This window comes from Solanum dulcamara, chromosome 12, assembly GCF_947179165.1.
Source record: "Solanum dulcamara chromosome 12, daSolDulc1.2, whole genome shotgun sequence".
NCBI classification, from domain to species: Eukaryota; Viridiplantae; Streptophyta; class Magnoliopsida; order Solanales; family Solanaceae; genus Solanum; species Solanum dulcamara.
Genome location: NC_077248.1, coordinates 21,666,273 through 21,738,361, shown reverse-complemented (window position 1 = coordinate 21,738,361; position 72,089 = coordinate 21,666,273). Strand labels below are relative to the sequence as shown.

At 37.2% G+C, this 72,089-nt stretch overlaps 1 protein-coding gene and 1 long non-coding RNA gene across 2 annotated transcripts; both read left to right on the top strand.

Annotated features, from left to right (window-relative positions):
- Nucleotides 1-36,021: 36,021 nt before the first annotated feature.
- Nucleotides 36,022-37,756, top strand: LOC129876509 (mitochondrial pyruvate carrier 1-like). Its single transcript, XM_055951963.1, has 5 exons — nucleotides 36,022-36,200; nucleotides 36,673-36,768; nucleotides 36,864-36,918; nucleotides 37,064-37,205; nucleotides 37,370-37,756. The coding sequence occupies exons 2-5, from the start codon at nucleotides 36,676-36,678 to the stop codon at nucleotides 37,407-37,409; spliced, it is 330 nt and encodes a 109-aa protein (XP_055807938.1). The 5' UTR covers nucleotides 36,022-36,200; nucleotides 36,673-36,675; the 3' UTR covers nucleotides 37,410-37,756.
- Nucleotides 37,757-41,253: 3,497 nt separating this feature from the next.
- Nucleotides 41,254-43,137, top strand: LOC129877220 (uncharacterized). The gene is made up of 2 exons (XR_008763496.1): nucleotides 41,254-42,530; nucleotides 42,842-43,137. It is a non-coding gene; the product is annotated as an uncharacterized LOC129877220 (long non-coding RNA).
- The last annotated feature ends 28,952 nt before the right edge of the window (nucleotides 43,138-72,089 follow it).

Sequence of the window (72,089 nt, the reverse complement as noted above, 5' to 3'; positions counted from 1 at the left end):
GATTCTTATTTTCATGAAATGGATGATTTATCAAGGTCCTTCTATAAAGGCTTGAAAGTAGTTTTAAATTATATTGGTGGGCTGTTTTAAGATGTTTAAATGATAAATTCTTTCACTTTCATGCATGCTAGCATTGATTTAAATGACTTGAAAGTTGATTGATTTGAACCCACCTAGTTTTCTATGGTAAAGTAAAGTTGAAATGAATTTTTACTCCAATGAATGTTATGAAGTAAATTTTTATGAAGGGGAGTCTTTATGAAATGATTGATTGATGAAAGGGTTTCTTAACCAAAGTAAGGTTTCAATATGAAAGGACAATTCTCACATTGAATCAAATGAAATGTTTAAGGCTATGATATGACATGTATGACATCCCTATTGGTCGTCAATGCTTTTGAATATTTTTCCAAAAAGGAAGGTCTGATTAGCATGGTACCCAAAATACCATCACTAATTGTAGACCTAATTTTCTTATAAATCAAGGTTCATTAGTAGAACGGTAAATAGGGAATGACACCCATGATGATATTATAAATCAAAGGTTTTAATGAGCTATTCCACTGATTGATGTTTTAAATGTTAAAGTTGCTATATAGATGTTCAAACGTTATTTCGTGGAATTTGACCTAGCACCGAATGTAGCATGTAGATGGAGATTTGACCTAAGGGGTCCTTAAGTAAAGTCTCATGTTGCATTAACTATGTGTCACCATAGGAGCCCTTGTCGGCTAGGCCTTTGTAGCCACCAAATATTAAATAATTGAATATAACCTGAATGGAGTTCTACCCAGAAAGTAGTCTCCCCATGCCAATGTAGGGGCTTATGTTGATTCCATGTAATAGCTCGCATGGTCTTAAATGTCGGTTATGGCCACTTTCCCATAAAATGAATATTTTAGAGTTTCATATGATGATGTCTAATTCATGCATTCACTTATACATATTGGTTACTCATGTCTCTCTTATGTTCATCATTTCATAGCATATTCACATACTTAGTACATTCAAAGTACTAACGCATACTTTTGCCTACATGATATCACCATGGAGGAACCGACGTCGCTCCTTGACCTCCTCCACGTGGCTAGCTCGAATTAGTTTGAAGATTGCTTATGGTGAGTTCCTATTTTTTGAGAACAACATCCTTTTTATTCTAAGCATATGTTATGTAGAACATTAAGGCTTTTATTAAGGCATTTCTTAACACTTATTTTGAGGGTAAGCTAGGGACATGTCTTAGTCCCCGCCAAGTTCTTTAATGTAGAAGGTATGGTTGTACATAGAAAAAGATGTTATGTTATCTTTGACTCTTATTAAATGTGAAGCCCCTTATTCCTTACATCCCTTTTGTTTTTCACTTGATTTGTTTATCGTTACCAATGAAATACTTAATGAATGCTAAGAGGCTTGGGTGAGGTACCTCCGGGTGTCTCATTCACTGTGTCACGTCTAGGCCCTAGGCTTGGGTCGTGACAATACTAAACAGTTCAGTAAGGTTCAGATCATAGCTCAAAATCACAAGATGTATCATATAATTACTCACAAGTCACAAATAGGCATCAAACGGTAAAACACAGATATATAGAATATGTATATGCACACTCAATGATCATACATGTGTGCAATTGTCGTCAAAGCCCTCGACATAATAAACTCTGATCGAAAATGACCTCGATCTCATAATCTTTGACCAAAAATAACCTCGGTCCTAAAACCTTATCATAAATGACCTCGCCAATATAAAATCAGACTGGCAATGACCTCGGTATGAAAATCTCTGACAAAAAATGACCTCAATTCCATAACCTCATTGAAAATGACCTCGATAATATCATATCTATAATCGAAACAAACCTCGGTCTCACAATCATATGCCTCTGATCATTGTGTTTTATAACCAATGCAAACAACATGCTAACACAAGTAATAAGGAATAATTAATTTAGACAAACCGCAATCACAATTAGACTATCAAGTATTTTATCAAATACATAAATATCTAGATTACGACAAGTAAGACTCAATACACAACAATATCACACATAGTCTTTTATTAACCCAGTCTATTTATTTTAGAGAAGTTCATATCACAATTGAACCCGTAACTTCATCCCCATTACACCCCAACACATATACAATGAAATATTTGGGAATTCTAAGAGATTCACGAAGCTTTAAGTCTATTTACCTTAGTTAAAATGTAATCAATCAATCCACGTGACCCTTGCCCTTCCAATTATACTTTGAATCACCACAATCTATTCAAATATTGTTTCACAATCAGAAACCAAACCCAAAGATACCAAAAAAGCAAAATTTAGTAAAAAAAGGGTCAAAGGCACAAAATCTGAATTCAAAATTAGGGGTTTAAATCCAAAACTTTTTGGATAAAATTGTTCCTCTTAGTCTTAGGAACTTAGTAGTGAAAAATGTTTCAAAAACCCAGCCAAAATCAAGTCACAATTACTCTCAAAGTTCTTGAAAGGGGGCCGTTTTCACCTATTGAAATCCCTCAAATTTATGTTAAAACCAACAATTAATCATTGGGAAATGATGGAATTGATTAAAAATACAAATGAAAGCCCACAAAAATGTCCTCTTCAAATTGCTTATTCCACTCTCAAGAACTCCAAAAATGGACTAAAAAGTTAAAACCCCATCTAAAACCCTCTTAGGTGTCGTTTAAGCGACATAGGGTTTGCTTTAGCGAATAGTGGTTTGCTTAAGCGGACCCCACCTAAGTGACCCAGTTTGCTTAAGAGACACCCCCTTCGCTTAAGTGGAGTTCACTTAAGAGACACTCCCTTCACTTAACCGAGGACACCAATATTAGCAAACTTAAAATCTCACCAAGTCTCCAAAGTCTCTAAATTGACCCTCGAAATTCGGTCAACTTCCCGTATACACAAACCATTTATTCAACCCTACTAAATTTGATATTTCAAACTCAACGAAACCATCGGAATTCAATCTTGAGGCCTCCATGACACAAAAATTTAAAAGTCACAACTAAACCAACATTATGCCTCAAAAGATCAAAATGCTCTCGGAACTTTCGAAAAATACATAGAAACTCTCCCTAGGCCTAAAATCACCCTTTAAATCCAACGGAGTCGTCGGAATTTTATTCTGAGATTCGATCCTCAAATATTGACCAAAATCAAACTTATGACCAAAAATATAACTATTTCTAACTCAACACCTCAAATCCACGATATGACCCCAAATATGATTCTGTCAACTTTCTGTAACACCCCTCAAAATGCTCACAAGTGCCTTAAAATGCCTTGGGAATAGGCCACTTATGTAATGTGTTATCCTTAATCATTATGAAAAATTCGAGTTCAAAATATTGATAAGGGGTTCAAAACCTACAGGAAAATGGTCTCGGTGGATTTTTGAGACCCGTATATCGGAAGATAGATTTTTGAAGAAATTCACAAAATAGTAGGATCTGCACAGATCCACGTCGCGGACCTGGGAGAGTTTTCTGGCCTAGTTGAGTTTTTTTAAGGGCATTTTAGATATTTCCTAAATTATTAGTCAATAAACCTAGACGTTTTTAGGGCCTAATCCGACTCTATAAATTTACCTAAACCCCTAATTCTATTCATTCTTCTACAATTCATCTATCAAATATTTATCTCTCTACAAAAAGGCTTTCAAGGGTTTCCATTGAAGAATTCAAGTAATCTACTCAATTTCTCCATCAAACTCTCAAGTTCTTCCAATTATCTAGTGTTCTCACTTAAGGTATGTGAGTATTGATTCATGGATCCTTTCATCCATAAAGCTCAATCAATTTCTCAAGATTTTCTATCAAATTAAAGTATGGTATGTTATGGGTTTTATTATCTCTATTCCTATTGCATGAATTATGATTTAAAGTATGATCATGAGTCTATTTTGATATAAATTAATGGTTATTGCATTGAATTGAAGAGTTTTCCCTGAATTCTCCTATTTTGACCTTTAGGGTTCATGATGTAAATTATGAGTATTTTGAATTATACTTCCAAAGGATATTATCTATATGAATTAAGTATGGACTGATATAAACTTTATGATCATGCATGTTTTCAAGTAAATTACATGATTTTCAAAGTCAATTGATTATGCAATTGAGTTTTACTCTAAGTTCAAGGTATGAATTTCATGCAATTTATGAAGTAAGGTGAATTAGGGCCCTATGTGGTGACCTAAGGCCTAACGATATGAATTATGCAAATATGATTGTAATGATGAAAGGGCAATTCTCACATTACAAGTATGTTATGAAAATGAGCTACTCTATGATTTCAAACCTATGATCATGACTATGATATATGAAATTATGATCTTATGTTATATATGTATTCCGTGGGATTTAACTTAGCACTGAGTGGAATTGAGGTGGGGGCCCTACCAAAAGCCTTAGTAGCAACCTCATGTCTCATAAACTATGTTTCACCATAGATTGCCTTCATGGCTTAGCTACTGGATCCATATATAGCGTATGTATGACCCACCTAGCAGGGTAGCTACCTTGGTTAAGTCTATTTACCTTAGTTAAAATGTAATCAATCAATCCACGTGACCCTTGCCCTTCCAATTATACTTTGAATCACCACAATCTATTCAAATATTGTTTCACAATCAGAAACCAAACCCAAAGATACCAAAAAAGCAAAATTTAGTAAAAAAAGGGTCAAAGGCACAAAATCTGAATTCAAAATTAGGGGTTTAAATCCAAAACTTTTTGGATAAAATTGTTCCTCTTAGTCTTAGGAACTTAGTAGTGAAAAATGTTTCAAAAACCCAGCCAAAATCAAGTCACAATTACTCTCAAAGTTCTTGAAAGGGGGCCGTTTTCACCTATTGAAATCCCTCAAATTTATGTTAAAACCAACAATTAATCATTGGGAAATGATGGAATTGATTAAAAATACAAATGAAAGCCCACAAAAATGTCCTCTTCAAATTGCTTATTCCACTCTCAAGAACTCCAAAAATGGACTAAAAAGTTAAAACCCCATCTAAAACCCTCTTAGGTGTCGTTTAAGCGACATAGGGTTTGCTTTAGCGAATAGTGGTTTGCTTAAGCGGACCCCACCTAAGTGACCCAGTTTGCTTAAGAGACACCCCCTTCGCTTAAGTGGAGTTCACTTAAGAGATACTCCCTTCACTTAACGACACCAATATTAGCAAACTTAAAATCTCACCAAGTCTCCAAAGTCTCTAAATTGACCCTCGAAATTCGGTCAACTTCCCGTATACACAAACCATTTATTCAACCCTACTAAATTTGATATTTCAAACTCAACGAAACCATCGGAATTCAATCTTGAGGCCTCCATGACACAAAAATTTAAAAGTCACAACTAAACCAACATTATGCCTCAAAAGATCAAAATGCTCTCGGAACTTTCGAAAAATACATAGAAACTCTCCCTAGGCCTAAAATCACCCTTTAAATCCAACGGAGTCGTCGGAATTTTATTCTGAGATTCGATCCTCAAATATTGACCAAAATCAAACTTATGACCAAAAATATAACTATTTCTAACTCAACACCTCAAATCCACGATATGACCCCAAATATGATTCTGTCAACTTTCTGTAACACCCCTCAAAATGCTCACAAGTGCCTTAAAATGCCTTGGGAATAGGCCACTTATGTAATGTGTTATCCTTAATCATTATGAAAAATTCGAGTTCAAAATATTGATAAGGGGTTCAAAACCTACAGGAAAATGGTCTCGGTGGATTTTTGAGACCCGTATATCGGAAGATAGATTTTTGAAGAAATTCACAAAATAGTAGGATCTGCACAGATCCACGTCGCGGACCTGGGAGAGTTTTCTGGCCTAGTTGAGTTTTTTTAAGGGCATTTTAGATATTTCCTAAATTATTAGTCAATAAACCTAGACGTTTTTAGGGCCTAATCCGACTCTATAAATTTACCTAAACCTCTAATTCTATTCATTCTTCTACAATTCATCTATCAAATATTTATCTCTCTACAAAAAGGCTTTCAAGGGTTTCCATTGAAGAATTCAAGTAATCTACTCAATTTCTCCATCAAACTCTCAAGTTCTTCCAATTATCTAGTGTTCTCACTTAAGGTATGTGAGTATTGATTCATGGATCCTTTCATCCATAAAGCTCAATCAATTTCTCAAGATTTTCTATCAAATTAAAGTATGGTATGTTATGGGTTTTATTATCTCTATTCCTATTGCATGAATTATGATTTAAAGTATGATCATGAGTCTATTTTGATATAAATTAATGGTTATTGCATTGAATTGAAGAGTTTTCCCTGAATTCTCCTATTTTGACCTTTAGGGTTCATGATGTAAATTATGAGTATTTTGAATTATACTTCCAAAGGATATTATCTATATGAATTAAGTATGGACTGATATAAACTTTATGATCATGCATGTTTTCAAGTAAATTACATGATTTTCAAAGTCAATTGATTATGCAATTGAGTTTTACTCTAAGTTCAAGGTATGAATTTCATGCAATTTATGAAGTAAGGTGAATTAGGGCCCTATGTGGTGACCTAAGGCCTAACGATATGAATTATGCAAATATGATTGTAATGATGAAAGGGCAATTCTCACATTACAAGTATGTTATGAAAATGAGCTACTCTATGATTTCAAACCTATGATCATGACTATGATATATGAAATTATGATCTTATGTTATATATGTATTCCGTGGGATTTAACTTAGCACTGAGTGGAATTGAGGTGGGGGCCCTACCAAAAGCCTTAGTAGCAACCTCATGTCTCATAAACTATGTTTCACCATAGATTGCCTTCATGGCTTAGCTACTGGATCCATATATAGCGTATGTATGACCCACCTAGCAGGGTAGCTACCTTGGCAAGTAGATTCCCCTTTTCTTCATTGTATGGGGAGATAACGGGATTCCATGTTATAGCCCGCATGGTCTTACTGTCGGTTATGGCTCCTATACCACATATGTATGATCCCTTTAGTATGTTATGATTTTGAATTTATGCTTTCTAATGCTTTGGTGAATATGATTTTTCAATACTTTACTTATTCCATCTTATCATATGTTTTACTTGACCTTTGTATTCCATGATTTATGTTGCATGTCACTCTCTCATACTTAGTACATTCCAACATACTAATGCATAGTTTTTGCCTACATTATCTCATAATGTAGGAGTTGAGGTTAAAGATCCAAATTGTCCACGTAACTAGTAAGTGTTCTCTGTCCGACTATGTTATGGTGAGTCCTCATTGATCGGGGACTAGTTTCAAGTTGTTTACTATTTTCTTTTTCAAAAGTCCTTTAGTTTACATTGTATATTGAGGTTGAGCTAGGGATATGTCTTATCCCCCGCCCATACTCATGTTTACAGGCATCTAGTTGGACATATGTTCGAGTCTATGTTGTCATAAGACATTTTCAGATTTCTATTCATGTCTTAGACTCTCTTATAATGTTTTTTCTTTTATATTTTTCCTTATGTATGCTTATGATATGTACAAGAGGATTGGTTGGATCCCTTCAGGGTTTCGATCGGTGTGTTACGACTAGGCCCTAGGTCGGGTCGTGACAAACTTGGTATCAAAGCATAAGGTTTTTTTAGTAGGATTCTATGAGGCATTTAGGAATTCTCACTTCTTTCATGATCTATGTCGTACTATAGAGTTTGCCGTAAGACTTCTTTTACCTAACAGTCTTTCTTTGCAACTTTTAGAAAGATAGATCCAAGAAGACCACCATTTTCAAAGTCAGTGAAGCCCAAGTTCCCCTGGTTCCTCAAGATAATGGTCGTCTAACGAACCAAGTGACTAATACGGAGTTTTGAACCGCTATTACTATGCTAGCCCGAGTAGTGATCAACCAAGGTATTGTGGCTCCTCCTAATGCTCCTACTCCAGCCTCAAGAGTAAGGGACTTTGCACGAATGAATCCTCTAGAGTTTTATGGCTCAAAAGTCAATGAGGATCCTCAAGAGTTTATTGATGAGATCTACAAGATAGTGAGTATTATGGGGGTGACTTCAGAAGAAAAATCATAGTTAGTGGCTTACCAACATAAGGGTATTGCTCAAATATGGTACATTCAATGGAAGTTGGAGAGGGAGGATGAAGGTCCTGTTAAATGGGAGGCTTTCAAACTTGCTTTTCTTGATCACTTTTTCCCTATTGAGTTAAGGGAGGCTAACATGTTGGAGTTTATAAATCTTCGATAATAAAATATGGGGATGAGGGACTATGACCTTAAGTTTACTAAGCTATTCAAGCATGCTCCTTCAATGGTTGCTGATCCACGTGCCCGAATGAGTAAATTCATATCAGGGGTGTATGACTTGGTTGCTAAGGAATGTCGCACTACTATGCTTGTTAAGGAGATGGACATATATTGGCTCATGAATTTTGCTGAACAAATTGAAGGAGAAAAGCTTAAGAAAATGAGGATGAGGGATTCTAAGAGGGCCCGATATGAAGGTGGGTTCTCTAATGCTAGGACCGTTGGTAGTAGTGGACGCTCTCATCAAGGCCAAACCTCAGGGAAGAAGTTTGATAAGAATAGGATGCCATACCCTAAAGCTCAAGGAGAAGGAGGAGTAAATGCTAGTAACCCTTCTTTCCCAAGATGTGCAAGGTGCGGAGGGAATCATGGACGAAAGTGCTTGATGGGAACGGGTGCTTGCTATGGATGTAGCAAGATGGGCCATAAGCAATCCGAGTGACCTCTTGTTTCCAACAAGGGTGGAGACGGTCATCCTATATGAGGCCAAGTGAAACAAGGCTCCCAAGCTCAACCTAAGGGTGGCCAATGCAATAACTAATTCTATGCTCTTCATGCTAGGCAAGAGGTTGATGAGGCTCCCGATGTGGTCACGGGTATGTTACGAGTCTTTAGCTTTGATGTTTATGCATTACTTGATCCGAGTGCCAACTTTTCTTTTTTTACTCCTTACATTGCTATGAGATTTGATGTGTGCCCCGAAGTATTAATAGAACCTTTTTGGTTTATACTCATGTTGGTGATTCGGTATTAGCCTAGAGAGCTTATAGAAATTATCCTGTATGGGTCTTGCACAAAGTTATTCCATGTGGTCTTATTGAACTTGATATGACTAATTTCGACATCATTCTTGGTATGGATTGGTTACATGCCGCTTACATGTCTATATGTTATAGAACTCGTGTGGTTAAGTTTCACTTCCCTAATGAGCCTATTCTTAAATGGAAGGGTAATGATTCAGTGGTTAAGGGTCGATTCATCCCATGTATTAAGGCCTAAAAATGATTTCCAAAGGGTGCATTTATCATATAGTGTGAGTTAGGGACATTGATTCCAAAACTCCTACTCTTGAGTCGGTTCCTATAGTTAATGAGTTCTTCGATGTGTTTCTCGATGAATGGTCAGGTATTTCTCCCAAAAGAGAGATTGACTTTGGCATATATCTCCTTTTTGATACCTAACCTATCTCTATTCCTCATTATCGTATGGCTTCGATGGAACTTAAGGAGTTGAAAGAACAATTGAAAGATTTGTTGGATAAGGGTTTTATAAGACCAAGTATTTCACCATGGGGTACTCCCGTGTTATTTGTTAGGAAGAAAGATAGGTCACTCTGAATGTGTATAGACTACCGGCAATTGAATAAGTTTACCATAAAGAACAAATATCCAATCCCAAGGATAGATGACTTGTTTGATCAATTACAAAAAGCAAGCTACTTTTCTAAGATTGACCTCCGTTCTAGTTATCATCAATTGAGGGTGAGGGAGTGTAATATTCCTAAGATGGCTTTTCAAAAAAGGTATAGTCATTTTGAATTTGTAGTAATGTCGTTTGGGTTGAAAAATTCTCCCGCTATATTCATGGATTTGATGAATCATATTTTCAAGCCATATTTGGATATGTTTGTAGTGGTATCTATTGATGATATCTTGATTTACTCTTGAAATAAGGAAGATCATATGGGTCACTTGAGGATTGTGTTGCAAACATTGAGGAAAAAGAAATTATTCGCTAAATTTACTAAGTACGAATTTTGGCTAAGAGAGGTTGCATTTCTTGGCCATGTGGTGTCCGGTGATGGGATTAAGTAGATCCAAAGAAAACGGAGGCAGTTAAGAATTGTCCTAGACCATTATCTCCTTCGGACATTAGAAGCTTTTTGGGCTTAGTCGGATACTACAGAAGGTTTGTTGAAGGGTTCTCATCTATTGCTTCGCCTTTAACTAAATTGAAACAAAAGAAAGAAAAATTCCAATGGTCGGAATAATGTGAGAAAAGTTTCCAAATATTAAAAGATCGTCTTACGTCAGCTCCTCTTTTAACATTGCCTGAAGGTTCAGATGGGTTTGTTGTTTATTGTGATGCTTCGCGTGTTGATTTGGGTTGTGTCTTGATGCAACATGGTATGGTTATATTCTATGCCTCTAGGCAACTTAAAGTACATGAAACAAAACTATCCAACCCATTATCTTGAACTTGCGGCGGTTGTGTTTGCATTGAAAATTTGGCGCCATTATCTTTATGGGGTGCATGTTGATGTATTTACCGACCACAGAAGCTTGCAATATGTGTTTAGTCAAAGGGACTTAAACCTTAGGAAAATGAGGTATCTTGAACTCCTAAAGGACTATGACATGAGCATATTCTACCATCAGGGTAAGGCAAATGTTGTAGCCGAAGCTCTTAGTCAGTTGTCTATGGGTAGTGTTGCACATGTTGAGGAAGGTAAAAGGGAATTGGTCAAATAGGTCCATAGATTGGCACGTCTAGGTGGGCGTTTGGTTGATTCCAATGATGCATGTGTTCTTATACATAATGGTTCATAGTCATCTCTTGCGGCAAACATCAAGGCCAATAAGACAATGACCCAATTTTGGTCGAATTGAAGAAGTTGGTTGCCAAAAAATCCTTTGAGGCTTTATCCCTAGGAGAAGATGGGGTACTATGTTACCAAGGTCGGTTGTGTGTTCTAAATGTTGATTGAATAAAAGAGTTGATATTGAATAAGGCCCATAGTTCTTGGTATTCAATTCATCCTGGATCCACCAAGATGTATCGTGACTTGAGGGAAGTGTATCGATGGAATTGCATGAACAAGGACATAGAGGAGTTCATGGCTAAGTGTCCTAATTGCCAACAAGTGAAAGTTGAACATCAAAGGCTAGGAGGTCTAGCTCAAGAAATCGAAATTCCTACATGGAAGTGGGAAGATGTGAATATGGACTTTGTCACGGGTTTGCCTCGTAGTAGAAAATAACATAATTCTATTTGGGTCATTGTGGACCGAATGACCAAATCGGCACATTTTCTACCGATCAAAACTTCTTATGGTGTCGAAGATTATGTTAAGTTGTACATTTATGAACTTGTGAAACTTTATGGTATTCCTTTGTTGATTATATCAGATAGAGGTACTCAATTTAGTTCATATTTTTGGAAGTCATTTCAGAAAGGTCGGGGGCACTAAAGTCAAGCTAAGTACCGCTTTTCATCCTCAAATCGATGGACAAGACGAGAGAACAATTCAAACCTTGGAGGATATGTTAAGGGCATATGTGATTCACCTTAAAGGAAGTTGGGATGACCATTTGCCATTGATTGAGTTTGCCTATAAGAATAGTTATCACTCTAGCATCCACATGGCTCCTTTTGAAGCCTTGTACAGGAGAAGATGTAGGTCTCCGGTGGGGTGGTTTGAAGTTGGTCAGATGGCATTGATTGGTCCAGATTTGGTAATTTATGCAATGGAAAAAGTAAGGCTCATAAGAGAAAGATTGAAAATGGCTCAAAGTCATCAAAAGTCCTATTCAGACACTAGGAGAAGAGAGCTTGAATTTGATGTGGATCATATGGTGTATTTGAAGATTTTACCTATAAAAGGGGTAATGCGGTTTGGTAAGAAAGGGAAGTTGAGCCCTGGATATATAGGACCTTATAGGATATTGAAGCTCTTTGGCAAGGTAGCATATGAGTTAGACTTGCCATTTGAGTTGGCTTTGGCTCATCCGGTATTTCATGTGTCGGTGTTGAGGAAGTTTGTGGGTGATCCAAATTTTGTTGGGCCAAGGGAGAACATGAGTATTGAAGATAATTTGACTTATGAGGAGGTCCCGATTGAGATTTTAGACCGGAAAGTGAAGAGGCTGAGAAATAAAGATGTTGCATCTGTCAAAGTGTTATGGAGGAATCAATAAGTAGAGAGTTCTACGTAGGAAGTAGAATAAGACATGATGAAGCGATATCCTTATCTCTTTCCTTTCACTCAAGCCTAAAGGTACTAAGTTTCTCATGATCAAATCGATTAAACTTCTACACTTCAGTTCCATATGTCATTCATATGCATACATGATATATGAAAATGATTTCTCTCAAGGACTATGTCTTATGTTAAGTATGAAGTTTACATTTTATATGCATTTTTCAAAGTGTCCTCATGTCCATGTTGGGTTTCTAAATCCTTTTTCCATGTCTTTCCTATATTAGTTGAATCTCATTCGAGGACGAATGTTTTAAAGGGAGAGATATTGTAACACCCCTCAAAATGCTCACAAGTGCCTTATGAAATGTCGTGGGAATAGGACGCTCATTTAATGCGTTATCCTTAATATTTTTGGAAAATTTGAGTTCGAAATATCGATCAGGGGGTCTAAACCTGCAAGAAAATGGTCTTGGTGGATTTTTAAGACCCGTATATCGGAAGATAGATTTTCAAAGAAATTCACGAAATAGTAAGATATGTGACAGGTCCGCATCGCGAACCTGGGAGAGTTTTCTAGCCGGGTTGAGTGTGTTTTAAGGGCGTTTTAGACCTTTCCCAAATTATTAGTCAATGAACCTAGACATTTTTAGGGCCCAATCCGGCTCTATAAATTCACCTAAACCCCTAATTCTATTCATTCTTCTACAATTCATCTATCAAATATTCCTCTCTCTACAAAAAGGCTCTGAAGGGTTTCCATTAAAGAAATCAAGTAATCTACTCAATTTCTCCATCAAACTCTCAAGTTCTTCCAATTATTTGGTGTTCTCACTTAAGGTATGTGGGTATTGATTCATAGATCCTTTCATCCATGAATCCCAATCAATTTCTCAAGGTTTTCTATCAAATTAAAGTATGGTATGTTATGGGTTTTATGATCTCTATTCCTATTGCATAAATTATGATTTAAAGTATGATAATGAGTCTATTTTGATATAAATTTATGGTTATTGCATTGAATTGAAGAGTTTTCCCTAAATTCTCCTATTTTGACCTCTAGGGTTCATGATGTAAATTATGAGTATTTTGAATTATACTTCCAAAGGATATTATCTATATGAATTATGTATGGGCTGATATAAAGTTTATGATCATGCATGTTTTCAAGTAAATTACATGATTTTTAAAGTTAATTGATTATGCAATTGAGTTTTACTCTAAGTTCAAGGTATGAATTTCATGCAATTTATGAAGTAAGGTGAATTAGGGCCCTATGTGGTGACCTAAGGCCTAACGATATGAATTATGCAAATATGATTGTAATGATGAAAGGGCAATTCTCACATTACAAGTATGTTATGAAAATGAGCTACTCTATGATTTCAAACCTATGATCATGACTATGATATATGAAATTATGATCTTATGTTATATATGTATTCTGAGGGATTTGACTTAGTACCGAGTGGAATTGAGGTGGGGGCCCTACCAAAAGCCTTAGTAGCAACCTCATGTCTCATAAACTATGTTCCACCATAGATTTCCTTCATGGCTTAGCTATTGGATCCATATATAGCGTATGTATGACCCACCTAGCAGGGTAGCTACCTTGGCAAGTAGATTCCCCTTTTCTTCGTTGTATGGGGAGACAATGGGATTCTATCTTATATCCCGCATGGTCTTACTGTCAGTTATGGTTCCTATCCTACATATGTATGATCTCTTTAGTATGTTATGATTTTGAATTTATGCTTTTAAATGCTTTGGTCAATATGATTTTTTCAATACTTTACTTATTCCATCTTATCATGTGTTTTACTTGACCTTTGCATTCCATGATTTACGTTGTATGTCATTCTCTCATACTTAGTACATTCCAATATACTAATGCATACTTTTTGCCTACATTGTCTCATAATTTAGGGGTTGAGGTTGAAGATCCTAATCATCCACGTAACTAGTAGGCATTCTCTATCCGACTATGTTGTGGTGAGTCCTCATTGACCGGGGACTAGTTTCAAGTTGTTTACTGTTTTATTTTTCAAAAGTCCTTTAGTTTACATTGTATATTGAGGTTGAGCTAGGGACATATCTTAGCCCCCACCCATACTCATGTTTAGAGGCATCTAGTTGGACATATGTTCGAGTCTATGTTGTCATAAGACATTTTCAGATTTCTATTCATGTCTTAGACTCTCTTATGATGTTTTCTCTTTTATATTTTACCTTATGTATTCTTATGATATGTACAAGAGGATTGGTTGGATCCCTTTGGGGTTTCGATCGGCGTGTTACGACTAGGCCCTAGGTCGGGTCGTGACACTTTCCTAGACAAATTTCAACATTCCAAAACTGATGGAATCGAAGGAATTCTGTTTCGAGACTCAAAATTTCAAATGACTTCAAATACCACTTTTAAGTAATTCTAAATCTCTAAAACTCAAATTTTACCAAAAATATCAACTCAAGAAAGCTACGAAACTGACCTCAGATATCTATCAAATATGACTTAGGAAAACTATCGGGAGGGGTAAAATGGTCTTTTTATGAAAATTTCTAAAAATGACCTTCAGGTTCATTACATCATTCACCACTAAAAACCATGTTCATCTTCGAACATAAAGTAAAAGAAAGTACATGAAGCCTAGGAAAGTTGTGGACATCGGGCCTGCATGTTGTCCTCTGACTCCCAAGTCACCTCTCCGATTGAGCGGTGCCTCCACTGTACCTACACTAAAGCTATCTCTTTGGTACTAAACTTACGAACTTATCTATAAAGAATGGCTATGGTCTCTTTCTCAAAAGTCAAATCTGACCCAACTCTACCGTGTGAAGACATAACATATAAGACTCATTCGGAACATACTTCCGGAACATGGAAACATGAAACACAGGATGTACCGCTGATAAGCTAGGTGGAAATGATAATCTATAAGCCACCTACTTTACTCGCCCCAAAATTTCAAATGGGCCAATAAACTAAGGGATAGGCTTGCCCTTCTTATCGAACCGCATCACACCCTTCATAGGCGACACTCAGAGCCAAACATGGTCACCCTCCATGAACTCCAATGGTCGAACCCTCCTATCCGCATAGCTCTTTTGCCTACTCTGGGCTGCCAAGAACCTACCCTGGATAATATCTAAAGACTCCATCTCAGCTGAATCGAACCACCCTATAGGAGATCGATACCGCCTACCATATAATGACTCGAATAGGGCCATCTGAATGTTGGAATGATAACTATTATTGTAGGAAAACTCTGCTAAGGGAAAATGTTGATCCAACCTAGCACCAAAATCAATAACACAAGCTCGGAGCATATCCATCACCTGAATCATCCGCTTAGACTGGCCATTAGTCTATAGGTGAAAAGAGGTACTCATATCAAGACTAGTGCCCAGGCCTTTCTGTAAAGCCTGCCAAAAGTGTGAAGTGAACACTGAACCCCGATCCAAAATAATGGATACTAGGACTACATAAAGCTGAATGATCTAACTGATATACAACTAGGCTAGCCTGTCAGCCATGTACTTCACCTTAACTAGAATGAAATGGGCAGACTTGGTCAGTCTGTCAACTACCACACATATAGAATCATAACCACCCACGGTGGGAGGCAAACCCACAATGAAGTCCATGGTGATCCGCTCCCACTTTCAAGTAGGAATGGGCATCCTCTGACTCACACTTCCAGGTCGCCGGTGTTCACACTTGATCTGTTGATAGGTGAAACAATTGGACATGAACTCTGCGATGTACTTCTTTATCCCACACCACCAATAATGCTAACTTAGGTTATGATACATCATTGCCGGGCTCGAATGTATAGAATATCAAGAACAATGAGCCTCCTCTAGTATCAATATGATCAAGTTGCCCACCTTAGGCACACAAATCCATCCCTCAATCCTCAAGACACCCTATAAATCAAGTCTATCCTCCTTGGCTTCACCCTTCAACACATTTTCTTGAATGAGACATCACTTTTCATCATCAAACCACCGAATTTTCTCACCTAAGGAAGAGCGAGCTTCAATAGAAGTAATAAATCCTCCACACTCCTTGGAAACTCATAATCGGACAAGGAAATTGATTAACCTCTGAACATCTCTAGAAAAGGGCCTCCTATCAATACTAATCGCTGTGAGACTCCCCATACTAGGATCCTTCCTATTCAAAGCATCGACCACCACATTGGCCTTCCCCGGGTGATACAAGATAGTCATGTCATAGTCTTTCAGTAGCTCAATCCATCTACGATGTCTCAAATTCATATTCCTCTGACTGAAAATATACTAAAGACTCCAGTGATCAGTGAATACCTCACAATGCACACCATACAAGTAATGAAGCCATAGCTTTAACACAAATACCACTACCACTAACTATAGATCATGGGTAGGGTAGTTCTTCTCATGCATCTTAAATTGTCTAGATGCATAGGCAACTACCTTCCCTTTCTGCATCAAAACTCCACCCAAACCAACACCAGAAGTATCATAATACATGGTGAAGTCTACACCATCCTTGAGTAAGGTCAAAACAGGAGCTGAAGTCAACAAGGCCTTGAGCTTTTGAAAGCTCTCCTCACACTCATCGGACCAATGAAAATCTACCACCTTCTAAGTCAGTCTAGTCAATAGGGCCAGAATAGTAGAGAATCTCTGCACAAAACGTCTATTATATCCAGCCAAACCTATAAAACTCTGAATCTCGGTAGGGAAATAGGCCTGGTCCAGTCTCTAACTATCTCAATCTTGGATGGATCCACCCTAATACCCTTCTTGGACACCACGTGTCCTAGAAATGCCATAGAATCATGCCAAAACTTACATTTGGAGAACTTGGCATACAACTTTTGCTCCCTCAATTTTTGAAGCACCAACCTCAAATGACTAACATGATCCTCCTCTATTGTGGAATATACCAAAATATCATCAATGAAAATAATCACAAAGAAGTCTAGATATGGCCCAAATACCCCATTCATCAACTCCATGAATGCCTCTAGGGAGTTAGTCAGCCTAAATAACATAACCAGAAACTCATAATGGCCATAACGAGTCTGAAAAGTGGTCTTAGGAATATCTGATAGTCTAATCCTCTACTAATGATACCCAGATCTCTCAAATCTACCTTGGAGAATAAGGCTGCTCCCTGAAGTTGATCAAAAAAATCATCAATATGAGAAAGAGGATATTTGTTCTTAACTGTCACCTTGTACAACTATCTATAATTGATACACATCCTCATAGACCCATCATTCTTCTTCACAAATAGAACCGGTGTACTCCAAAGTGATATACTAGGGCGAATAAACCCCTTACTCAATAGATCCTACAACTGGTCCTTCAACTCCTTCAACTTTGCTAGAGCCATGCGATAAGGTGGAATAGAGATGGCCTTAGTGCCTGGCTCCAACTCAATAGCAAAGTCAATATCTCTATCGAGAGTAACTCCCAAAAGGTCAATAGGGAAAACATCGGTGAATTCCTTAACCATGGAAATAGACTCCATGAGAGGTGACTCAGCACTAGTATCCCAAATAAAAGCCAAATAGGACATGCACCCTCTATCAATTAACCTCTATTCATGCATATAATAGATGACCTATCTAACCATTAACGCCCTTCTACTCAATCCTCATAACACCCGGTATCGCTAAAGTCACAGTCTTAGTATAGCAATCAAGAATAAAATAGTAAGGAGAAAGCTAATCCATACCTAATATCACATCAAAGTCTACCATATCTAATATAATCATGTCTATGCAAGTATCATACCCGGTTAAAGAAATAAGACAATACTCGATCCACCACTAAGAGCTCACCCATGGGTGTAAAGACATATATAGGCACGGGAATGCGATCACAAGTCAAATCAAATCCATATGCAAAATAGGTAGAAATATAGGAGAAGGTAGATCCAGGATCAAATAAAATAGATGTAGGTCGATGGTAAATTGGACGATACCTGTAATGACCGCATCAGCAACCTCAGCCTAAGGTCTCCATGGAAAAGCATAGCAATGAGCTCCTCTACCACCACTCTCCTAAATTCTACCTCTACCTCGTGGAACCACCAGCACCACCACCAGAGGCTCTACCACCTCTACCTGTCTAAGCTATACCCCGACCTCTAGTCGAAGGCGCCGAATCTCTTTTTGGAGCCACTAAATAAGTGTGTTGGGGCCCTAAGTGAGTCTGTAGTCATAATTGGTGCATTAAATGACCTGGATCCCTCCAACTAAAACACGACCTCAGAAAAAAAGATGGCTTCAACTACCCTGATGGAAGACCATAACCACCTCGGCTTGAACTTTGAGACTCTCCAACAAACTGACCATTATTGGTTGTTGGCATAGAAGCATGAACAAGACTTTGGTGCTAAAACTAATTGTTTCCTCGATGTGAAACTTTACCTCCTGATGGGGAACTAAAAACTAACTACTAGGACGGGCCTTCTTGAGATCCCCAAACTTCTTTCTGAATATCAATTCTGCTTCTTTGGTGGTGCTCATAATGGACTAGAAGGAATCCCCCTCACGGTCGATCTAAACATATAGGATCGAATAAAGAAGGTCAAACCCTTCATGAACCTATAGACTCTCTCCACATCATATGGGATCAACGTTATAACATGCCTCAACAATTGGAAAAAACGGGCCTCATACTCGGGAACTGACATACCACCCTATGTCAAACTCTAAAATCTCAGTTTACTCTCCTCCCATACACTCCATGGGATGAAGCGATCCTTAAAAGTAATAGCAAATACTCCCAACTCAATCAGAGGGGATCCAACATGTCTAGACGTCATGAGTGTCCTCCCTCACTCCCTAGATGACCTATGGAGCTGGAGTGCAACAAATCCAACACCCCACGCATCAGCCATGCTCACTGCCTCTAATATCTCATGACACAATGTCAAAAACTCATGTGCATCCTCACTCTTACACTTTGGAACTGGGGTAGTTTCATCTTCTGAAACCTCTTATAACACTGCTGATCTTCTATAGTCATAACCATATTTAGAGCAAACTACGCATCGACAGCTGGTGCAGGAACCAATGGTGATTGGCCCATCAGAACCTGAACCACTGAGACCTGATGCTGCTCTAGAGTTTGTACACCAACTCTAGTATGTGAACTTTGTGGCATGCTTGCATCACCTTGAGGAAAACTCCCCAACATACCTAGCATCCTTAATAAGGTCTCTAAAGCAACGTTGGAGCAGTCTCTGGAGGAACCTAGTCCTCATCAATCTCAACCTATGGATATAGGGAGGCCTTTCTAGCACTACCTTGGCAGGTGCCGCTCCTCGAGTGTAGCTTCTACCACCAACCACTCCACGGCCTCGGACTCTCACTCGGCCCCTACCTCTACCCTTAGCTGGGGTCTCAACATCTTCCTTGAGGACTGCCTCCCATCTACCAATAGACATAGAACTGGTCCTTAACATCTACCAAAATAACACGTCATGCTCAGCACTAGCGATAATGACCTGGCACGATAAGAAAGAATGAATAAATGAAGTTTCCTATTAGTCTTTATAGCCTCTCGAAGATAAGTAATGACGTATACATACCGATCCTCGAGACTCTACTTAAAATTGGATTGTACACGTGAGACCTACGAACCTAGGCTCTGATACCAATTTGTCATGACCTAAAATCAAGTGTGATGGCATATGTCCTTTCCCACTAGATAAGTTATCCTAAAACCAAAATATTTATGGAGAAATAATTGGAAATACTCTAAACAAGTAAATAATAAATAAAAGTGGCAGTCTTTCAACTGAAATACCCCCAAAGATTGGTTGTCTCATGTATAAGACACAAAAATAAGAAAATTGAATTGAAAATACAAGTCTCACGCATAAAAATACAAGAAATGTGAGAGTCTGTTGGATATCGATAGCTATCTCTATCAAACTCTCAAAAGCCCTGAATGATCAAAAAGAGACGGTATTCAAAGTCCAGACTCATAACCTACACAACTATAGAAGCAAGGGTGAGTACCAAACAACACGATATCCCGCAAGCTAACTAGAAAAACTAAGTAAATCTAACAAGAATCATGAACTATTTTTCAAACATAACCGAACCTCCAGACTACAGCCTACACAAGAAATCATCCCAACCTAACAGTTCATACAAAATACTTGAGTAAGGTTCAGATCATAGCTCAAAATCCCAAGATGTATCGTACAATTACTCACTAGTTACGAATAGGCATCAAATGGTCAAACATAGATATATAGAATATGTATATGCACACTCAATAATCATGCATGTGTGCAATTATCGGCAAAGACCTCAGCATAATAAATTATAATAAAAAATGACCTCGATATCATTATCTCTAATTAAAAATGACCTCGGTCCCACAACCTCCTCAGAAATGACCTCACCAATATAAAATCAAACCGATAATGACCTTGGTCTGACAGTCTTTGACTAAAAATGAACTCGATCCTACAACTTCATCAAAAATGACCTCGGCAATATGCCCCAGCCAGAAATGACCTCAGCAATATAATCCCGCCGAAAATGACCTCGGTAATATAATTCCATAAAAAATAACCTTAATAATATCACATCTCTAACTGGAATTGACCTCGGTCTCACAATCATATGCCTCTGATCATTGTGTTTCAGAACCAATGCAAACAATATGCTCACACAAGTAATGAGGAACCAAATCTCTCTTCATACTACTCCACCAATACACTACTCTCAAGTCATGGTACATTTTTGTAGAAACCAAATGGATCAAATGTCTGAAGCTATGGGCCTCTACCATGATTTTATCTCGAATATCATCAACACTTGGAACATACAATCTCCCTTGATACCTTAAAACTTCATCTCTGTCTTTGGCAAAAGCTATTACTTTTTGCTTGTGAACATTATCCTTCAGTTAGAGGACATATGCTCTCAGCATATCTGTCACGCCCCGAAAGGGTACCCTAGATGTGATCGGCACTCGAAAGCCATTTCTGACCTTCAAGTGAACCACCTGATTCAGTCACACTATCATCCATTCATATTCACTCAGAGGAAGACTCAATCATAGACACATTATTCATAATATAAGGGCCGAGGGCCAATTACTATCAACTCATCAAAATAGTTATAATAAGACTTCTCTAAAATAGCAGTCCAACCTTTCCACACTCTAGTCTATGAAGCCTCTATCAAAGTCTAGAAGGTGCCAATGACAAGTCCATGACTACCAACAATCAAAATAAAGGAAACGACAATAAAACTATACAAGAAAGCTCATCATCCTCCAAAAACTAGGAGGACTCACCAACTAGCTGGGAGTGTATGTGGATCTTCAACGGAGTGTCGGTTGATGATCTCTAGTACTTGTCTCTACATCATGAAATGATGTAGGCCAAATGGTGTCAGTATGTGGAATGTACGAGTATGTAAAATAGCCGGATGAAACAAACATCAAGAAAACATCAATATCAACTCAGGATCTCAACTCATATATATATACATAATAACTCACTCAAGGGTCCTAAGTCTAACAAGAAGTGTTTTAGACCGGACCAAATCTCATGCCACTCAACTCAACTGACTCGGAATACTATCAAGACCTAAATCGGAGTTTCTCATATCCGACAACCATCACCTATAAGCCTGTGATAGTAGAACAATCAGACATTGTTGCCACGTCCGTCCATACCTTGTCAGGGCATGAACGCCTCCCTAATCATGGATACCATCGATTAGTCAAGTCCTATTATTTCAGGACAATAAGATGGGAAACATCCTACTTTAATGGTTCGATCCCATAGGAAGCATCCGACTTTAACGGTTCCATCCCTACCTACGTTGGCGGCTTAGTTTTTGGGGTTCGAGTATGGACTATACTCTTACCTACTTCGGTGCTCGATACTCCTCCCATGACTCTATGCTCATAAGACTCCCTCCAATTATCTCAAACAAGTCCTCACGGCTAGTTTCATGTAGGACATTGCCAACTCATCAACTCTATTCTCATTTCAACTCAATTAAGTCATAATGGCAAGTTCCATTTAGGACCTCGTCCACTCATCAATTTTATCCTCCAATCAACTAAATCAAGCCTCATTTAGATAAGTATTTATAACCTCTCCTTAGGACTCATCACAACTCTAAGGCTTTAACTCACCAATTCAAGTAGAATAGCACATTCAAGAAAATTGACTTATGCAGCATAATCACATGGTTAAAGAGATCAACAAAACATAATAACAAGTCATCTCCATCAACTCATACTAACATGAAGGTTTTAGAAACTTGTTAGCTCAACAACATCAACACCAATAAAGTCAAATTAATAGAAGACAAAACTCATTCAAACATAAACCATACCAAGAAACTCCATTCTCATGGACCTCTAACCTCAAAGCAAGAGTAGGGCACATGGGTGGACTCAACGGCACATGGGTGGACTCAACCCATGTTTTGGATAGCCTTACATACCTTAGAATAGATTCTTGAAGAAACCTTGTTGTTGGGTCTTCAATGGAAACTCGAATCTTGAAGCTCTTGGAATAAATCTTTATTAGAAATGGAGAAGAAGAAGAAGAAGATAAAGAAGAAGAGAGAGGGATTTCTAGGGCTTTTAGAGAGAGAGTGAGGCTGCAAATTGTGATCCCAAAATGCCCAAGGATGATACATATATAATTTGGGTGAATTCCCAAATTGCCCCTTCTCAAAAGTTCTGAAAATAGGCTAAAAATGCTCCTGGCGCGATAGTGGTGCATCGCGCCATTGCAGCGCCAGGCCGATTACGCCTAAAAACCTGCACAACTTTTAGTGGCACGCCGCGCCAGGGACCAAACTACTGAGGCATGTTCTTGGCGCGATAGTGGTGCGCCGTGCCCTTACAGCGCCAAGGCCATGTTTTCTGGGTTCTAGAAAATAGGCTTGAAAATCCCTGCTACCCAATAGTGGCGCATTGCGCCAAGGACCAAACTACTGAGGCATGTTTCTGGCGCGATAGTGGCGCATCGCGCCCTTACAGTGCCAAGACTATTTCCCTAGCAGTTGCAACCCAGGCCCAAAAATGAAATTATTGTCGTGCTAGTTCATCTTAGGATCGACATATCTTTTGACTCCAAACTCCAAAATGTACATTCTTGGTGGCGTTGGAAAGAAAACTCAACGACCTTTAATTTGAAAGGTCGTGGGCCATCCAGATTATCGTCTTTCAAAAGATAGGGTCATTAGAAATCGACCCCATACACGAACTCATCCTAACTTAGCCACAACGAACCTTTTCGGACTTAGCTAGGTCCTAGGGGTCCTCTGTGATCCCACATCGCCTCTAATACTCTTCAATTTCTCAGGAACTCATCTTAACTCAAGCACATACTTCAAAATAATTGAGTTAGATCCTACACGTGTACAAGGAAGGTTCTAACCTTAGGGAAAAATCTTGAGGGGTGTTACAATATCCTCCCAAATTTGAATTGTACATTTTGTCTAGCCGTCTGTCTGCGAATGAAAAACAGTACTAAGGTTCACTCTTAAACTCAAAACTTTCTGAAATGACTTCTAAAACTGAGCAGTGAATTGAATTCCCCATTTGACATGATAGAAAAAAGAACCCCATAAAGTCTAACAATTTCTCAAAGATATAATCTGGCATAATCCTCTATGATATCAGTAGTCTTAATCGGTAAGAAATGTGCTAATTTGGTCATCCTTTCCATGATTACCCAAATGGAACCATAATGTCTATGAGACCGTGGTAAAATTGTAATTAAGTCCATATTGATCATATCCCACTTCCATTCTAGAATCTCAATATTCTAAGCTACTCCACAAGGCCTTTGATGCTCAACTTTGACTTGTTGATAATTTGGGCACTTGGACACAAATTCTGCAATGTCTCTCTTCATACCACTCCACCAATAGACTTCTCTCAATTCATGGTACATTTTTATAGAAACCAGATGGATTGAATGTATGGAGCTATGGGACTCTACCATGATTTTTTCTTGAATGTCATCAACACTTGGAACATACAATCTCCCTTGATATCTTAAAACTTCATCTCTCTCTTTGGCGAAAGCTATTACTTTCTGCTTGTGAACATCACCTTCAGTTAAAGGACACAAGCTCTCAGCATATCCTCCCAAATTTGAATTGTACATTTTGTCTAGCCGTCTGTCTGCGAATGAAAAACAGTACTAAGGTTCACTCTTAAACCCAAAACTTTCTTAAATGACTTCCAAAACTGAGAAGTGAATTGAACTTCCCATTTGACATGATAGAAAAAAGAACCCCATGAAGTCTAACAATTTCTCAAAGATATAATCTGGCATAATCCTCTATGATATCAGTAGTCTTAATCGGTAAGAAATGTGCTAATTTGGTCATCCTTTCCATGATTACCCAAATGGAACCATAATGTCTATGAGACCGTGGTAAAATTGTAATTAAGTCCATATTGATCATATCCCACTTCCATTCTAGAATCTCAATATTCTAAGCTACTCTACAAGGCCTTTGATGCTCAACTTTGACTTGTTGATAATTTGGGCACTTGGACACAAATTCTGCAATGTCTCTCTTCATACCACTCCACCAATAGACTTCTCTCAATTCATGGTACATTTTTATAGAAACCAGATGGATTGAATGTATGGAGCTATGGGACTCTACCATGATTTTTTCTTGAATGTCATCAACACTTGGAACATACAATCTCCCTTGATATCTTAAAACTTCATCTCTCTCTTTGGCGAAAGCTATTACTTTCTGCTTGTGAACATCACCTTCAGTTAGAGGACACAAGCTCTCAGCATATCCTCCCAAATTTGAATTGTACATTTTGTCTAGCCGTCTGTCTGCGAATGAAAAACAGTACTAAGGTTCACTCTTAAACCCAAAACTTTCTCAAAAATGACTTCCAAAACTGAGCAGTGAATTGAACTCCCCATTTGACATGATAGAAAAAAGAACCCCATGAAGTCTAACAATTTCTCAAAGATATAATCTAGCATAATCCTCTATGATATCAGTAGTCTTAATCGGTAAGAAATGTGCTAATTTGGTCATCCTTTCCATGATTACCCAAATGGAACCATAATGTCTATGAGACCGTGGTAAAATTGTAATTAAGTCCATATTGATCATATCCCACTTCCATTCTAGAATCTCAATATTCTAAGCTACTCCACAAGGCCTTTGATGCTTAACTTTGACTTGTTGATAATTTGGGCACTTGGACACAAATTCTGCAATGTCTCTCTTCATACCACTCCACCAATAGACTTCTCTCAATTCATGGTACATTTTTATAGATACTAGATGGATCGAATGTATGGAGCTATGGGCCTCTACCATGATTTTTTCTCGAATGTCATCAACACTTGGAATATACAATCTCCCTTGATACCTTAAAACTTCATCTCTCTTTTTGGTGAAAGCTATTACTTTTTGCTTGTAAACATCATCCTTCAGTTAGAGGAGGATGAGATCTTGATCTTGCTTTTTCTTCACCTCAGCATCTACTATTCTAAACAATAGTGTCAACCCTCACTATATCTAATAAATTGAACTCCCAAACATGCAAGCCTATGCACCTTAAACCAACTATTTATTTACCTCCTCTACATGGGCAGTGCTCCCCATAGATAACCTGCTAAGAGAATCAACAACAACTTTAGCTTTACCTGGTGGTAGAGAATGCTCATATCCTAGTCCTTACATAACTCAAGACATCTTCTCTACCTCAGGTTCAGCTCTTTTTGAGTAAACACATATTAAAGGCTCTTATGATCGGTGAACACATCAACGTGCACGCCATAGAGATAATGGCGCTAAATCTTGAGAGGGAATACTACGGCTGCCAACTCAAGGTCGTGAGTCGAGTAGTTCCTTTCATGAATCTTAAGCTATCTGGAAACATTTGCAATAACCTTACCATTCTTCATCAACACACATCCAATCCAACTCTGGACGCATCACAATAAATCACAAAACCATCGGTTCCCTCGGGTAGGGACAAAATTGGAGCAGCAATCAACCTTATTTTCAATTCTTAAAAATTCTTCTCACAAGCATTTGACCATTGGAATTTAGAATTCTTTTGATCAGCTTCATCAATAGATAGGATATAGATTAAAACCCCTCAACAAATCTACGGTAGCAGCCGACCAAACCCAATAAACTCCTTATGTCAGACCAGAATATGGGTTTGGGCTAGTTCTTTACCTACTCAATATTTAGTGAATCAACTAGTATACCCTACCAATACAACATGGACTAACAATGCCACAGAAGCAAGTCAAAATTTGCACTTTGAAAACTTAGCATACAATTTCCTATCCTTGAGAGTCTGAAGAACAATTTTGAGATGATTAGTTTGCTCCTCCTCATTCCTCGAATGGATCAATATGTCATTGATAAAAAAAATCATAAATATATCCAAATACTATTTGAACACTCAATTCATTAAGTCCATAAATTTTATAGGAGCATTGTCAAACCTAAGGACATAACAAGAAACTCGAAGTGACCATATCGGGTTTAGAAATCGGTTTTTGGGATATCACATTCTCTTTCTTTTAACTGATGATAGCTTAATCTAAGGTCTATTTTTGAGAAACAAGTGGCACCCTGAAGTTGGTCAAACAAATCATCTATCCTGGGAAGAGGCTACTTATTCTTAATGGTGACCTTGTTCAACTGATGATAGTCAATGCACATTCTCAATGATCCATCTATCTTTCGCATGAATCGGATAGGAGCTCCCTAAGGTGAGACAGTCGACCTAATGAATTCCTTATATAAGAGGTCTTTTAACTCTGTTAACACAGCGGGAGCTATTCTATATAGCAGAATAGAGATAGGTTGCATAGCAGGATGGACATCAATTCGTAAAGTCGATCTCTCTATCAGGAGGGATATTGGACAGATCCTCAGGAAAGATTTCAAGAAACTCATTACCAATTGGGACAGACTCAAGGGATGGAGACTCTACACTATCATCTTTAACTCGCACGATGTGATAAATGTACCCTTTCAAGATTAACTTTCTGGACCTAAGATAGGAAATAAATTTACCCTTAGGCACAGCAAGACTTCCCTTCCACTCTAAGATAGGCTCATTTAGAAACTGAAATTTAACAATTCGGGTTATACAATCGATTGAGGCATAACAAGGATAAAGACAGTCCATGCCAGGAATGACATCAAAATCAACCATATTGTATAACTCAACCAAGTCAGCCATTGTATTCCTATGATAGATTGACACAGTACAATCTCTATAGATCCTCTCAGCTAGAATAGACTCACCAACAAGAATTGACACACTGAAAGGCTCAAGAAAAAACTCATGGATTTTATCAAACTTATTAGCCACATAAGGGGTCAAAAACGACAAGGTGGCATCCAGATCAAGTAAGGCATAACAATCAAAAGAAAAGACTCAAAGCATACCAGTGACAACGTATGGTGAGTTCTCCTGATCCTGGCGATTAGCCATAGCATACAGACAGTTTGAACCTCCACCCATACCTGAAGTGGTAGCTTATGATTACCTCAAATTGGCGGTGCTATAGTAGAAGACTGGACTCTGTTGCCTCATGTCAGGTACTCTCAAAAAAATGGTCCACTTGACCACACTTATAACAATATCCCTCCCTATCGAAACTCTCCCAAATAAAGCATACCGCACTTTCCACAAGGTGGCTTCCCCTTCAAACCTTGAGCCACACTAGCTTGGGATTGAGAACCTTGTGATCTGAAATTTTGGTGGCTTTGTGAATTCTGATCCTATGGTTGGGAGCATGTGCACTTGCAGTTGATGGAGCATAGTTAGAAGTCCTCTTCTGAAAGAACTTATTGCTCTTACTTTGTCGCTGCTAATTTTCATGCCAAGCAGATTTAGCTTTCTTGATCAGGTGCTCTTCTCGGTCTTTCTTCTTATCTTCCTTAACCTATTGAGCATACACCATCAATCTGAAAATGTCCATGTCAAAAATCAGCAATGATGCCTTGCACTTCTTCTTCACATGTCTTCCCAATCCGAAAACAAACTTTCTCATTTTAGACCTCATATCTTGAACCATGTCTAAAGCATATCTAGACAGTTAGATGAACTTAAGGTTGTATTATTTCACGATCAGCCCCTTTTTTCAAATTCATGAATTCTTCAACTTTCGGTTTTCTCAATTCTCTGGAAAAGTAGTAATCAAGGAATGCTCCCTCAAACTCATCCCAAATAGCAGGCTCAGCATTCTCATCATGACTCTCGTCACACTGGTTATAACAGACATTAGTAACATCCTTGAGATGATAGGAAACCAACTCATCTCTCTTAACCTCAATAGCATGAATTGCTTTCAATATCTTCCACATCTCATCAATAAAGTTCTAAGGGTCCTCATCAACCTTAGTTCCTGTGAAGACTGGTGGGTTCATCCTCAAGAAATATCGGATGCTTGTAGAAGTTGATGGATCTTAAGAGCTAGAGCTAGGAGTGGTTGAACTCTGGTTACCCTTCTAGGCAGCTACCAACTAAGTGAGCATGGAAAAAGCTCCTCTGAATCAGCCTCTAAAGTAGGAGCGGGTTGAGTAGTAGGCACTTGGGTTTCCTCCGTAGATCAGGCAGGTCGACCCTTAGTTCTCACTCTAGAAGGTGGGGGCATCTCATGCTATAGAATTGCAGTGCTGGCGGCGTTCCTCTAACTGGCGGTAATTTAGGAGGCATTATCTGCAGACATGTAAAAGCAAGAGTTAGGGAGCAACTTCTAAGAATTAAACTCTTTCGCACGAACTCAGAATATAAAGAAGTGAAATAATTTCTAATGTCCTATAGCCTCTTGATTATAAGTGTGGTGCACGACACATCCATAAGAAAGACTCTACTAGACAGGGCTTCATAGACACCGTAGGACTCTTAACCTCTATGCTCTGATACCAAGTTTGTCATGCCCCGAGAGGGTACCCTAGGTGTGGCCGGCATTCGAAGACCAATGTTGGTCCCTAAGCGAACCACTTGGTCCAACCACACATTCATTCATTCAGTAAAAGTGGTTCACTTAAGGACCAGCAATGGTCTTCGAGTGTCAGTCACGCCTAGGGTACCCTCTCGGGTGAGACAGTCACCAAGTTTGCATTATTTGGAGCTTGGAGTAAAGAGTTATGATAATTTAATAACATGATGAAGTGCAATTATGTTTTGGTCGACCATAAAATACTAAAAAAATCATTTTTATCCTTATACCCCTAGAAAAACCCTAAAATAGATTTCGTAACTCCTATGAATCCCTAAGCAATTAGATTTTACATCTTTTAATTCCTCTTTATCCTCTCTCAAACTCCAAGACAAAATTTTAAGAAAAATCAAGTATAACACTTCCAAGCAAGGTTCTTCCAAATCTTTTTCATGATTTTTCTTCAAGGTAAGTTCTTCTCCAAGGAATGAATGTGTAATTGGACCAAGTGGTTAGCTTGGAGACTAGAAATGGTCTTCGAATATCGTCTACGCTTACGGTACCTTCTCGGGGCGTGATAGCCACCAAGTTTACATTATTTGGAGCTCAGAGTAAAGAATTATGATAATTTTACTAACATGATGAAGTGCAGTTACGTTTTGGCCGATGGTAAAATACTAAAAAAAAGTCATTTTTATCCTTATACCCATAGAAAATCCCTAAAACTGATTTCTTAACTCCTATAAAGCCCTAAACAATCAGATTTTGCATCTTTTAATTCCTCCTTCTCCTCTCTCAAACTCCAAGAATTATTTTTAAGGAAAATCAAGTATAAGACTTCCAAGCAAGGTTCTTCCAAATCTTTTTCAAGATTCGTCTTCAAGGTAAGTTTTTCTCCAAGGATTTCAATCTTTCCAACTCAAATTTCTTCCTATATTCATGAATCATTAGTAGAAATCTTAATCCTTGACCATAGGATTTTCAAAAATGAATTCAAGAATCGGAAGAAAGAATTTCTTAATCAGTGTTCTTCAAGTTAGAGTTCTTCTTAAAGACTCATGGATCATTTAAGGTATGTAAGATTATCAAAGTGAGGAACTTAGTTCTTCCTCACGCCCTACATCTAAGATTTTTACTATTAAGATCAAAGAGGGTTTTTTACCCCATGATTCATAATTTTCAAGTTATCTCTACTCTTTATTGTTGATTCTTGATTTCATTATCGAACTTATGGTACTTCGCATCATTGATGTTCTTTGATTCATGGTTCATGCTTATTATACCACATGGATTCCCTTTTAGCCAAAGTTATTTAAAAATCTAGTCTTATTATTTCATATGCATTATTTTCATGAATGAAGTAAGTTCAAGAATTTCATATGCATTATTTTCATGAATGAAATAAGTTCAAGAATTTTAAAAAGTATTTCAAGAAAGTATACTTTGATTCAATTACATTATTTTACAAGGGTTTCAAGAAAGTATATTTGCTTTAAATGCATTATTTGAAAAGAATTTCAAGAAAGTATATTTTGCATTAAATTAAAAGAATTTCAATAAAGTATACAACAACAACAACAACAACCCAGTAAAATCCCACAACATGGGGTCTGGGGAGGGTAGAATGTACGCAGACCTTACTCCTACCAAGGTAGGACGGCTGTTTCCTGGAGACCCTCGGCTCAGTAAAAGCATAAATGCATAAAAATGTTAGATAAGAATAGAAAATTAAAAGCTTTATGAGAAAAACAACAAACAAATAACGAATAGATAACAAATAAATACAAATAAATAAATACAAATAACAAATAACGATTAAATAAATAATGAAAGCGTCACAGGTAAAATAGAGTAATCAAAGCATAGAAAGCAATAAATAATAACAGAAATAACAGAAACCAGAAGTCAAAGTGCAAGAGATCGTAATGCACTACTACACCTATGAATAGAGAAGAATAACGAGACTATGAACTAGCATTCTACCCTAATGTGGGTCCTCCACACCCTCCTATCTAAGGTCATGTCCTCCGTAAGCTGTAACTGCGCCATGTCCTGTCTAATCACCTCTCCCCAATACTTCTTCGGCTTACCCCTACCTCTTCTGTAACCATCCATGGCCATCCTCTCACACCTCCGCACTGGGGCATCTGTGTCTCTCCTCTTCACATGTCCATACCATCTCAATCGCATTTCCCGCATCTTGTCTTCCACCGAGGCCACTCCTACCTTGTCCCGAATAGCCTCATTTCTAATCTTGTCGCTCCTGGTGTGCCCACACATCCATCTCAGCATTCTCATCTCAGCAACTTTTATCTTTTAAATGTGAGAAGTCTTAACTGGCCAACACTCCGCCCCATACAGCATAGCCGGTCTAACCACCACTTTGTAGAACTTGCCCTTAAGTTTTGGTGGCACATTCTTGTCACATAGCACTCCGGAAGCGATCCTCCATTTCATCCACCCTACCCCAATACGATGTGTGACATCATCATCAATCTCCCTGCTGCCTTGCATGATAGACCCAAGATACTTGCAACTACTTCTCTTTTGGATGGCCTGAGCACCAAGCCTAACTTCAACGTCAACCTCCTGAGGTGTCTCACTGAACTTGCACTCTAAGTACTCTGTCTTTGTCCTACTCAACTTAAACCCTTTAGACTCCAAGGTATGTCTCCAATCCTCCAGCTTAGCGTTAACTCCGCGGTGAGTCTCATCGATCAGGACTATGTCATCCGCGAAAAGCATACACCCTGGCACCGCACCTTGAATTTGTCGCGTCAATCCATCTATCACCAAGGCAAATAAAAAAGGACTAAGAGTTGATCCTTGATGCAACCCCATCACTACTGGGAAGTGCTCTGAGTCCCCTCCTACTGTCCTTACCCTGGTTTTGGCTCCCTCGTACATGTCCTTGATCACCCTAATGTATGCCATAGGTACACCTTTAGCCTCCAAACATGTCCATAGTATTTCTCTTGGGACTTTGTCATAAGCCTTTTCTAGGTCGATGAATACCATATGCAAGTCCCTCTTCCTCTCCCTATGCTGCTCCACGAGTCTCCTCATAAGATGGATGGCTTCTGTAGTTGAGCGTCCCAGCATAAATCCAAACTGGTTCTCTGAAATAGACACGTCTCTCCTCACCCTCATCTCTACTACTCTTTCCCACAGTTTCATAGTATGACTTAGTAGCTTAATACCTCTATAGTTGTTGCAACTCTAGATATCCCCTTTGTTTTTGTATAGAGGGATCATTATGCTCGACCTCCATTCTTCGGGCATCGTTGCCGTTTTAAAGATGACATTAAATAACCTAGTCAACCACTCCAAACCTACCGAGCTCGTGCTCTTCCAAAATTCCCCAGGAATCTCATCAGGTCCGGTTGCTCTTCCCCAGCGCATCCTATGAACGACACTCTTAACCTCCTCGACCTTAATACTCCTGCAATACCCAAAATCGCAATGCCTCCCTGTATGTTCTAAATCTCCCAACACAAAGTCTCTGTCCCCTTCCTCATTCAAGAGTTTATGGAAATAGGACTGCCATCTCTGTTTAATGAGGGTCTCGTCTACCAATACTTTTCCATGCTCGTCCTTAATGCACTTCACTTGGTCCACATCGCGTGCCCTTCTCTCCCGCGCCCTGGCTAGCCTGAACAATTTTCTATCCCCACCTTTCTCTTCTAGTTCAGCATAAAGGCGTTCAAAAGCTATTGTTTTTGCCGTCGAAACCGCCGACTTCGCCTCCTTTCTCGCTATCTTATAAAGTTCCCTATTCGTCCACTTCTCCACCTCATCTGTGCTTTCTATCAACTTTGTGTATGCCATCTTCTTTGCTTCCACCTTTTCTTGCACTTCTCCATTCCACCACCAGTCTCCTCGATGTCGACTACGACTACCAATCGAGACTCCCAACACTTCTCTTGCCACAGTCCTAATACAACTAGTCGTCCTATCCCACATACTTGTCGCATCCCCATTACTATCCCAGGCCCCCATGGCCTTCAACTTCTCTCCCATCTCCAGGGCATTTGCAGTGGTCAAACTCCTCCATCTGATCCTAGGTCGATCATCCCCGACCCTCTTATTCCTCATCATCTTGATACCTAAATCCATCACCAAAAGCTTATGTCGGGTTGTAAGGTTGTCTATCGGAATGACCTTACAGTCTTTGCATAGACCTCTATCGACCTTCCTCAGGAGTAAAAAGTCTATCTGAGTCTTAGCCACCGAACTATGGAATGTTACCAAGTGGTCTTCTTTCTTTGGGAAACTCGAATTGGCTATGACCAACCCAAAAGCTCTTGCGAATTCCAAAAGTGAAAGGCCTCCTACATTTCTGACCCCGTAGCCAAAGCCTCCATGCACATCATCATACCCTCCTGAAATAGACCCGATGTGCCCATTGAAATCCCCTCCCACGAAAAGCTTCTCAGTAGGTGGTATACCTCCTACTCACTCGTCCAAATCCTCCCAAAAGCGCCTCTTATCCTCCTCTCTTAATCCCGCTTGTGGCGCATAAGCACTAATAATGGGGTTGCATCAAGGATCAAGTGCATTATTTTCAAGAAGTATTTCAAGTATGTATCAATGAATTGTGAAAGGTTTTCTCACAATATGAATGGAATCATGATTTGGATGCTTAGAAAGAAAAGTGTCTGTATGAATTATGTTATGAAATCATGATTTAAGGAGCTACTCATATATGATTTTTATGATATGGATTGGTATATGATTATTGCCTTTCTTAATGTTATGTTATGTTATTTTAGCTATTTTGTTGGGATTTGATTTAGCACTAAGAGAGCTTAACGTGGAGGCTTGGTAAGGGAGTGCCTAGTAGCAACCTCTAGTCCCAAACTAAGTGCCCCATAGGTTATCTTAAATGACTTAGCTAGTGGATCCACATATATATCATGATGTTAATGATACGGAGTCTACCTTGACAAGTAGCCTCTCCTTTTTCGGTGTAGGAGTTACACGGGACTCCATATTATAACTCACATTATTTTAGTGTCGGTTACGGTCCATATCCCACAAAATGATAATGTTTTATTACAAGCTTTGTTAAAATGATGTTTCCATGATGCATTGACCTTATCTTATGACTCTATGATTTACTTTATGCTTTTCAAGTTATTTTGGTTATGCATCTCATGTTCACACTTATCATGTCCTTTTTTTCATTTTATGCATATTTCTCACATACTCAGTACATTCAAAGTCTTGATCGCATACTTTTTTGACTATATTTTTCATGTGATGTAGATTCAAATTCTTACTATCAGGATCCTAGTCGGTCGGATCACAGGTTTCGACCAGTAGTTGATGAGTTCTCATTTTCGAGTACTCAAGTCAGTTTGTAGTTCTAATATATTATTTCTATTCACGTGTATTGATTAAGGGGAGCAGGAGTCATGTCTCGGCTAATTATAATCAGTATTACTAGAGGATTCATAGACAATCAATTAGAGTTGTTGTATTAGTCTATTTTTTTTCAGATTGCAGTTGTTTTATATAAAACTTTGTTCAGAAATAAATTGAACTAGCATTTCATAATTATGCTTTCGCCTAGTCATTTTAGTTTTTTTTACATGTTCATATTTAGTTTCTTATGACTATGCCAATATCAAGGGTTAGCTTTTTCACTTGTGACTCTAAGCGTCGTATTACGATTTGGGGGTAGTCTCGGATTGTGACACTATGCCGAGGTGATAAACTAAAAAGACAAGTAATTAAATAGCTAAAGAAGAAAATGATAGTACTCAGTGAAGTATAATTCGATATTTAATAAAGTGATGATCCTACAATTTATATAGGATAATTTTCTAGGAGATAATTACATATTATTAATCTTCATAGCTCATGATAAATAGTGTAATTAATGACATTAAAGAGTAGAGAGTATCATCCAAGCTTCGGTTGTGGGATGGTTCTAAAAGGCTAGTGTCAACGGTTAGTTATTCCTCCTGGTGTTCTGAGCCTTAGTCCGATTGATTTCTACGGGATGAATATCATAGGCTTTTCGGTATAATACCAACGTCTTGACTTGTTTCCACATGTCTCTGTATGATTTGTCCATGTATCTTGTCCTCCTTTACCTTGCGTGGTTCTTACACTATCCACGTGTCATGATACAGTTGGGCCCACGCGCGTTATAGTTAAGTTTACCCTATACATTGGTGAAAGAGTTTGGAAAAAAAATACATTATATATATAAGGTTAAATTTTTTTTTATATATATATATAATAAAAAAGGGCAGCCCGGTGCACTTAAGCTCCCGCTATGCGCAGGGTCCGGGGAAGGGCCCGACCACAAGGGTCTATTGTACGCAGCCTTACCTTGCATTTCTGCTAGAGGCTGTTTCCAAGGCTTGAACCCGTGACCTCCTGGTCACATGGCATCTATTATATATATATAATAGATGTTGAATTTTTTGACATTTTTGTGTGCTTATTATTTTTTATATTTTGAACCTACGTACCGAAAACTCTGTGATATTTTGTTAGTTCAACAAGAAAGGTCTTGAAATTTGGCCAAAAGTTTGGCAATGTAAAACCATTTGGACGAACATTAAAGAAAGGTTAGGCTAGAAATTGGCCTCCCAACTTACCAGAAAAAACAATTCATTCGTTGTTATATATGGTCCTAATCACTTGAAAAAGGACCAAAGATATTTCCAATTACAAAACAACATAAAACGTCAGAGTCATGAGGATGACTTTTTAGACCAAGGCAGCCGTAACGTAATGAATGATGCATTCATGCCTCTTCCTCTAATATAACTCTAATTCAGAAGAATTGAGTGCTTCAAAATAAGAAAATAAGTACAAATAATTTTATATATATAATATTTTTTAAAAATTCACGTTTAATTTAGAACCCAAAATTTAATAGGCTACCTTCTGAATGTCAACATATAAATTAATAGCGTCATGCTTCTCCATCTCCTAATGAATATATTCACTAATACTACCCATCCTTTCAAGTGGTCTTGCTTGTACGTCTCTCATGCATATTGACACAACTGGTAAGCCCTTTCATCTGATTAGTTTTGCATTCCTCTATTTTATTAAAATTAAGCTTCCACTAATTTTGGTTTTTGGTACTAATTGAGGTAATCCAATTTCCTTAGTAATTTCTTTCTACACCATTTTATGTTTTCAATCTCTTAATTAGAGTTACGTTATTAAGTTGTCTCTTTTCCTCGCGAATCCAACAACTATATATTATGTACTCCAATAATTAACGAGAGATGAAGAACGTGCTGTTGTTGAAAAAAGCTAGCATGCTTTTGATTTTACATGGAGGATCAATCAATTAACAAAAACAAAAATCATACACTTGCCCGTATATACCAACACCTAATGAAAGTACGGATTCATACTGTTATAATTTCAATAGTGTATATATTCACCACGGGCATACGATGCTATATATATATATATATATATACACACCATTTGAATTGTGTGTATTTTGTGTTGGGTGTATATATGCAGATCATGGAATCCATACGAGCATACTTGAACAGTCCTATGGGTCCTAAAACAACTCACTTTTGGGGTCCTATGGCCAACTGTGGATTTGTCATCTCTGTATGCGCCCTTTCATCTTCTTTTGTATTATATCACATCATCGATCTTAAAATAAGTTGGGCAAAAAATTTCTGAAACACAAGTGATTGTGTTAGGGAATGATGGATGCAAGTAAGCCTCCAGACACGATATCTGGTAACATGACTGCAGGTCAGCTAGCTATGACAATATATATACCCCTCTGATGTCCTAATTTATGCGGGACAGTTCGAACTTCAGTAGACAAACAGTTTAAATTTGACCGTGAATTTGGACATGAAATCTTCATATTTTTTTTTATCGTGTTTGGGTGCAGTATTGTGTGTATATTCGATGTTGTGTATGAGATTTGCATGGATGGTGAGGCCTAGAAATCATATGCTGCTAGCTTGTCATGCTGCTAATGAATCTGTGCAACTCTACCAACTTTCTCGTTGGCTATCCCATAAACACTACAGGTATCATACATAACTCACTTTCTTTCACATCAATAATTTCTCTTTCACTAGCAAGAGGGAACTTTTGTCGAAAGAGTTTTCCATGTTCTATGTTTTTTATTTTAATTTTTAATTTTGGTAATGATGTAAATATAACAATTTATTCGTTTTGTTATCATTTCTAGGAACCTCCAACCAAAGGAAGACGGGACGGCTTCTGAGTGACTTTATTTACCCCTAAAATAGAAACAATCAGTTTCCCAGAAGCTTAGTTACATGTATCAAAAGGAAAATGTATAAGCATAAAAACTGCGTGATTAGTGCGTCCGTCAGCCTTATTCTCTTTTGCACTTCAAAACTGGCATTGGGAATTTCAGTTTGCATAGTTATTTTTGTGAAGTAAAAGATAGCAGTAAAGAATTAAAAAAAGAAAAAGAAATTGTATAAGCTTACATACATATACAATATATAAGCAAATGGTTAATGTCTCACAATTGAGAACTTATTCTCCTTAGCCAAGTGCTACCCAACAAAGTGTAAACGTTAATTCTCAAAAACTAATCATGCATCAAGTACAACAACAAAAACATACCTGAAATTCCATTAAGTGGGCTTTGATGCCGGATACGGTGTACGCTGATCTTACTGTGAAGATAGAGAGACTGTTTCTAAACGACCATCGGCTTGCATCAAGAAACATGCATCAAGTACAATGAGATCAAAGAGCATAATTTACCTTTGGGTAATGTTATGTAATGTCGAAGAGCATATGGAGGCTACTCACTGCTTGGATAAATAACATTTTTAACATCTGCCTTGAGATCGAATTATAAGATCAAAAAATATCGTTATATCCTCTGCCTAAAATTGTAAAATTCAACATGAACTTTAATTAGATATAATTTCAGATATTGATTTGAAAAGAATAATATACCACAGTACGTACCTACGATAGCAAGGAGACGAATAGTGCTTGCTAGCTTAAAGAGCACATGTAGCACCAAACATATAATTCCACTAAGTATACCCAATCTTTCAAATTTGGCACATGCATTCATTATCACAATGAAGGAGTCACCTATTGACATTGAGAACAGGCAGACAATCAAATGAAAATGTTCAAGAATAAAATGGCATAGAAATTAATAGTACTAATACACTATTGACTTCAAAACTGGATCTTGTACTAGTACTAGCAAAGGATACCTCGGGCTGCACAGGCCAATATATAACACTATGCTAAATATTTAAAGTATAATTTTTTAGGGACATTTTAAAAATGACTATAGTATTTGGGCTTAATTTGAGATTTATAGCTATAGTTTTCTTAATTATAATTCATAGTTGCATGTTAGATTAGGAGAGAGGTGATCGAGATTAGGTGAGGGAGGAGAGAGGTGAAAGAGAGGTTGAATACATGTTGTATTCGTTGAATCACTAATACAATTGATTTATATCAATGAATACAATGGTATAAAAAAATTATTGTATTTAGCTACATGTTAGAATGAGGAGAGAGGCGAGTGAGATTGAGAGAGGGAGTAGAGAGATGAGCAAAAATTGGGAGAGAGAGGAGAGAGGATGAATATATTTTGTATTTGTGGTATTAAATTTTATCAAGTTGTATCACAAATACAATTGATCAAAAACAAATATAATTGATATAAAATACAAATACAATTGATATAAAATATAAATTGTCATAATATGATCCAAATCTTTCACCTGTATTTGACAAAATACAGTTATTACAAAATATATTTGACAGAGAAGATGCATACATGTTCCGTGTAATGCTACCTTCAGTTCAAGATAAGTGGCATTAACCTTTTTTTACAAACTCATTAAAAAATTATCTAAAGTTGTTTATTCACCAAGTTGAATTCCATTTTACTCTATCTAAAATTGTTTATTAAAAAAAATAAACTATTTATTTATATAATTACAGTAAAGATAAATTTATTTAAATTCACAAAAAATGAGTTTCTTTTTATATAAGTTCACGTTTAAGAATAAAAATATTGTGTCATCTTATAATCATTAACATATTTTTCCATTTTTTTTGGTAAATAAATAATTTTATTTATACCAAAGTACGAATTACACAATCAAACATGCCTTACCCCTATTTCTCATCAGTTTCATTTGACGACGAAAATAATACAAATTCAAATACCAATTACATTTGTTCTATCTATTACAAGTGATTTCAACTCGAGCCTGCTACATTTAGCCAAATAATTAGATATAACACTTTAGCTTCAGTCTTCCCAGTTCTTAGTTACGACTTCTCTTATCAGTAATCTCATGCAGTGTTTTAAAAGGCGGAGGCGTGAGGCGAGGCATTTTTCTTAGTATAGGATGAGGCGTAAGCCCTATGGATCTTTAAAATTTTAATTTACAATATTGTATAGTAATATAATAACACAAAATTATAAAAATACATTAATAGTTTGAAATAATTACAAATATGATTAAAGAAACTCATAGAAAATAAAACTTCTAACATGACTAAACAAGTATAAATAATCTAATATCTGAACTTTTTAATAATAAAAGAATAATTATTTCTCAAAATATTTTTTATCATACTATACAATTTACCCCCTAAAAGAAAATAATCAAGAAAACTTACTGGTATTATAATACAAACATCACTCCATCATGAATAAAAATAAAATTACTTTCAAATAGCTAAATAAAATATGATAATTTTGACACATATGACAAAATCATGAAGACCAATGATAAGTGAAAAAGTAAAATTTCGCTATGTATTTTTAAAAGAAATGTTACGTAATATATAATTACCTTCATAGTGTTACCAAATGGTAAAGATGTTATACTACAAATTGCTATTTGAGTTACTCTCAATCTTATTAACTCTATAGATTAAAAATTATTATGTAACATTCATTTATTCAAGAATAATTATGAGGATCAACAATGTTAACTAAAGATTTAACACATAATTTGTGTAAGATCTGTTAGGCGAGCCCCGAGCGTTGGCCGTTGGACATCCTTAAAGCATACAGTCGGGTGCTTAGGACGTAAGTCTTACAGAACTAAATCTCACACTTGAGTCTTGGAGCATTTTGCTAAAGCTTCGCTCCAGGGCGAGAGGCGAGTCCCAACAGAGTTTTTTAACTTCAGGAACCAGCTTCCTCTTATGTGAATATGATTAACTACTTCTCTTGCCATCCCAGTCTCCTGACAATGATCATCCTGGAATCCTAGCATATTTCGTTTTCTCCATATGAGTAATATTATCATATCAAAAAGATAGCAGATAATGCATCCCTTTTCTAAGACTTTCTTTGCCTATTTTATTGCCCAAATGAACTCCCCCTGCCAGCTTCCAATTTTTCTATCCAGCACAATATTCTGGACCACAACCCCCTGGTGACGTTGCATTTGAAGAAAAGGAGGTCAACGGTATCATCAGTTGTGTCACAGAAAATACAAGAAGGGAAAACTATATACATACACCAAATTTCTGCAGTCTTTCTACAGTAGCCAGCCTCTTTTGCAAGGCATGCTGAAAAAAAGAATTTATGTTGAGGATGGACATTAGGATAGACTGCATGTGAGACATTTCTATATAGCTTTAGGGAGTTGTGACATCATAGATACATACATTTTCTTGATAAGGAATTTATCCAAGAACACCATACTGCCTAGTCTTTTCACTAGGTTTCTTTGCAGATTTGCTAATGACACAACAAAATTCCTTGCCTCAATGATTTTCCTCACCGCTCATGTAGCATTACTTGAGACAGGACACATAATAATAACATATGACTTTGTTAATTGATGCTTAGCTGCTGTAAGGTTGTTATTAGATGATTAGTTCATAGAGTTAGTTGGTTAATTACAGAGTTAGTTAGCCAGTTAGTTAGGAAAGTTATAACTGATTTCTGTTAGTTAGCCAATTAGTTAGAAAAGTTATAACTGATTTTTGTTAGTTAGCTCACACTATTTTCACTGTGATTTCTTAGTGCACAAGATATTCCTCTCTATATAAAGAGCATGTGCAGTGTGTGATCAAGTTGAATAACTGATTAATCACTCTCTCTTCTCTTTTCTCAGTTTCCTTTTCTCTCAATTGCTTCTCATTCATCAATGGTAGATTAGATAATCAAAAGTTTACATGGTATCAGAGCAGCAATTACAGTGAATGTTTACAGAGATAATACACCACCATTGCTGAAGCTCGAGAAGAATTGAAGGCATGGTTACTTCAGAGACATCGAGGGAAGAAGCTACACAGATTTTGAAATTAGATTACACGCATCCATTGTTCTTACAACAATCAGACACACCAGGAGTTGTATTGATTTATTTGAAATTAACAGGACCAGAAAATTACATACTATGGAGTAGATCGATGGGACTAGCTTTGCTTGGAAAGAGAAAGTTAGTTTTTGTAGATGGAAGTTGCACACGAAATCTATACAAAGGAGAATTGGCAAAGCAGTGGGATAGATGTAATGCATTTGTATTGTCATGGATCAGTAGAATAGTTGCACCAGAATTAGTGTCTAGCATAGTTTTGGCTTCGACTGCAAAGAGAGTATGGGATGAGTTTAAGGAGAGATTTCACATGTCAAATCTTATCAGAATCTATCAATTATGGAGAGAAATTGCTATGCAAACACAAGGTACAAATTCAATTATAATTTACTATTCAAAGTTGAAGGATTACTGGATGAATTGGATTTGTTGGCTCCTTATCCTCCTACATGTGAGTGTGTAGAATCAAGTGCATATGTCATGCATTTGAACAACCAGAGATTGCTGCAATTCCTCATGGGATTGAATGAAAGTTATGGTCATGTGAGAAGTGATATCCTTCTTAAAACACCAGTCTTAAGTGTTAATCGCTTATTTTGTGGTAGTGCAAGAGGAAATTCAGAGGAGGTTAGGTATAGTTGATGTCAATTGAGACTCCTTGAGCATGCTGGCTTGGAGAGATAATAATTTTAGACTTAGAAAGCCTACGACCAGTGGAACAATAGGGACCATTCCTGGAATAATATGTGATCATTATGGTTACAAGGGACATCTGAAAAAGAATTATTATAGATTGGTTGGGTATCCACCTGATTTTAAGAGTAAGAAGCATTTAGGAACATAAAGAGGGAAGAACATAAGGAGGGAAGAACAATGCAGCAGGACAACAAAAATTTCCACATGCACATCATGCTGATGTGGAGGGAGGTGAATCTGGCTCAGGATCAATAGCAGGACACCATCTTTCTGAGGAATAGTACTAATACTACATGAGCTTAAAAGGCAAAGAACAAGTTCAGGATTCTACAGGTGATTATCACTGCAATTTTGCAGGTATATCTTCCTTATTATCCAAAGTAGAACAATGTGATTGGATTATAGACTCAGGAGCTTCATATCACATAACACCAACTAGAAAAGTGTTGAATGATCTTAAAGTTATTAATAGACAACATAGCAATGGTGTTCAAGTACCTATAGGTGATAAATGCAACATAACTCATACAGGAGAAACTATTATTTTGCATAACCATAAACTTAAGAATGTATTATATGTCCCTGACTTCAAGTTTAGTTTATTGTCAGTGTCCAAAATAACCAAAGAACTTTGTTATTCAGTCAATTTCGAATTTTGCATATTTCAGGAACTTTACAATGGCAAGGTGATGGGGATTGATAGAGAGTATGATGGACTATATTGGCTACAAGAAGATGAATCAATAAAGGTAGAAACAGTAATAGTAGATCAGCCAGATTCAGTGTTATGGAACAACAGGCCTGGCCATCCTTCTATGGAAATAATAAATAGTATTGCTGATTTGAATGTTAAAATGTGTAAAGAAGCACAACAACATTGTATAGTATGTCCTATCGCTAAGCAACACAGGCTCAAGTTTCCACTTAGTTTTTCTTCAACCAATAGTTATTTTCAGTTAATTCATATTGATGTTTGGGGACCTTTCAAGGTTCCTACCTATGATTGAAAGACTTATTTTGTAATGATTGTGGATGACTACAGAGAATACACTTGGGTGTGTTTAATTTAGTCTAAGTGTGAGGTTATTGTTATGTTGAAAGATTTTCTGTTTAGAGTAAAAACTTAGTTTGATATGGTTGTTAAAAGGAAGGAGTTTTTTAATTCAAGTTGTCATGAACTATTTTCTTCTCTTGGTATTGTTCACCAAAGTAGTTGTCCTTATACTCCACAATAGAATGGAGTTGTGGAAAGAAAACATGGACATATCTTAGAAGTGGCAAGAGCTTTGAAGTTTCAAAGTAATCTTCCAAATAGATTCTGGGGTGATTGTGTAAGAACATCAGTCTATCTTATTAACAAGTTGCTTTCTAGTGTATTAAAAGGAAAATATCCTTTTGAAGTTTTGCATGGTAAACCAGCTGTGTTTGACCATCTCAAAATGTTTGGATGTCTTTGCTTTGCTACTATGTTACCTAGTAGAGACAAGTTTGCATCCAGAGTCAAAAAGACAGTATTCCTTGGCTATGAGGAGACACAAAAGGGATACAATTGTTTGATATGGAGGTTGGGACCTTCCTTGTAAGCAGAGATGTTAGCTTCAGAGAGAATATATTTCCCTTTAAAGGTACAAAAGAGGACCTTGGTGACATATTTTATCCTATATCTTCAGAATGTATGTAGGAGACTCTTACAGTTGCTGAGAAAGATGTGGTCATTATTGACACACCTAGTACAACAGTAGAGGTACCTATAAAGGTAGAGGACACTACAGTAACAGATGAGGGTGAAGTGGATAATACAATAGTAGATGAGGTAAATATTCCAACAGCAGCAGTAGTGCAAGCTGACACAGCTGAAGAAGAATCAATAACTACACATGTGGTGTCTGAGCAATAAGCCATAAAAAGAACCAGTGGTAGATCAGCTAAAACTCCAATATGGATGAAAGACTATGTGTTGAACAAAAAGACAGCTGGTTAAGCTTCATTGTTTCCCATTTCTAATTACCTCTGTTTTTCTACTTTTTCATCCACATATCAGACCTACCTAGCTATTTTTTCAGATCATATTGAACCTCAGTCATTCAAGGAGGCATCCCAAGATCAGAGATGGATTGAGGCAATAGATTATGAGATTCATGAATTAGAAGAAAACCATACTTGGTACATAGTTGATCTTCCAGCAGGCAAACAATCCATATGGTCTAAATGGATATATAAGATTAAATACAAATCCAATTGTGAGGTGGAGAGATTCAAAGCTAGACTAGTGGCAAAGGGATATAGTCAAAAGAAAGGATTGGATTTTCATGATACATTTTCACCTGTAGCTAAGATGGTTTCTATAAGGACTGTGATAAGCATAGATGCATCTAAGCACTGTTCTATCTCACAAATGGATGTAAGTAATGCCTTCTTATAGGGAGATTTATATGAAGATGTCTACATGCACTTGCCTCAAGTCTTATGTGGGAAAGGAGAAAAGAAAGTTTGTAAATTAGTTAAGTCTCTCTGGTTTAAAGCAAGCCTCTAGATAGTGGAATATCAAGCTCACTGATGCACTTGTCACTACAGGATATTCTCAAAGTGCTTATGATAACTCTTTATTCACTAAGAGGTAGGACATGAATATAGCCATTATTTTAGTGTATGTAGATGACCTCTTAATTACAGGTAGTACACCTGAACTGATTGAAGAAGCAAAGCATACCCTGCACCACCACTTCAAAGTTAAAGACTTGGGAGATTTGATATACTTCCTTGGCATTAAAGTTATGAGGTCAGGGAAGGGAATACTCCTAAACCAAATGAAGTATAGTTTGGAGCTAATCTCAGAAGTAGGACTCAGTGGTGCTAAACTAGTCCTTACACCATTAGAGGCAAATCATAAACTTACCAGACTAGACTATGATATTCATAATCTCTTTAGAAAGAAGATCTTTTATCTCATGGTAGCCTGCTCCAGTCCCCTCACGACCGGGCGGTCTTCGTAATAGAATCCTGAATTAGAAGATGTGCTTGGCTATCAAAAGCTAATTGGGAAGTTGATATACCTCACTATCACTAGACCAGACATATGCTTTGATGTGAAAGTCCTTAGCCAATTCATGCAAAGGACAAAACAATCTCATCTAGAAACTGCAATGAGAGTAGTCAAGCATCTCAAAGGATCACTAGGTCTAGGCTTATTTTTCCCTTCTAATTCAACACTAGAACTAAGTATCTACTGTGATTCTAACTGGACAGCCTTTCCTAATATCAGGAGATCAATCACTAGGTATGTAGCGAAATTAGAAGGTGCCCTTCTATCTTGGAAATCAAAGAAACAACACACAGTGAGCAGAAGTTCAGTAGAAGTTGAATACAGGAGCATGGCACTAGCAGTTGCTGAGTTGACATGGATATATGGACTTCTAAAAGAACTAAACTATTTAGTTTCTACTCATATTTCATTATATTGTGATAACCAAGCATCCATACAAATAGCTCCTAATCCTATTTTTTCATAAGAAGACTAAACATATAGAGATTGATAGTCATTTTGTACGAGAGAAGATCAAGAGTGGTCTGGTTCAGGTTCAGTTCATTCCTAAAGCTTCACAACTTGCAGATATACTGACTAAAGGTTTAGTGACTGTTTTCCATCAAATGTTTGTATCCAAGCTTGGTTTTTTCAATGTCTTTCACATACCAGCTTGAGGGTGTGTGTTAAGTGATGCTTAGCTGTTGTAAGGTTGTTATTAGATGGTTAGTTAACAAAGTTAGTTGGTTAATTATATATTTAGTTATCCAGTTAGTTTGGGAGTTTATAACTGATTTATGTTAGCTCACACTATTTTTAGTGTGATTTCTTAGTGCACAAGATATTGATCTTTATATAAAGAGCATGTGCAGTGTGTAGTGTGTGATCAAGTTGAATAACAGATTAATCATTCTCTCTTCTCTTTTCTTTATTTCTTTTTCTCTCAATTGCTTTTCATTCATCAATGGTAGATTAGATAGTCAAAAGTTTACAACCTTCGTACATTAAATGTGAATCCATCTTACTCATAGGCAATCTTTCTTATTTTTTATTGCCTAGAATTGTTTCAGTATCACAACTTTATTTCAGTTACTTAAATGCATCACAGTTAGAACCCCTTGTAGCTCTGGGAAGGAACACCTTCTCCCATGACAGAAGGGGTCTCTTAAAATTTTAAATTATCCTTATCCATAAAAAGGTTCTACAAGTCCTTTCAATCAACTTCATAATCTTCTTAGGTATGAGGAAAATCTGAGCCCGGTAAGTTTGTATCCCAAAGATCACAAATTTAATTAGTTGCAATCTCCCAGTATATATAAGTATCTTTGCAAACCAACACCTCACTCTGTTAGTTATTCTATCAATCAATGGCATACATTGAACTATAGTAAATTTTTTAGATGTCAGTGGTACACCTAAGTACTTAAAAGGAATGGGTCATTCACTATAACTCAATTTCGAGTATATACACTTTTATTTGTGCTTTGACCCTTGACATATAAATATAAATTTTATCATAGTTTGCTTGCTAGCCAGAGGCCTTGAAAAACTTGTCAAAAGCTTCTTATATGAGCTTGATAGACATCACCTCAATATTATAGAACACTAGCCGATCATGAGAAAAGAATATATCCATTACATTCAATTTCTTATACTTTGGATAGAATTTAAATAGTGCATTATCTGCCACTACATTCAATTCCCTTTGGAGATACTCCATAACAATCACAAATAAGTAGGGGTGTCATAGGGTCATCTAGCCTTATGCCCTTCTTCCCTTGAAATATTTTAGTCAAGCTCCTATTTAGCACCAACGAGTAAGATACTAGTGAAACACACTCCATATTCCAGTTTATGAATTTATAAGGAAAGCCTAGATCAACAAGCATGTATCTTAAAAAGGACAACTAAATGAAGCCATAGGCTTTTTGAAGATCAATCTTCATGACATACATAGTGACATTCCTTTTATGGTATACAACTTCAACACCTCGTGGATGAAAAATATATTGTCAATTATGCTCTTTCCTTCTATGAAAGCTGACTGTGAAGGACTACTAGTTGAACTAATAACTCTTTCGATTCTATTAGTGACCTATTGGTTATAATTTTATAGAAGGTAGTACAATATACTATTGGCCTATAATCCTTTTACCAAGGTTGGGGCATTCACCTTGGGGATTAAGGTCACAATAGTGCAACGAAACGATTTCAGAAGCTTACTAGTTCTAAAGAATTCCATCACAACATTACATACAACTTCTTTTATCGTTGACCATTGCTGAGTGAAGAATTCAACTGGATATCTATCTACGTTTGGGGTCTTTTTTGGTGGCATATTCTTATTTGCAACTAGTATTTCCTTTTATGCGACCTCATGAACCAATAAAGTTTTCTAATTGTAGGTTAAACAAGGGGCCTCTATGAATCACCTTCATGTTGGGGAAAGGCATCACTACAAGTAAAGTACACATGAGTCCAATTAACACTGAAATAAATTCATGCTCAACCTACAATGTTCCAATTGACAAACTTTAGGAAATATTTAGTGTGATGAATAAAAGGAATATAATCCTGAGATAAATTTTTAGTACCTCTTAATTCCTTTTGTCACGCCCCGAGTCTACAACCTAGGTGTGGTCTGCACTCATAAATTATTGTTGGCCTCAAGTGAACCCTTGGCCTGACTAACTACTTAGCAGAAGTCTTAACTCAAATAGCTATAGCTAACTCAAGTGGACAATTTCAAGCAAATCATCACTAATAAATAAACTCAAATCATCTAACTAAGATAGTCTACATATAATGTGAAATGTTGTTTAAAACAAACTCTGTAAAGATTAAACTGACTCAGCTCTATATCTGTCTATGAAGCCTCTAATAACTCATGAGAAGATGCCAGAACAAGCCCCACAGCTATCTCAAAAGAAACTAATAATAATGAAAGAATAATTGTAAAGAAGTTCTTCTGAATGCAAGGAGGTCTCACCAAAAGTTAGGGAAAGTTTGATCTTCAACTATACACTTGTTGAGGATCTCTAGCACCTGTATCTACATCATAAAATGATTCAGCATTGAAAGACATCAGTACATGAAATATACGGTATGTAAAATAGTTGGAAAAAAACATACTCACTAAAATAAATGTTGAAATAACTAACTAAAACCAAAGCATGCAAGTATAAGAAAAACTTCAAAGCTTTACAATAAAATAGGATAATGGATGCAAATCAAAATAATATAGTATTTTCTTTTCTTGAAGAGTTTCTCTAACCGACAACCATCACTATGAGCATCGTGATGATACGATGTACTCTAATATTTTCAGAGTAGTCCATTACTTTGCTAGGATAAGGAATGCAAATTCAACTCATAAATCCATATAAAATTTTGCATCAGGAACTAAAGTAAGGAGCCGCCGAACCAACGTTATGATCCTATCCTACGTTGGTGTTACACCCCACGCTTTTAAAACTCTGAATGTCTCATAAGTTCCTTGGACATTACCATGTGAGCCGGATACGCTACGACACTATCAAATGACTCTAAGGAAGGGAGAATGTGATACCCCATAGTAGAGAAGGTTGGAGATGGAGTCATAAGAATTCGGAAGGAATTGGAGGCCAAGTAATGAGTCGTAGGATATAATTTACCTACGTAAGTTATTAATGTAAAAGTCTCATATACTTGAGCTACTAGAGGACATACCAAGCCTGCGTAGCACGGATTACATAGGCTCTTAAAATAAAGTGAGATGACGAACCTACGAGAGGGAGAAAAAACTAGTTTCCAAACTTACGAAAGTGAATCAAGCAGGTGACAAGCAAGCACCTCAAGCACCTGCTTGGGGGGATGGACCTTGCTGCCACGTGGCGGCGTGTGATAGGTTGCATGAACCTAGGTGGCGTCCTAGGGGGACTGCCACGTGTCACCCCTAAGGGGATGCCACGTGGAACCTTCTAAAGAGATATATATATATATATATGTGTTATGTGATGTATAACTTCAGTTCTTATTCCAAACCTCCAGCAGCAAACAAAGGAAAGCAAAAACCCTAAACTAGAGAGAAAAAGAGGGCGGCCAAGGGGAAACAAATAGGTAAGTCCCGATTTTGCTCCATAAATTAATTATGTAGCGTATACCACGATTATATGTAGGTATTAGTAGTATAAAATCATGGCTTGGTGTAGCAAACATCGGACAGCAAGCAGCCACAGCGTTCAAGTCGCGCTAGAAAAGTTCCGAGGTACAATTTTGGCTAGTTTTGGCCAATTTTGGGTAAGGTAAGGCTTCTCCTTTAAATTTTGACTTTATGGTGTTGTTATAGAGTATATTATACACCTTTTAGGCTGCTTGAAGTGTAATAAAGTCGTGAAAATATTCGACGTTCGAAATAAACTAAATTGGAGTCGCTATAGTTGAATTGTCGTCAAAATAAAGTATTATTCTTGTGAGGTGCTGCTGCAGGGGTGTGGATTGTTGCTTTAGGGTCTAAATGTGTTATAAATGAGGTGGGGGAGCTTCTGGTTGCAGCCACACGACCCCCTCCCCCAGCTTCATACGATTAAAGGTTTTGCAAAATGGAAATTAGAAACCCTATTTTGATATCGTATTTTTGAGCGAGTCGTTTGGAGCTTATGTTGTATATTGTTGGTGTGAATTGCATAAAACTATGGTACATGTTGTTGTTGTTGTTTTTCTGTAGTGTTTAGGTATCTAATTGTAAATTTGGATAGGGAACATTATAGGGGAGGTGCTGCCCATTTTCGTTAACACCTTAATTAATTAAAGAACTAGTCGAGGAAACGAACAAGGAAATAGATTCCATAAATACTAAGGTGCAACCTAAGATGCTGGAAAGTCAAGAGTGGTTGATATTCGTATTACTTCCAGGATGAATAGGTTCAAAGGACGATGAGGCAAATGTGACAAAGAGTGACTCGTACGAGGTATGTAAAGCTTTCTTTTGGCGTGTTTTGGAATAAGTATGTAGAGCTATCTTTCTTTTCTTTTGGCATGTCTTAGATGTAAGTTATGAATGATATGTATGTGATATTTGGGATTCAATCCATTCATAAAGCCCTGAATATAAGTTGAAACTCTCGTTTACTTTTGATGTTAGAACTCCTGCAATAGCTGAGTCGTTGCCTTTAAGTCTTCTATGTGATGAAAACTAGTACATGTAAATCCTACCTCTTCTTTCCTTTGGAATGGCTTAATTTTAAGTGAAATGATATATGATATAGGTTTAGAGGAAATTCCAATTATGAGCTCTGAGTATAACTCGTGACTTGTAGTCACTTCTGACCATTAAAAGTCTAAAAGTAGTCAAACTATTATTCTCGAGCCTGCTATATAGTGATTAGTAAGTGGAGATACAAGCTCCTTTTTCTTGAAGGCTATGAAATGATGAATGTCTCTGATTGCATAATTGTGTCTCAGATTGCATAATTGTGTCTCTGATTGCATAAACCATGTTTCTGATTGCATAAGCTATGTGGCATTGTCTTGATGCATGTATGTGATTCCTTAGGCTGCAATTGATGTAACCCCTAATGACATCTAAAGGGCACATCGGATAAGTAACTTCTTGGTCTTCAAGTGACAGTTCACTTGAGTGTTTCATTTAGTCTCAAAGGGTGACTTAGTTGCATATAATTTCTCATTACTCTATTTGTCCATGCTGTAACCCTTCTTTCTTCGCGTCCCACGATGGGCCGGATATTATATCGGGTGCAGCTTTACTACTTCTTTCACCGCGTCCCGGGTCGGATATGTACAGTTCTATGCAGAAGAGACAATTCCGTACGTGAGGTGTGATATATGTTGTATGTTATGATGATACGATTATTCACCGAGTCCCGGGCTGATTGTAATATGATAGTATATGTGGCGAAATAAGGAAGGAACACTGAGTCCCTCCTTAGAGGGCCGGGTACAGTATGTATATTATGATAGTACGCTATAGATGTACACCACTCCATTCACCGAGTCCCTCACTAAAGGGGACGGATACTTTATGAAGGCATGCATATGAGATTAGAGTGATAAATGTGTGACCCCGAGCCCGTAGTAAACTGGATATAATACGATGACATATATGATAAGATTATACGGTGTACGAAGATATGATACTGTATACGATGATATAATGAAATGAAATACATGATGGTACGATGACATGTGAATATGAGAAAATGATTATGACACCGAGTTTACTAGCAGGCTGGGCATAGCATATGATGATGTGTATGATTATGTGTCCTAAGGTGAGGGTATAATTATTTGTTAATTGTTATATTTTTCCCCTGCATCCCTACTTCAGTTATGGTCTCAGTTATGTGTTTTTATGCTTTATATACTCAATACATATATCGTACTGACCCCCCGTACTTCGGGGGGCTGCATTTCATGCCCGCAGGTACAGATGCTTATTTTGGAGATCCGTCAGCTTAGGAGTTCCTCTCAGCCATGTCGACAGTGCTTCACTGTTCTGGAGCCTAATTTTGGATACTGGTCACTTAATGTATATATTTGTACATTCAGGGGTACGGCGGGGGCCCTGTCCCGCCATATGTTACAGTTACTATTCTTAAAGATCTATAGACATATGAATGTGGGATGTTTGTGAGTTTGTTTTGATTGTGCCTATACGGCATTTTGTGAATATTGTTATGTTACAGCAGCCTTGTCGGCTTGAATGCCCTTATGTGTTATGAGACGAGTGAAAGAGGCCACACGCACACGGAAAAAAAATTTAACTCATTGGGGTTTTTTTTATTTTGTGAGAGGTATCACCTTGTTCATAGTTCAATATGGCTACAACTGATAGGTAGGTATACGGGGGTCCAGGTCGGACCCCAGTCGCGGCCTACGAGATTGGGTCATGACAGTTAGCTACATAGTTTATGAAATTTGAGTTATCTAAACTCTTATTCAAATCGGTGTTCAATACTATTCCTAAAATTATGTAATAATGCTCATATAATAAAGTGAGTAAGATACTCAAAATACATCTCATTTGGTCTCATTAGACTTTACTTGATTAGCTCAACTCTTTCTCAAACTCGTTGTGCTTTCTCTTTTAAAATCAACCTGTATTCGGGAGTACTCGTGCTCCCTAAAACTTATTCGCACAATATCTATTATGCATAGTACTTTAACTCATTTATAATCTAAAAAAAGTCATGCATAAAATCAGTAATGTAAAGCTTAATAACTTAAGTAATTTAATGCTCTTGGGACACTCATGTTCTCTAAAAAAATCATCTTTTTCACAAATATGAAAATGGCTCTCTTCATTCTAAACAATGCATAATAGTAGCAATATAATAACTCAATTAGGGTTCATATGAAACTAGGAATGAATAGTGATTCAAAAATAAGACTCATAGGAATAGACATAATCAAAATAAATGAACATGGAGCTCAATAAAAGAAATCATAACTCACTTAGAAACTCAATAGAATTAGGGCTAGTCCTCAAGCTTGAACTCATACTAACTGAATTGAGATGTAGGGTGCAAGGACAAAATTAGTCCAATGCTATGATTAACCTTACATACCTCAAAGAATGATGTTCTTGGTGAAACTAAAAGAACCAATACGTACGCTTGGGCCCTAGTCTTTTCTCCTCTTTAATCCTTGCTTTAAGTCTTTAAAGTGTTTATGAGGGGAAAAGGATCGTAGGATATTGATAAGGGACAAAACTTAGTCCCAAAACGTCAAGGTTTTAACCTAGAAAGGGTAGAAAAAGATAGGTTTTCTCCTCATTAAAAGCTGACTGGCCGTCTATGGGTACTTCCTAGGGTCTATAGAAGTTGCTACGTGTCGTAAGAGTCCTTTTGTAGAAACTAGAGGCCCAAAATTGAGCTCACGGGAATTTGTAAGGCTTGGGTCTATGGTGTAACACCCCCGAAATATTCTAACTTAGATCATTCCAAAGAGCCCTGAGAAAGAACTGAGTTTTTAAGTTACTGAGACCTTTCTATTAGTGGCTTCTACGTTTTGTAGAATTTTCTACCAACCGTAGGAAGTGTCTGTAGAAGAGGTCCTAATGCCTAGTCTCAAGATCCTTTTCCCCGAGCCCTTGTATGATTCGTCTAAAGGTCTATGACCCGTAAGAAAACCTCATAGATTCACCTTGCAATTTCCAATAGCTACTGGAAAATGCACTCAGTCATGTGAACTATGTTTACGACTCATCAAAGGGTCTAAAAATCTTAGAAGGTCCCATACACCCCAAGCCTTATAATCCCTACCATGATTCTATGATCAACTTATACGGACCGTTGAAAGGTCTATGACCTATAGAAGAGGTTCATAGATCCAACATGTCAATTTCTAAAAAGTCCATATTTGGACCCAAGTTCCCATGAGGGGTATTCTATGGCTCGTACAAGGTTCTACAATCTATAGAACAACCATAAATGACCTGAATCAATTTTTAATAAAGGATAGCTTGGTCTTTTTTTAGCTTTTTCAAATCAAAATCCTGATGTTTTGGGACTAAAATAAGCCCCATATCAGTACCCTACATTCCTATTCTATCATTAACACTTAAAAACTTTAGGGGGAGGATTGGAGAGGAGAAAAAGCTAGGTTCAAGAGCATTAATCAATTCTTCGAGTTTTGCCTATAACAATGCTCTTTAAAGCATGTAAGACTATTCATAGTGTTGGACTTGGGTTCATCCTTATTCCCTATATCCCAATTCTGTAATTAAAGAGTTCAGGCATAAGTTTCAATCCCGTTATATTGAGTTTTTGAGTTAGTTATGTTATCTCTCATTGAGTTCTCTGTGTATTTGATTCTATTGCGATCATTCTCATACTTTGAGTTATTAAATTGTTGTTTATTTTACATTCATATGAACCTTAGTTGAGTATCTACAATTACTTTTACCATGCATTATTTTGAGTTGAAGAATGACTTAATTTCATGTCTTAATTGAGAAAGAAGTTTTGAGCATATTATATTACTTGAGTTTGTGAAGTCTTTCATTCACTGGTTTTAAGCATAATCCTTATGAAGTCTAAATGAGATAGAGTAATTATGCATTTATTCACCTTGAGACTGATTTGAAAAACCAAAATCTATATTTTAATGCATTTACTGAGTTTGAGAATTATAACTATTTTAAAAGAGAATGTAGTGAGTTTGAGAAGACTTGAGTTAAACTGAGTAAAGTCCAATGAGATTAAATGAGATATTATTTTGAGTATTTTCACTCACCTGAGTATATGAGCATTATTATATATTTTTGGGAGTAGTATTGAGCACTGATTTGGGTAAGAGTTTAGACAACTCAAACCCCATAAACTACGTAGAAAGTGTAGGATAGGATAGTGTTGTTTGATTTGGAGACTTCTCACTTCAGTCCCTTATACGGACTTTATATGAATCCATGAGATGAGTTTGCATCCCTTACCCTGGCAAGGTATTGGATGGCTCTAGCAATTAGAACAGTTCATTGTATCATCACGAGGTTCATAGTGATGGTTGTCGATTAGAGAAACTTCTCAAAAAGAGAAAATATTACTTTCATATTGAGATGCATCCACTTACGTATATTTTGTAAAGCATGCTTTATTCTAGTTAAGTTACTTCAGTATTCATTCTAGTTGAGTATTCTTTGAGTACATTTCCTTTCGGTTATTTTACAGATCATAGATTTCATACACTAACGTCTTTTGATACTATATCATTTCATGATGCAGATACAGGTGTTAGAGATCCTCAACAGGCGCATCATTGAAGATCACATTCCTCCATCTTGTTGGTGAGACCTTTTTACTTTGAGAGGAGCTCCTTTAGTTTCTTATTTCATTCTTTATTTATTAGTCTTTTGAGGTAGTCGTGGGCCTATCCTGGTACATATATTATGAGTTTAGAGGCTTCATAGACAGAGATAAAGTTGGGAACCAACAATGGTTTCTAAGTGCCGACTATGCCTACAGTGTAGACTCAGGGTGTGAAAAACTTGGTATCAAAGCACAAAGGTCAAGAGTCCTAGGATGTCTATGAAGCTGAGTCTAGTAGAGTCTTTCTTATCTGTGTGAAGCATGCCTTGTCTATAATGAGGAGGCTATAGAACTTTAAGAAATTGTCTCACTTGTATCACACTCTAAATTTGTGTAATTGAGTTTAAATCTATAAAATATCCTTCTAACTCGTGCATTTACACATTTTCAGATCATGCCTCCAAAATGTACTATCAGCCTGAGGAACATCACCAATATTGAGATCTCACAGACTATTATGCCTCTACCCTCTAGATCACAGACCAGGAACAGAGCCCGAGTAGCTGAGTAGGAGAATGACAATGGAACTCAAGAGGTTCCACAGACCCCTACTGCTCAGCCTACCATTACTTCTGAGGCGAAGTTTAGGGGAGCTATCACTATGCTCATCCCATTGATGGCTCTCTAATCATGCCGTCAAAGTACTCTAGTTACTAGATCTAGTTCTCAATAGCCATCTCTTGCTATAAGAATTAGAGACTTCTTAAGGATGAACACGCCAGTCTTTACAAGGTCCAAGGTTGAGGAATATCCCTAGAATTTCATCGATGATATATGGATGATCCTCAAGGCTATATATGTGACTAAAATCGAGGGAGTTGAGCTTGTTTTTTATCAGCTCAAAAATGTTGCAAATGTTTGGTAAACCAGTGGGAGGAGAGTCATAGTGAGGATATTGAGCCTATTGTTTGAGATGAGTTTGAGAGTGTATTCCTAGAACACTTCTTTCCATGACAGCTAAAGGAAGCAAAAGTTGAAGAGTTAATGAATTTGAAATAGGAGGGGTTGACAGTGAATGAGTACATCCTTAATTTCATTGAGTTGTCTAGGTATGCTCCAGAGATGGTTCCTAATGTGAGATCAAAGGTGAGGAAGTTTTTCTCTAGCCTACTCAAATATGTGAAGAACGAGTGTAAGGCTTATTTATTGATTTCTAACATGGACACCTCTAAACTCATGGTGAATAAATAAGAAGTTGTGGAGTATAAGAGGAAAGATAGGGAGGAGCACCAGCATAAGAAAGCAATATCTGTGAGTAATGAGATTAACCACCATAAGAGTGGTAATGGAAATCGATCGTTCTTTTAGAGCAAATTATCTGGATATGCACCAGCATAGAAAAAATGAATGACTAGAGATCTAAGAGTAACTAGAACTTCTAAGCTTAAGGTTCTCAGTCTCAAATGAGTGTGGCTCAAAGTTCTTCATGTAATCTGCCTTGTGGTAAGTGTGGTAGACTACATTTGGGAGAGTGTCATGATGGCACTAGTGTTTGTTACAAGTAAGGCAAGATAGGTCACTACATGAGAGACTTCCCATCGGATCAATAAGGTAAAGGGGTAACAAGCTACTTCGACAGCAGGCAGAGGTTCAAATCGTCTATATGCTATGACTAGTTTCTAAACCCTGATAACTTGCTAGACATCATTACTGGTATGCTTAAAGTCCTTTCTTATGATGTTTATGCATTACTTAATCCGAGAGAAATTTTGTTCTCTGTGACTCCAAATATAGCTATGAAGTTTGGGATCCATCCCAAATGCCTTTTAGATCAATTCAGTGTTTCTACTCCTGTGGATGAATCCATCCTAGCAAAAAGAGTCTATAGAGATTGTAGAATTTCCATATACCATAAAGACACCTCAATCGACTTAGTAGAGTTGGATATGGTAGATTTTAATGTCATTCTAGGTATAGATTGACTTTATGCTTGTTATGCCTCAGTCGATTATAGAACTCGAGTTGTCAAATTTTAGTTTGCAAATGATCCAGTATATTTAATGGAAGGGTAGTCCAGCAGTACCTAAGGGTTGTTTCATCTCATACCTTAAGGCTAGAAAGTTAGTTTCTAAGGGGTATATTTACCACATTGTTCGAGTTAGGGATGATAGTGTGGATATACCATCCCTTAAGTTAGTTCCAGTTGTAAATAAGTTTTCTAAAGTCTTTTGTGATGATTTACCTAGATTTTATCCCAATGGGAAGATAGATTTCGGAATAGAGGTTTTCCCCGATACTCAGCCTATCTCTATTCCGCCATATAGAATGAGTTTTGGGAGACTTTACCCAAGAAATGGGTCAAAAAAATGGAAAGATCGGGCGTGATCTATCTCTCTACTTTTCATAGTCAAGATGTGCCACTTAAATGGAGGAATCGATTGTATTTCGTCATTTGGTCCACCGGGTTAAAAGATTTAAAACAACAATCGAAAGATCTTCTTAATAACAGATTCATTACGCCAAGTGTCTCACCTTAGGGCGCTCCTATCCTATTCGTGCAAAAGAAAGATGATTCCATTAGGATATGTATTGACTAACGTCAATTGAACAAGGTTACTATAAAGAATAAATATCATCTCCCTAGAATCGATGATCTCTTTAGAAAACTTCAGGATGCCACTTGTTACTCTAATATAGACTTCAGATCAGGCTATCATCAGTTGAAAGTGAGAGAAAGTGTCATTTCAAAGATATCCTTCAAAACTCAATATGGTCATTATAAGTTTCTTGTCATGTCTATGGTTTGACTAACGCTTCTGCAACATTCATATACCCCATGAATAGAGTTTTTAAGAAATATCTAGACATGTTTGTTATAATGTTTATCGACGACATTCTTATCTATTCTAGAAACAAGGAGCATCATGTCAACCATCTCATAATTATTATCCAAACTCTCAAGGATAGGGAGTTGTATGCTAAATGTTCCAAGTGTGAGTTTTGCCTTGCATCTATGGCATTCCTAGGCCACATTATTTCTGGTGAAGGTATTCGAGTTGATTCACAGAAAATAGATACAGTAGCCCAAACTCATATCCCGACTGACATAAAAAGTTTCTTAGGTTGGTTGTCTACCAAAGAAGTTTTGTGGAGGGATTCTCATCCATATCATATCAATTGACCAAGTTTACTCAAAAGAAGACAGTTCTAATGGTCTGATGCTTATGAGAAAAGTTTTCAAGAATTGAAAACCAGATCAACTACTACTCCAGTGTTGTCCCCACTCGAGGGAAAAATGGTTTTGTTTCCTATTGTGATGCATCCAGAGTTTGACTGGGTTGTGTATAGATGCAAAGAGGAAAAGTTATAGATTATATTTCTAGATAGCTTAAGATCCAAAAGAGGAATTATCCTTCTCATGATTTCAGTTGACAACGGTGGTATTTGCTTTGAAGATATGGTGTTACTATCTTTACGACATGCATGTAGATGTTTTCATTGAACACAAAAGTCTCCAATATGTTATCAGTCAGAAAGAGTTGAACCTGAGATAGAGGAGATGACTTGAGTTGCTCAAGGACTATGACATGACCATTTTCTGACATCCATGTAAAGCTAATGTTATTTTTGATGCTCTTAGCATGATATCTATGGGAATTATTGCTCATGTGTAGGGGAAAAAAGGGTTTGACTAAGGAAGTGCAAAGACTTGCACACACAGGAGTTCTTCTCGTGGACTCAAATGAGGGCAGATTATTCAGATTGGGGTTGAGTTTTCACTAGTTGTGGAAGTGAAGGAAAATCAAGACCAAGACCCTATTCTACTTTAGTTAAAAGAGGATGCTCACAAATAGAAAGTGATGGCTTTTTTTAAAGGGGGAGATGGTGTATTGAGGTATCAAAGTAAATTATATGTTTTGAATATGGATGTTCTCTAAGATAGAACCATGGCATAGGCCCATAGCTCTAGATATTCGATTCATCTAGGTTCCACCAAGATGTACCATGAATAGAGAAGAAGTCTATTGATGGAATCACATAAAGAGGGATATAAAAGTCTTTGTCCGTAAGTCCCCGAATTGTCAACAAGTCAAGGTTGAACATCAAAGGCCTTATGGTGTGGCTCAAAATATACAGCTTTCAGATGGAAATAGGAGACGATCAACATGGATTTTATTATAGGCTTACCATAATTTCTTAGAAACATGATTCAATTCGGGTGATTGTAGATCAGATGACTAAATCAACCTACTTCTGACAAGTTAAATCTATAAATTTAGTAGAGGATTAAGCTAAATTGTACATTCGTGAGATATTTTGACTTCATTGAGTTCATTTTTCTGTCATCTTAGAAAAAGGTGCTTAATTCACTACTCAATTTTGGAATTTGTTTAAGAAAGGTTTAGGATCGAAGGTAAATCTTAGTACCGCTTTCCATTCTTAGACAGATGATCAAGCAAAGTGTATGATTCAGACTGTTGAAGATATGTTCAAATCTTACATTATTTATTTAAAAGGTAATTGAGATGACCACTTGCCTCATATATAGTTTGCATACAACATCGGTTTTCACTTAAGTATTCAGATGGCTCCTTATGAATCTCTTTATGAGAGGAGATGTACATCACCAATCGGTTCGTGCGAAGTTGGTGAAGTGATATGTTGTGTATTTACGACATTTTTGACTCAAAATGTTGAATTAGTGTGCGTTGCAAGCATATTTCTGTAGATATGATGTGGGTTTTGTCTATTTTGCAAGAAAACTAATTCAAGCACGAGTTTGGATATTTGTTGGGTTTGAGAGTCTGTTTTGATAAGGATTGAGGAGTACGGTCCTCACTATGGACCGTAGTGCCTTGGACGGGCCGTGGTGGTGGCGTAGATATGATGAGAGAAGGAAGCTATTGCTGAAACTATAGTGAAGTATAACTCCATGAACTGTAATGGCTTGCACAGGCCGTGGTGGTTGTCGTAATGCTGAGGCTGTGAAGAGTTGGATGCTGTAATTTTTGCCAAATGTAACTCCACGGAACCCATCACAGGTCGTGGAGCCCACTACGGTCCGTGGTAAGTGAGCTTGAAAAGTCCTGACTTAAGCTTTAATAGTTGGTTTAGGATTTGGTTATGTATTTCTATAAGTACTCGAATTTATTTTATTTTTAGGGTTTTGTATTTTATTAGTTTTTTGAGTACTTTGTGAACATGTTGAATCTACACTCTACTACTTTTGGAGATATATTCTTGAAATATCATTCTGTTTTTTATTCTTGATTTATGGTTCGTTTGTTTGATTCAAGGTTTATTTCCTCATCTGCATAGGTATTAATTCATGAATTCTATACAAATTCTTATTTTTTTACTTACAATTATGAGTAGCTAAGACCACAACTAAGGTTGTGGGAACCATGACAACTTAATTAAATAGGCAAAACGTAGGATTGATAATCATGATTTGTTTTTGCATGTATTGTAGTTTCTTCATTTAAAAGTCTTTCTTAGTGAGTGCACGCATTAAGAACTTGCCCGTATTCATTGCTTTCCCGGGAGGGAGGTAGTGATTAGGAAAATATTATCATAACAGTAATTCGAAGAGTATGACTTCCAAAGAAGGGATAAACTTCATCTAAGTTACTTGAGACCTGGAGGAGATAGTACTTTAAGATCTAGAGCGGGACTTAGTAAAGCATACATTCTGAGACCGGGAGGAGATAAATGAGATTCATCTAAGAAGTACAGGGAGGTGAATTAGATGTTACATAACTCGCTAGATTTTGCATGCAATACATTGAGCGATATCATGAATACAAATTGTCTGTTGAGTTACAAGTTATAGGGAACACAATCCTAGTTAAATTCTCATATTTTTCATAATCTAATTGTTAGTTACTTTGCCAAAACACCATTAAGTGATTACTAAATTAAACAACAACCCCCCCCCCTCCCCATTTTATATTATGCATCTTTATTTTAAGGAATTAGCAACTACGACTGAATAGTGATAGCTAATAGAACTTGTTTCAACCTATTCCCTATGGGTTTGAACCCGACTCTTAGTTGGGTAAAATATACTGCTAATGATCATCTATATCTCTTTTAAGAGGTGTAATTGAGCATTATCAAAATGGTGTCGTTGTCGAGGAATACGACTTTGAAATATTCTATTAGTTGCTAATTTTGTTTGTAGTTCTATTTCCTAATTTTCTTGTTTGTGTTTTCAATGGGAAAAGATATTGCATTCCAAACACCTAAAGCAAAGGTGAATCACTACTTCCCTACGATCCTAAACTACAAAGGTTAATTCGAAAGATGAATGCACAAAAGCGTGAGGCGCTAAGGCTAAGAGAGCTGGCTGAAAATTAAGTCAGGGATGGTGATAACAATAGGGATGAACTCAATGGAGCTTTGTGGGGAAGAGTGTAGAGACATGTGAACTTTGCTCTGGTTGATGATGATGCTGATACAGATAGTGCAGAAGCTACTAGAACTATAGTCCTCCCACTACTACCTCTGAGCATGAAGTTCACTATAACTAGTACCATGCTGTAGATGTTGAACATAAAATAAACATTTAGTGGAGCATCAAGTGATGATTCTAACCAACACGTGATGAACTTTATTTCCACTTGCATGTTATCTAAAATCCTGGAGTAAGCCAATCAGCCACACGACTGCGTCTATTTCCATTGTCTCTGTCTAGAGAGGTATTAAAGTGGTTGAAAGAGTTTCCACATGACTCAATCACCACTTGGAGGGAGTTGAGGGAAGCATTTATGTAACACCCCCAAAAAACATTGTATATGATGTTCTAATTCTCGATAAAAATGATCTCTTCTGTATTTTGGGCATAACTTTTAATAGGATGGTCCAAATTAGATAATTCAATTTTTTTTGAATATATCGAACATCATTACCTACAACTTTTGTGAAGACCATATTTTATGTTTTGGAGGTTAATTAGGTCAAATAAATTAAATATTGCAAGATATGGTGTTGTGATGAAATAGAGTATTTGTAGATGAAAAATCATATCTCATTGTAGGATACTCCAAATCAGTTGATTATTGAATGACATGAAAGTAGACTTCTAGAGAAACAATTCATATGAAGACACCAAATCCTAATGAGGAATTTATCTTTCAAACGCAGCTCCAAAAAAGGGTATTCCATTAAAAGAAGATTCATCTCACCAACCATGAAAAGATCTAGATCCATTTGACATCAATAGTCCTCCATTTGACATCACAATCTTCCATTAAATTTTTAGATTTTTTTTATATTTATTTTAGTTATTGTTAGGTCCCTCTTTCACACCTATAAATCCTCACCTCATTTCATTATTTTGTTCATCAAGCTTTCTCAAGAACTCTTATCTCTATACAATCCTTTGCTCATTCTCAAAATATAGTTTTAGTTCTTAGTAGTGTAGAAATACTATTTCAGTGAATCATATACTCCGAGTAGTACACAAAATGCTATGGTGAGAAAACAATATAGGAGTCAAGAGTGTTTATTAAGTCCTTCGATTCTGAGTAACGCTTCGAATTCTAGGTATGTAGGGCTTTAATGAAAGTATTCCTTTCACTCTCATGTCTAAAGTATTTTTATTATATGATAAATTATGTTATTTTTATTTAATCTTTACTTTAAGGTGTGTGGGTATTGATTCATGGATCCTTTCATCCATGAAGCCCGAATAAATTATCGAAGTTTTCTAGTTAATTCAAGTATGAAACTTTATGGGTTTTCATATTATGATTCCAAATGCATAGATTATTATGTATTTAAAGTTTAATTACCTATCTTATATTAGCGTTTGTAAGGCTTCAATGAGGGTATTCCTTCCACTCTCATGCCTAAAGTATTTTGATTATATGATAAATTATATTTATTTTCTTTAAGTCTTACTCTAAGTTATGTGGGTGTTTATCCATTGGTTCTTTCACCCATGTAGTTCAAAACTCTTTCAACTAAAACTCTTGATTTCAAGTAAGATTTTCTTATGGATAATTCTTATTTCTACTTAATAGCATGAATCGTGGTTAAACTAATGATTATTGGTCTATTTTAATGCAAAATAATTTTATATGTATGAATTGATGGTTTGTAAGTATTTTCTCTATTTATCTCTTTAAAGGTTCTTGAAATTCATGGTGGGTTGTTTAAAGCATGATTTTTAATTGATGGATTTCAAAATATTTATGTATAATTTTACTTACATTCATGTTTGAAAGTTGAAGTGATTTGAACCCACCTAGTTTTACTATATTTTCAATGAAGTTTGACTTAAAAACTTTAACTTCAACTGAATGTTTATGAAAGCAATGTCTATGATCAAAAGGGAGTATTATGAAATCAAATAATGATGAAATAATATGAATGATGGATTATTTATACAATAAGGACAATTCTTGAATATTTGAATTACCAAAGATTTTAATAAGTTATTCTACCAAATATGATGTTTTGAATTCTCAAGCTATATACTATAACTATTTTGAAGTATTAAACTATTCAGTGGGATTGACTTAGCACCGAATGGGGCATTGAGGTGGGATTCGGTAAGGGAATCCTAGTAGCAACCCCTTGTCTCATTAACTATGTGCCAACATAGGAGCCCTTGTAGGCTTAGGCTAATGGATCCATAAATTGCCCTTAAAGTTAAAGTTAAAGAAATGAATGAAGTTGACGAAGTTCTACCCAGCAAGTAGTCTCCCTGGCTAACGTAGGGGGTTATTTTGGATTCCATGTAATAGCTCGCATGGACTTAAATGTCGGTTATGGTCATCTTCTCACAAAATGAATGTTTTAAAGGATATCTATATGATTAATTATGCATGCATTGCATTATATTTCATATTACATAAATGTTTTAATGTTTCCTCAATGTTCATGAATGCTTACATACGTAGTACATTCAAAGTACTAACGCATACTCTTTTGCCTACATGATATCACCATGTAGGGACCAGTGCTCCTCCTCGTTCTCCTCCACGTGGCTAGTTGAGATTTTGTTTGGAGGCCACTATTGGTGAGTTCCCATGTTTTGGGAATAATACTCATTTGTCTTTTTATTTTATGATATGTTGAGACCTCTAGACACTTACTATGACAATTCATTCTATTTTGATTAAGGGTGAGCTAGGGACTTGTCTTAGCCCCTGATAAATCTAAAAGTTAGAGGTATTGTTGGACATATGTAAGTTGAAGATTTACTATTATGATTTCCGCTTGTTTATTTATTATAATTACCTATGAAAGGCTAAAAGAATGCTAAGAGGCTACTTTAGGATTCCTCATTCACCATGTCATATCTAGGCCCTAGGCTTGGGTCGTGACAATTTATGGAGAGGTTTTTCCAACTATCCAAGAAGCTGCAAATCAAGGATGAGATTGGTTCTCACAAGCAACTACCTACTAAAGCAGTGCATGATATATTTGGAGAGATTCAAGCATAAGCTAAAGTAGTGTCCAAATCATAATCTTATCGATGAGCACTCGAAGGAGGTATTCTACAGGTTTTGCCATTTTCTAATGAATCCAGTCGTAGATGCAGCTTGTGGTGGTTTATTCATGTCCGAGACATTTTAGGAAGCCACGACATTTTAAGAAGCCACAGCAATTCTAGACCAGCTCGCAAAGAATAACAGAGCCTGGTACACTAGAGACCCTAATTTAGGAGGTTTTGGCTTTCCATTTGAGATGTCAGTGGAGCCAATGAGAAAGGAAGAGGAGTGTGATCAAGACATAGCCCACATGAGGACTTAGATGGATCTATAAACAAAGAATTTATTAGGTGGAAGGCCTAAAAAGGTAAAAGTTGTGGATACTCAAAGTCGATATAATGAACCAGAGTTTGATTATGACGAGGAAGCTAAGTTTCTGAATAGCCTAGGGGGTTCCCAGACATACAACTCCAGAAACCAAGGTTGGAACTTTAAACAGGATAATTACTATGACCGGACTGTTAATTGTGATCAAGAAAATTGGCAAAACAAGGACAACTTCAAAAATTACTAAAGTGGGGTTTATATGCCACCAATGAACAGAGATCTAGCTAGAAACAATAGTGGGAACTCTAAGCTGGAAGACAAAATGACAAAGGTCCTACAGAAGGTTGAGGCAACTGAGTCTAGAATCAGAGATATGCAAGGCGACATGACTAATATTAGTCAGTTGGTGGATTCACACTCTACCACTATCAAGCAATTTGAGCATCAGATGGGCTAGTTGTTAGTAGCATTTAATCAAAGGAAGACTAGTACTTTACCTAGTGACACAGTGCAAAATCTTAGGAAAGATGGGCAATGCATGGCAGTGACAATGAGGAGTGGTAAGGCACTTTCTGACACTACTATTACAGGTATTGAGCAGACCAAGGATGCAGCTTCTGAGATTAATGGGCAGGCAAGGCATCAGGAAGATAAGGAAGTTATGTTTGATGACGATGATGAGGCTGATGAGCTAGTATTAGAGTAGAAAAAGACTAAGGATAACAATTGTACAAAGCAAACAAAGGGAGAGGGACCTCACCCTTTACCACTTGTTCATAAGCCGTCGCTTCCATTTTCCTATAGGTTGAAGAAAAAGGCCGAGGATGACAAGTTTCTGAAGTTTATTTTAATGCTTAAGGAAATGTCGGTCAACATCCCATTGGTGGAGCCAAGTTCATGAAGTAATTGGTTAGAAAGAAGAGAATAGTTTCCTTTAAGCTAGCCAACAATTTACATCATTGTAGCACCATTTCTACAAGGTCATTGGTGGAAAAGAAGGAAGATTCGGGCGGATTCACCATACCTTGCACCATTGGTGCTTTCAATTTTTCAAGGGCTCTATGTGATTTGGGATCTAGCATCAAGTTAATGCCGCTAGCCATCTATAGATAGTTGGGCTTAGGAGTCCCCAAACTGACTTCTAATCGGCTGTTGATCGCGGATAAATCTGTGAAACGTCCAATAGGAATTTTTGTGATGTATTATGTGAATGGGCAGGTTCATATTCCCTACTTATTTTGTCATACTAGATTGCCAAGTTTATTTTGAGTCTCCTATCATCTAGGGAGACCATTTTTGGCGATTAGCATAGCATTAGTAGATGTAGGGCATGGAGAACTTACATTCAGACTAAAAAAATGAAGAAGTCAAGTTCAATGTATGTGCCTCTATGAAGCAGCCAAAGGATATGGCCATGATGTCTGTGTTCGATATTGAGGTAGAAAGTGTTATTGATGTGACAATTTAGAAAAGGATTGTTATTGAGACTTTAGTAGCTTTAATCATTCGATAGTGATGTTATTGATGGGTACAATGAGTCTATAAATGCTTTGCAAGGTATCGGGTCACACACATATGCTCCCACAAAGCTTGATCTTGATCTGCAGAACAGGTCGACTCCATCTGCTAAACCATCCATAGAGGAGCCACCTGTAATTGAGCTCAAAGAATTGCCAGTCCATTTGAAGTACGTATTTCTTGGTGAGTTAACACTTTGCCAGTAATTATTGTTGCAGATTTGAGTGATGGATATCTTACAACACTGGTGGAGATATTGCAGAGGTATAAGAAAGCTATTGGTTGGACTATTATTGATATTATAGGTATTCCTCTGGGCATTTGCACTCATAAAATTTAGTTAGAGGAGGATTTCATTCCCAGCATCGAACACCAAAAGAGATTAAACCCACATATGTAAAAGGTGGAAAAGAAGGAAATCATTAAGTGGTTAGATGCAAGCATGGTCTATCCCATATATGATAGCAACTGGGTGAGCCATATTCACTGTCCCCCTAATAAGTGAGGAATGACAGTTGTCGTGAATGATAAGAATGAGCTGGTCCTACTTGTACCTGTTATTGGATAGCGAGTCTACATGGACTACAGAAAGCTTAACAAATAGACTTTGAAAGATCATTTTCCAATGCCCTTCGTAGACCAAATTTTAGATAGGTTGGCAGGCAGAGGCTGGTACTGCTTTCTTGACGGGTACTCTGGCTACAACCAGATCTCCATATCACCAGAGGACCAGGAGAAGACTACCTTCACGTGACTTTATGGCGTTTTTGCATTCAAGCGTGTGCCATTCGAACTATATAATGCTCCTGCTACATTGTAGTATTGCATGATATCTACATGCTTTGACATGGTGGAGGACACTATAGAGGTATTTATAGATGATTTTTCAGTGGTAGGTGATACTTTCAATGACTGTTTGTTGAATCTTAACAGGGCTTTGAAGAGATGTGAAGAGGCTAACCTAGTCTTGAATGGGAAAAATGTCACTTCATGGTCAAAAAAGGTATTGTTCTAGTCCACAAGATTTCTAAAAAAGGGTTGGAGGTCGACAAAGCAAAGATAGAAGTGATTGATAAACTGCCTCCCCTATCTACGTAAAGGGCTTCCGCAGCTTCCTGGGTCATACAGGTTTTTATAGGCATTGTATCAAGTATTTCTCTAAAATTGCACACCCTTTGTGAAAGATATTGGAGAAGGAGATAAATTTCTACTTTGATGAGGCATGCATGAAAGCATTTGAGTGCTTGAAGGAAAAGTTGATCTCAGCCCCAATGATTATTACCCCTGATTGGTCTGCCCCATTTTAGATCATGTGTGATGCTAGCAGTGTTGCTTTGGGGGTTGTGCTAGGGAAAAATCTCAATAAGGTCTTTCTTTCCATATATTACTCTAGCAAAGCGCTAAATACAGCCCAAAAGAATTACACTGTCACTAAGAAGGAACTGTTGGCAGTGGTGTATGCATTCAAAAAATTCAGAGCATACCTTTTAGATACGAAAGTGATAGTGCACACTAACCATGAATCCTTGCGATATTTTATGATCAAGAAGGATGTGAAGCCAAGGCTAATCAGATGGGTTCTATTGCTCTAAGAATTTGATTTTGGGGTGAAGGATCGTAAAGGGAGTGAAAATTAGGTAGCTAACCACTTGTCCAGGCTGGAAGATGAAAATAGAGGAAAGGACGAGCTGGACATTGATGATTCCTTTCTAGGTGAAAAGGTTGTAACTGCTACTCTTGATCTTATTCCTTGGTTTTCTAATTATGCTAACTTTCTTGTTAGTGATCTTATGCTGAAGATCTTAATTTCCACCAGCAAAAGAAGTTCTTAGCTTATTATGCTAAATTTCTTGATAGTGATCTTATGCTTAAAGATCTTACTTTCCACCAGCAAAAGAAGTTCTTACATGATATTAACAAGTACTTCTGGAATGAGCCATACTTATTCAGGATGTATGCCAACAATGTCATCAGAAGGTGTATCCCAGAAGTAGAAATGTTAAACATTTTGGAGGCCTATCATTCCTTACTGGTAGGTGGACACCATAGTGGGAGTCATACAACGCAAAAGATAATACAGTGTGGATACTACTGGCCTACTATCTACAAAGATGCATATGACTTGGTGAAGAGTTGTGACTAGTGCCAAAGGCAAGGGAACATATATAGGCATCAAGAGCTACCTATGACACCAATCTTGGAAATAGAGTTGTTTCATGTATGGGGCATCAATTTCATGGGGCCGTTCGTGAGCTCATATGGGATGAAATACATTCCTGTGGTAGTTGATTATGTCTCAAAATGGGTGGAATCTATCGCCTTACCAGATAATGAGAGCAAGAGTATTACTGGTTTTCTGCTGAGAAACATTTTTTCCAGGTTTGGGAATCCTAGGGCTATCATCAGTGATGGGAGCTCCCATTTCTGCAATAAGATCTATCAAACTTTGTTGGCAAAATATGGTATGCGATAACACAAGGTAGCTACTCTATATCATCTATGTCTAGTGGGCAGGTTGAGGTGTCAAACTGAGAAATCAAGGAGATTCTAGCCAATTCTATAAATGCCAACAGGACTAATTAGGCAAGAAAGCTAGATGATGCTCTATGGGCATATTGGACAGCTTTCAAAATACCCATTGATATGTCCCAATACCAGTTAGTGTTTGGAAAGGCATGTCATTTGCCTGTGGAGTAAAAACATAAGGCGATTTGGGACTTGAAAAAGTTTAACTTGAATTGGAGTAAAGTTACACATATGAGGCTAGATCAAATAAATAAGATGGATGAGTTTCTCTTGCCTACGTATGAGAGTGCTTCTCTTTACAAATATAGGATGAAACTATACCATGATAGTAATATTGAGCAGCGCCAATTCAGCATTGGGGACAAAGTGTTATTGTTTAATTCAAGGCTGAGGTTATTTCCAAGTAAGCTACGGTCAAAGTGTTCTAAACCTTTCACCATCAGACAAGTATTTTTCTCATGGAGCAGTTGAACTTAAATCTCAAGTTAGTCATAGGTTCAAAGTGAATGGACATCGAGTGAAGCGGTACTTAGGATCTCCTAATGAAGTGAAAGTTGTTGAAAAACTCCAACTTTATGAAGTCTCAGAAGTCAAGGGGCCTGCGTTATGCTGCGGCGTTAAATCAGGCATTGCATGAGAGGCAACCCATGGGGGAAAAGCTTTATAAAGTCTGAGTAGTGGAGTGACCCACGTCATGCCGCGATGTTAAATCAAGCACTGCATGGGAGGAAAGCCAAGGATTTTTTTAGTATTAGATAGGTTAAATTCTGTTATTTAATGTTTTTATGGTGTCATGGTGTGTTCAGTGAGTGCAGGGTCTCAATAGAAGAGAAAAACATGAAAAAGTGGCCAAGGTTCCCCACTACGGGGACCTATACGGACCGTATAAGGCACCATGTCCCATGGTGGATTGGCGCAATGCGCAGTGCCCTAAGGAACTCCAAGATTGTGGTAGGGATTATGATCCATTTTGAACTTCACGGACCATTTTGCCTTCCGTGAATCCCAGGTAAGGTCCCTCATTTTTTTCTAGGTCCATGAGTATGATAGGGATTACGGTCCGTGATATACTTTATGGACCATTTTGCCCTCTATGCAGCCCTTGTAAGGCCCCCATCTTTTTATCCAACTCCCATATCACGAAATAGGAGTATGCCCCATGGTGATCTTCACGAATATCTACCATGGTTCGTGAAGCTCATTGGTTAATTAATTTTAGTCAGCCCAGTTTAGACCCGGTACAAAACTAATTAGGGCTTTGGGGCTTATTACCCATTTATGCCAAAAATTTAGGTCATTATTCCTCTTTCTCAATATGAACCATAGCAATGAACAAACCATCAATCCCTTGTTGTGAAAACCCTTCCACCTCTCACGAATTCAAGTTATAAGGAGTGATTTAGGTGTGCTATCGAGTGCCCTAGTCCCTAGAACTATACAAATCAACGGTGTGAAGCATTCATTGAAAAATTCAAGTAAGTGCTCTTTTAAATTCCTTGTGTCAATGCAAACCGGGAGGTGTGTTATAATTAAGATTATGTGGCAATACAAAATGGGAGTTTCAATTACTAGATATGTTCGAATTTAATCTCTGTGATTATTCTTGTGATGTGGTGATTTGAATTCGGATTGTGATAATATGACATTAGAGTTAAGTGCATAGTTATAATAGTTTGAATATGAATTTGTACTTGTTATTTTGTATGTTTTAATAAGCTGATTTGCTTCCAATGTTGTAAAGATTGAGTTGTAACTGAAGAGCTATTTGCTAATGGACAAACTATGAGAGTTCGGGGATGATGACCTTCCCCACGGACCATATTGCACTTAACGATCTGTGGTGGAGGTCAATATCTCATTTACACAAGCCTTTAGACCCTTTGGTTAAGTCATTTGCAAAGATGTCATGTTGACCTGAAACAAGCCACCTGTTTCTCAGAAAAGTAATAACATTACAGCCGGCAACTGGGTCACTTTCTTTTTTATGGGCAAATCTCTCTATATGGTCCAGTCCATCATCCTCAATATAGGTAGTACTACCCTTCTCTTCGGATTGTACCTTGTCCCCACTTGCCTCATTGGCCGAGCCAGCTGCCTCCTCTTCAGACAAGGAGGGAGTGGCCTCAACTTCGGCAGCTGCTTTGGATCTAGTCATGGGAGAAGCATGAGGAGAGATGTGGGTGTCTACTTGGAACTCAGACCTACTAAAGGCATCACTTCTCGACCCTTGCTCTGACTCATGCTCTGATTCATGTTCTAATTCTTCAGATATAGAGTCGTGGAGTCCTTATTTTTAAAATGCGACACATCAACACGCTCAACTTAGAACCATTGTTTGAATTTCTTTTCAGAGTGTGAGTAGGTTTGTTTCAGTCTCTGTTTATCCTCTATACATTATGTGAGAGACTTCTTTATTGTGAGGACACTATGATTATATTGTTGAGTTGCTATATTTCTTAGTAAACTATCAGTTTCATTGGTTTGGTTGATTGTGAGTAGTGATATGTCATAAATCGATCCTTATGAGTTAGTTGGACTATCAGTGTATTGCATAGTTGAGAATGAATCATGGTTGATGAGATAGGCTGCTATATATCTATCCTATAGTCATTTGTATTTACGTGTCGTGTTGTTTTTTTTGTCATTGCTTGAGGATAAACAATAGTTCTAAGGTGAGGGTGATGATGTGTCGCGTATTTACGACATTTTTTATGCACGAAATGATGAATTAGTGTGTGTTACAAGTATGTTTTTGTAGATATTATGTGGATTTTGTCTATTTTGCAGAAAAACTAAGTCGTGCATAAGTTTAGACGATTTGTTGGGTCTGAAAGGATGTTTTGCTGAGGATTGAGGAGTACGAGCCTCACCACAGATCGTAGTGCCTTACCCGGGCCATGGTGGTAGGCGTAGAGATGATGAGAGAAGGAAGTTGTTGCTGAAACTGTGGTGAAGTATAACTCCACGGAAACCACCACGGACCGTAATACCTTGCACGGACCATGGTGGCTGCAGTAATGCTAAGGCTGTGAAGAGGCGGATGCTGCAATTTTTGCCAAGTGTAACTCCACGGAACCCATCACGGGCCGTAGAGCCCACTACGGTCCGTGGTGAGTGAGGGTGAAAAGTGACAACTTAAGTTTTCCTATTTGGTTTAGGATTTGGCTTAGGATTTCTATAAATACCCGAATTTAATTTATTTTTAGGGTTCCTCATTTTATTAGTTTTTTAGTACTTTGTGAACATATTGAAGCTACACTCTACTACTTTTGGAGATTAATTCTTGAAATATCATTCTAGTTTTTATTTTTAATTTGTGGTTCGTGTGTTTGATTCA

Coding starts and splice junctions, on each gene's coding strand:
- LOC129876509 (XM_055951963.1), top strand. CDS start 36,676: ATGGAATCCATACGAGCATACTTGAACAGTCCTATGGGTCCTAAAACA. Junction 36,769..36,863: donor ACTGTGGATTTGTCATCTCT/GTATGCGCCCTT, acceptor TGATTGTGTTAG/GGAATGATGGATGCAAGTAA. Junction 37,206..37,369: donor CTATCCCATAAACACTACAG/GTATCATACATA, acceptor TATCATTTCTAG/GAACCTCCAACCAAAGGAAG.